This window comes from Ananas comosus, linkage group 11 (assembly GCF_001540865.1).
Source record: "Ananas comosus cultivar F153 linkage group 11, ASM154086v1, whole genome shotgun sequence".
In the NCBI taxonomy this organism is placed as follows: Eukaryota; Viridiplantae; Streptophyta; class Magnoliopsida; order Poales; family Bromeliaceae; genus Ananas; species Ananas comosus.
Window position 1 is genome coordinate 5102901 of NC_033631.1, and position 72089 is coordinate 5174989.

Here is a 72089-nt window from a genome sequence, read left to right on the forward strand (position 1 = left end):
CAGAGATGAAGAACTTTTGTNTCCTTTCTCCATGCTTTGGTCCAGAGATGAAGAACTTTTGTTTTATTTAATATAAATTTTCTCAATTGTACCTTGTATACATATAAAAACAGAGTAATTTTTTTAGAAGATAATCCAAATGCCCAAAAGAGTATTATTTTTTAACAGAGAACGGAGTTTGTCAGCATATCAAATTCAGTGTAAAATGAAACTCTATTTTCTTTTCCAATTGTTGCCAAACAGGCTCTTCTTGCCTACTTTTTTATCATATCAGAAACTCCTCCTCTTCTATTCTAGTAGTCTATCCCCCAATTAAATTTTCCGTTTTTTCCTTTTTCTCCATTTTTTGCAATGATGCAGTTGTTTAGGTTCAAGATTTATCAGATCACTTTTTGCTTTTTTGACACACCTCATATTTACTTTCGCCTTTCACCGGGAACTCACACAAACCAGATATTTTATTTTTCTTTTTTCCTTTTTTCNCAATGATGCAGTTGTTTAGGTTCAAGATTTATCAGATCACTTTTTGCTTTTTTGACACACCTCATATTTACTTTCGCCTTTCACCGGGAACTTACACAAACCAGATATTTTATTTTTCTTTTTCCCTTTTTTCTCCTAATTCCACCATATGGCATACGAACTCTCAAGAAGTACCAGATGGTAAAACGAGAATAGCCAAAAAAAAAAAAAAAAAAAAACAAAACAAAAAGTTTATAGCAATTCTTACTAGGTCTTTCTTCGACAGCGGCGCCAACCCCACCCAACTGCTTCTGCTGCTCCTGCTGCTGCTGCTGCTGCCCTTCTCTGGCGTCGTCCTCGAGAGCGGAGCGGACAAGCCGAACCTTGTGGGACTTCGAGATGGAAAATAAGCCCGGAAAGGGGGCTGCAGTGGGCCGTGGCATGCTGCAGCGGCGGAGTTCGATTGTGGAATCGAGGCGGCGGAAGCAGCCGGCCAGCTGCGGATGGGAGAGCAGAGCCGTGCTCCCCATCTCCCTCTCTTCTCTTTCTCAGAATTGTTCAGTTGAGAATCCCAAGATATTTTCTCTGCCCCTCTCCCGTTTTGCTGCAACCGGGCCCGGCTCTCTTCTTATATTTTGGGTTTCTGAAATTGTGGTGATTCCAAATCCTTTTTGACAATGGGTTCCGCCCCAGAAGGGCTGCATCCAACGGGCCTGGGAATATGATAGTTGGGGACGCGCAAACCATTTTCCCTTTTGAGCACGGAAAAATAGTTTGTCGCTCCGATGGGCTCCGACAGACGCCTCATAGGCAACTTTTTTTATTATAAATTATTCAAACATGTAGGCAATCTGTATATATGAGTCAACGGTTTAAAAATAAATGAAGACAGTGCATGTTTGCTAAATATACTTTTTNGTTGTATAGTGTAGTAACATGTGCGATGCGACAGATAAAAAATTAAAAAATTATTAAAATTATTAATGATATATTTTTTTATAAATTTTTAAATAATTTATATTTAATTTATTATAAATTATTCAAACATGTAGGCAATCTGTATATATGAGTCAACGGTTTAAAAATAAATGAAGACAGTGCATGTTTGCTAAATATACTTTTTCATCATATTTTAGATCAACATTAATAATAAATTAATACAAATATCGTTTAATTTTTTTTTCTAAAAAAAGACCTTAATGAGAATTTTTATAAAAACAAAGAGAAGAGAAAAATGGCATAGATTTGATCGAGCTCAGTTCAAGCAAGAAAGATGGCACCGGTTCGATTCAAGCAAAGAAAAAGAAATTTGGTTTGGTTCAAGCAAAAAAAAGAAGAGAACTTGAGCTAGTTCAGGGCGGAGCTCTTATTTAACAATTATTGATTCGGTTCAGATAAATTAAAAAAGAAATCTAGTTCAAAGATAGAAATATATTGAACAATTGGTTTGGTTCAATATAATGAAGTAAGTTGACCCGTTTAAGCATTATTGGTTCGGTTCAAATAATTGAAAAAGAAATCTGGTTCAAAGATGGAAATATATAGAATAATTGATGCGGTCCAATGAAGCAAGTTGATCAGGTTCGGTTCAAGCACAAACAAAGAAAAATTATATAATTATTTGAAGGACTTGAACTAGTTCAAGGTGGCACCCAATAATCTGGTTTGGTTTAAACAAAGAAAGAGAAATTGGTGGAGCTCACATTTAATTTAACAAAAAAAGAGAATGATGTCATGTGGCAAAGTTTAAGAGAAATAATGTATAGATATAGATAGATATAGATATAAATATAGATATTTATTTTTTTATTTTCTTTCTAATTTTCAAATATCTACACTTTATTTTAAGTTGTTATATTTAGTCTCCCTCAGTCAAGATTTTATTACTATTCCGACCATTTTTTGCAATTTATACCAAAAATACCCATCAAAATGATAGAAATATATTAAAAATTATTTTTTCTATAGAAAAAGTAAGGACAATTTGATTATTTTGCCCTCTCCTTTAATGTCATATCCTTCTAAAGGACAAAATGTAGATTTTTTAAAGTCAGAAAAGAAAAGCGAAAAAGCAAGTATTTGCAAGGAATTTTTATGTAATTTAGCCCTTTTTCTTTGTCCTTTAATTTCAATAATAAAAGATAGGTTTTTTTTGCATTAAAAATCTATTAATCTTGTATTTTTTACAAAGTTTGATCTTTTATTTGTAATTTTATAGATTCGACCCATATTTCTTAAAATAGTAGTAAGAGATAAATAAGTAAAACCTCCTTTTTGAAAATGTTGGTTGTGGGATTCGGACGCTCTTCGGGCACCTGAAAAGGGGCTTTTGGCTAAGTTGGTTTTTTAGGACTTTTCTGCTTTTTGGTTTTCAGTGTGTTGATACCAAAAAATTAACACACGCCGACCTAACTTATGTATGAGCCAAAGAAAGGATAAAGTAAAAAAACAATCATCAATACAAATAATGAAAGCTGAGTATGTACGGCGCCCTCCCCGCGTTTCGCGGGGCTTCCGCGCTGGCGAGAAAGAGAGAAAGAGAGAGAGAGAGAGAGGAGAGAGGAGAGAGAGCAGACAGAGAGAGAGGAGGAAAGAGAGGGAGAGAGAGCAGAGAGAGAGAGAGATAGAGAGATAGAGAGAGAGCAGACAGAGAGAGAGAGGGGGGGACACGGGGGCCCCAAGGGCCCGCGCGTAGAGAGAGAGGGGGGGACNATATATATATATAATTATAAATTGAATTTTAAAAATCCAAATATTAAATTCTAAATATTGAAATTTCAATTTGATATATTAAAATTTAAATTTTAAGTTTCAACATTTTATATTCTAAATTTAAATTTAAATTTTGAATAATAAAATATTTTAAACTTTAAATATTTAGTTATTTATTTTGATTTTTCTTCGTAAATTTCCCGCTGCGAAGCGCGGGCCTTCACTCGTGTATATTAAAAAGAGTATATTAAAAAAATTATCCACATACACGAAATAAGTATAGATAATAACTAAAAAGAACGATCTATTTTGAAGAATACATGTCTTTCACATACAACGATAAAAGGAGGAACCCCCTTTTTTTGAATGGCAGTTCCAAAAAAACGTACTTCTATGTCAAAAAAACGTATTCGTAGAAATATTTGGAAGAAAAAAGGATATTTAGCTGCAGTAAAAGCTTTTTCTTTAGCGAAATCGGTTTCCACCGGGCATTCAAAAAGTTTTTTTGTGCGACAAACAAATAATAAAGTCTTAGAATAATCTCAATTGATATAGCCTAAAGAACCTCAAATTTTGTAAGATGAATGTTAACTAATGGGACACGTGGTACACCGGGAGTCGGTAATAAGGAGCCTTAAGGTCAAGAGCGTTTAGACGAGAACGATTGAGAAGTGGGGCGTAACTTCCATGAGAAGTGGGGTATAACTTTCAAGATCATGTCTACACCACTTCCCCCACTACTAAAAACCGACCAATGATGTGGGCTGAGAATACATCATTATAAATAGTAACTTCAAAGCCTATAATGGGGGTCTTTCTCTCCCCTGAACGAGAAGACTACCGCATTTTCAATACCTTTATTTTCTCTGCAATTTTATCGCTTTTCTAAGAGTAGTCTACATGTAATTTCTTTTCCGCATTTATTGTTTTCCTAGGAGTAGTTTTTAAGTTAGATCTCTAGAGTCTGTATGCCCCACGGGCACACTCTGTTGCAAACTAGATTTTCAGAGTCTATATGCCCTTTGGGCACACTCTGTTTTATTAATATATTAAAGGCATTCGGCACTTTCAGCCGATCAGTCGCTGTGTGCTTCATCTATTCGGCTCATCAAGCCGACCAATTCCTGTGTTTGGTCATTCGGCTCCTCGGCTGACCTTAGTGCTTGTCTGGTCCGTACCTTCGGCTCATCCAGTCGAACTGATTCTACAGTAGAAGGTTTCGAACTCGGCTGATCCGATCCCTCATCAACCGAATCGCTTGATCCAGTCGAAGGGCGCAAACTTCGAGGGTCACTATCAGAAGCCGTTTTTCATCCCGACACGCTCCCCGAGGAGGATCTTTGACCGGGTCGAAGGTCAGAGAAATCGGCTCGCAATAAGTTTTTGGCATGCCTGGTGGGACCCATTCAGGTTTTTCCAATCTAGTCTTTATCCTATGGTTGACGATAACGCTATGAATCTTCGAAATAGAGCCATTCCCAAGCCTTCAGGGAATGACCAAGCTAGTAGCGCCGAAAATGCGAATGAGAATCAGACGGTACTACTTGTTGGAGGCGAGACTAGTGGACAGTCGACTCATCAAGAGCCGAGTCTAACTCAGGCACTCAGCCAGATGAGCCGAGCCCTGCAAACTTTAGATCAAAATATCCATCAAAATACCGCTCGACTAGACACGGTGCTGGCCGCCATCACGGCCTATAATGAAAATACTGTTCGAATCAAACAATTATTTATCTGAAACGAGCAACCTTATCGGGGGCAACAAGGGCCCCTACATGCGCCGGTGCAACAAAATCCAGTCGCCGGCGGTATCATAGGCTCAACCGCAAATGGCATATATCCAGACTGTTTATAGGTCGGCGAATATAAACGCCGGCCCGCAGTCGGAGATTGCATTGGGTTTATCTCTTTTACCAGCTTACCAACCCCAAAATGTAGGGGCTAGAGCTGAGGGGCAGGTTCCGAATATGCAAGGAGTTAATCCTGTTATGCCAAATTTCGGTCTACCGCAATGACCGAATATAGTACAAGCACATGTTCCTTTGCAGGGAAACAATAATGAAATATACGCACAGAATGAAGAAGCCATCCGAAATACTTTCGGAGTTGCCGTAAGGCCGGCAGTGCGGCCTGTATTTAGATCTCCATATCCCGCAAACATCGACGTGGAGCATCCGTATCCGGCAAATTGGAAAATGCTGAAGTTCGATAAGTTCTCAGGCAATGAGACCAAGAATACAGTCGAGCATATAGCCCGGTTAACGGTCCAATGTAGAGAAGCGGCCGCTGACTCATTTTTTGAAACTTCGATTATTTAACACGCCGTTAACTAAAACGGCCTTTACTTGGTATACAAGTTTATCAACCAATTCTATCCAAAATTGGGACGAATTGGAAAGAAAATTTCATGAGCAATTCTATAGGTCAGAGCCACAATTATCGATTGCCGATTTGGCTTTATATTGACAAAAGTCAAGCGAAACGGTCGAAGAGTATTTGAACCGTTTCAAAATAGCCAAAATCCGGTGTTTTATGAGAATGCCAGAATCAGAGTTCGCCAAAATGGCGTTAAATGGTCTGCATTTTAAAATAAAAGACCATTTTGAAGATAAGTATTTTCCTAACCTATTTAATCTAGGTGTTCGAGTTGCCCAATATGAGCAATTCCAAAAGAAAAGTAAGGACGATCAGCTGCAATAGAGCCGATATAAAAATCAAAGCAAAGGTAAGGAGAAATTCTTGATAGAAGAGCAGTCGGATCAAGAATAGCCAACCCAAAACTCTATGCATTTTATCAATTCAGCAATTCAGCTGAACCGAATTTACTGTAGTGGTTTCGAACCCGGCTAATCCGATCCCTTGTCAGCTGAATCGCTTAATCAATCGAAGGGCGCAAATTTCGAGGGTCACTATCCGAAGCCGTTTTTCATCCCGACGCACTTCTCGAGGAAGATCTTTGACCGGGTTAGGGATCAAGGAATTCGGCTCCTAACACTACTATAAATAGAAAGAAGAATGTGCCTGTAATACGTGTCCTTCATACGAGCAAGCGACCATAGCAAATTTCAATTCCTTTTCAATTCCCAGCATTTACGGCTTTTTAGGAGTAATCTATAGCTTTTCATTTTCTAGGAGCTTAGTTAGTTTCTTGAAAAGCTTAGTTAAGAGTAGATAGTTTTCCTAATTTTCATAGGAGCAGATTTAGTCCCTATAGCTACTTCTGTAATCGCACTTTTTCGATCAATATAAGTAGTTCGTTTCTTTCGGCCGAATAGCTTTTTGGTTCATTTGTGATTAGTTAGCGGAAGAGCCCGGTTGAGCTGATCCCTCAACCAAATTGCTTGAATCAGTAGTGGCACATCCGAGGGTCATTCCAGGAGATGATTCGCATTCCAAGAAAGTGTCTGACTTGGTCGATGCCTTGATCTGGTCAATGACGCCTCGCATTCGATTTCTAGCCCAACAGATTCATATATATTTATCATATCTTGAAAAATTTATAAATCCCTTCGAAATTGACCACTAAGAGTTTATTTCATTAAATTGTCAACTAAATAAACTCATAAATATTATCAATTTCGGAACCCATCAAATTACTCATCTCTAATGTTGAAGCCTAGAATTTTTCCAACCTTTTTTATTCAAGTTTGTCGGATGATCTAGTTAGCTTGTTTCCCATCAAAATTCATCCAATTTTTCTAAGATTTTTTCTTTTCTCTTGAAAAAAAAAAATTAACACTAATTTGAGTAGGGGACGAGAGAAAGAAAATAGGAAAGTAAAATAGGGGAAAAAAAAAGTAAAAGAAAGAGAGAGGGTGAGAGTGTTGGCTGGCTGAAGGAAGAAGAAAAGGGAATTGGGTGGCCATGTTGCTAAAACCTCCCTAAACTTGCTGAAATTTACAATTTTAGCCCAATTTTGATCTGATAAGTTTAGTTGAGGCTCTTTAGAGTGTTGTTTTAGGCTCAAATATGATGGTTAGGTTCAACTAAAATTAATCAATTGTAATTTACTCTGAATTTTCAGATTAGGACCACTTTTGGTCACTTTAAAGTCCTACCGAGCAAAATTTGTGATGGATTATTGATACACTTTATTTGCATTACTCCGGTGTCTGAATGACACGAAACTTTAAATCCAAACTTAGTATATTAAAACTGATGACTTACAAAAATTGGACAAATTTTTGCCACTGCTTAATTTTATCCTAAATATGAACTATTTTTCCCCACCAAGTTAATTTTTTTTTTTTTTCTAAGAAAGTCCTTAATTCACTTCTAACATATCTTTTATCTCTTCAAACTCTTCCAAATAATATTTTATACTATTTTTTATATTTTGCCAATTTGATCAAAATTTAGTATGCTATATTAAAATTCAGTGTAAAATAGTGACCAAACAATACGGCCCTGAATAAACTAAGGTTTAGGCACGAGTTGAGGTGACACTTCGTGAGTATGAGGCATCTTTTCAGCTTCATCAACCAAACCTTGGTCCCTATCTCACTTTTGGATGATGTGGGAGCCAATTGTTTTTTTTTTTTTTTGAGATATAGGTAGCACGCTACCTGCTTCGTTTGTTTCATTTAGAAATAAACTTAGCTAGAAATGTGAATCAACTAGAATTCAAACTTGGGTCTCGGGTACCAACCACCCAACCCTTTGCCACTTGCTTTAGGAACAGTCGGTGAGGGAGCCAATTGTTAGCCCGCTACTTCGGCTGTTTGGTATGATCCATTAGAGTTTTGGAAAGATATAAATGGTCAGGTGTTTTTTGGGGGTTCAGCTAAGATTGTCACGATTCTTTTTTCTGTTTAGATTCAAGCTTATCGGGAAAGTAAGATAACAATTTAGACGATGAAAGCTATAAATAATGCGTAGGCGATCGGAGAGGGGACACACAATAAAAATACCTTTTTACACAACAATCAACTGTTGAAGCGATTCTGAAGTAATAATATTTTTTCTATTTACTCCAAATGTATAGAATGGTTTGTTTTCCATTTCTAACCATGAGTCGAGGTAATTTAAAAGCTCTAGTAGTAGTAGACGAAGTCTTCAATTGTTGCACACCTTCTTGAAGTTTTGTCCATCAGGAGATTTAGAGCGGAATCTCAGGTCTCTCAAGTTCCTTTGTTCCAACCCCAAAGTCAACCAAATACCATCCATCCAAGTTTTTTTTCTGGCTAAGTGGCCAAATGTAGTGCGTGTTTTCATTGAGATCGATCAAGTCATAGCAGAACTAGAATATATGAGGGTCCAACCATTGTATTTCCTTGCTTATTAATCAATGGTAGTTTCCTTTTCTATTCTATTCGGCAACGGTGAGAAACAATCTAGGAACAAGCTCATAAATTCATACAATTAAAGAATTATATACTTTTTATATATATCAAGGTTCAATGAATAAACAACAATTTTCTCATTTTTTGATGTATACAACTCTCACTTTACAAGACAAGAAATTACAAAATCATTACAAGAAATTACAAATTTTGACTATCGAAGAGACTTCAGAGCTTCTTGCAAGACACCTCTAAACCTTCTAACATCAAGCTTAATATTTTGTTGATTAAGGAAAATAGACCAAAGAGCATTCCATCCTTGTTTGTGAATTGAAAGCGGATCAGAAAACACAGGATGGTCTCTTGGGTATTGATATATTAGAGAGCTCTCCTCTTCTCTTATCTCATACTCCAGGTATCTTAACCCCATATCGGGTGCTGGGTTTCCGAAATCATGCCTACACGCATAACCCAACCTGCCCCATGGGACTATTTGAATCAAAGTTGCGTTGTCCGGTAAAAACATCATATTAGCCAACCCCGCCCCATGAACACCCATCATCACATCGCATGAGTTCACAATACGTGCGAATCGTGGCAAATTATGTGTCTCCTCGGGCCCCGCGAGCACTACTTTATAACCTAGGCCTCGGGCCATCAAAATAACTTCCTTTTTGTTCATAAAGGTTCGTGAACCCTTTCTGAATACTATCAATAGTCTCGGTCTCCTAGTGCCCTTGCTAACGGAATTTCTACTCAAGGAGTAGCATGTCCTCAAAAGCTCTCGAAACTCGGTCATCGAGTAACCATTTGGAGAAATACTTGAATTGATACTTAGCTCCTTGTGGCTTATAAGACCCACATGAGCTTTTGGGAAGCAATGGGTGCTCTTTTCGCCATCCAAGTTGATAATTGGGAAACGGGAGAGCCGCAAGAGCAACGGTTGATACTTCTTGATCCAACGGGAATTGAAGTTGGTCACGAGGAACCGCACATCTCCATTATATTGGCGAGAAGTGATAAAGAGAGGGATCAAAACATCAGTGAAGTCATGAAAGAAATTGCCTAAGAATCCTCCAGTGGAGAAGATGATGGCAGGGACATCATGGTTTACCACACATTTAGGAGACTCTTTTGGCTTAATTGGTCCTTTAAGTGTGAGTTCCTTGATTTTCTCCATGATTGGTTGTTCCCATTTTCGTGCGTAGGGTCGGACTTTCCATGTGTCTTGTGGTGATGTATGTAATTGAAGGTCCCCAGCTAAGATGATTGTGGAAGCACGACCGAGAACCCTAACATCCCCTTCCACAACACAAGTGTCGGATCTTCGCTGTGAGAAATCACACAATATATTGCTCTTTGGAAGCACCTCGCCTGCAAATAGTTAGTGGCATGATTCAGTAATATAACTTGTTTTATTGTTAGAGAGTTCTTTTCTTTTTCTGATAAGATTGAGAAAAGATAAGACTTAATTGCAGTCCGGTGGATTAATTTTCATCTTCATCATGTTTCGATTAATGAGAACAAACATGAATCAAACCAAACTGAAGCACATTTTAACGGTTGTAATCTAATATAGTTTTAGCTTGTTGTTTTTGCCCAGACTGAAACTGAACTAATCATTTTATTACGAAATAGGTCTGTTACTGGGTTAAACCAAACTGAACCGACTACCTAAGAGACCTTACCTAATTAAGCAAACCAAAGTAATAGGCTAATACAAAACTCAAGAAAATGTTATGGATAAGTAATTTGAACCTTTCATTGATGAAAATTTTCTTTTTGAAAAGCTCACATGATCAGTTTTCAAATTCTTGAACTTTAAACATGGAGTGAACTTCTCAATTTTTTTTTTTTTTTTTTTTTTTTGTGAGCGAGAAAGGTAGTACGCTACCTGCTTCGTTTATTTTTTTAGAAATAAACTTAGTTGGAAATGTAATTTTTCTCTCTTACATTATTTGGGCAAAGGGGAGGGAAAAAAATAAAATAAAATAAAATAAAATGTTCTCTCACTTTCTATCCACTGGAGAATAAAATTGATCGACATTATGAACGATGTTCTCTTCTTTTCTCTCCTCGCTTTCCATCTGTACTAGAGAAAATAATTTTCTCTCCTAAACCTTACTTGTTCTTTTGAACCTTCAAATATAGGTTTGAAGTGTGCCAAAATCCAAATAAGGGAACAAAATAACCTCCCAAAGAAAAAGAAGAAAAACAGAAGGTAACCAAAGAGTTTACTCTACCTCCCACTATGTCATGTGCCTCTTGGTTCCGTTCTACGACATCAACATGGGATTCGAGTTCCACACCTGCTGCAAAAAATGTGCATAAGTGATGATTTAACTTCAATATTGCTCTATTGTTTTGGTAATATATATTATTTAATACGAATGCACTTACCGATTTCCAATTTGCTCTTCGTATTTTCTTCTTCGGCATTAGTGCTGCCTAGAAAAACCAAATAACTAACTTTAGAAAAAGGCTACCATGGTTTACGAAACGGAATGCACTTACTATTTTTGTTTTTTTAACTCATTGTAAAGCACGTGGTGATTTTCTGTAAAGTAGATTAAAGCAATAAGAAATATAATAATAGGCGTGTCTCCGCACAACCATTATTCAAGAGGGCCTGCGATCAACTAAAAGCAAACTAGTTTAATTGATAGAAAAAGAGGATCGATTTAGCAACTATCTAAACCAAACTATAAAGAGAAAATCTTGGTGCGATCAAATCTTAATTAGAATCCTCATTGGCATAGACTACTAAATATTCAAGTAGAGAAGTTTGGAAAATTTTTTATTATAAATGGCAGGTTCTATTCGAAGCTTCTATTAATTCGAAGGTAGAAGTTGAAATTTCAAATAAAAGCATATGCTTCTGACATACGAAATAACTAGAAACACTAATTTACATGCTTTAATATGCTTTTGTTTGTTGTATGTTGCGTGAAAGCCAAATTAATTAAAACCATATTTAGATTGATATAGTTTAAGAGAAAAAGGGGAAAAAAGAAGTGCACTTCTATTTTCAGTTAAGTGTGAAACAGTATATATCATTAGTGACATTGTCCTTTCTATCCGATTTATCTACATAAAATTGTATTTGAAGGAAAAACTTCAAATATCTCCCATATGATTTAGCATTTTTTTTTTTTACTTTAGCACTTTCTAGTTTAAAGTATATCAGTTTAATATTCTGTAGTTTTATTTTTCTCTTTTTGTCGGCAACTTGTTAACTCACCATTAAAACATATAGAAAAGAATTTAGATACCCCCTTGTGGTTTATCGAATATTCATTTTAGTACTCTGTGATTTACCAAATTTTTACTTTAGTACTTTATGGTTTTAACTTTCTCAGTGATTAACAGAAAATTAATGTACTGATAGTAAAAAGAGAAAAATGAAAACATAAAATACTAAAGTGATATACTTTAAAGTGCAAGACGCTAAAGTGAAAAAGCGGTTTAAAGTGAAAAAGCGCTAAATCACTGGATGGTAATTGAAGTTTTTTTTTCTAAAATTTTTCTAATGTTTAGATAGGCATCAAGATTATGTGATTTATGGCACTATAAATAACAATAATTATTAAAGAAGAAATTTATAGCACAGCTGCATTTTACCAAAACAAACAATATAAGTGATGCAACTCATTTTTGGATTAGTGACTTTTGTCAAAACTAACAATTAAAGAGGAAGCTAATTCAGAAAAACTTAAAAATTTTACTGCATGCACATGAATTTCACTTGTATTTAAGTTTTCTCAGATTGGGCCCCAAGTATTGAGTGTACGGGTGTGGATGGTTCCGTTTGGTTTGGGTTACAAGATAAATGGAAACCAAATAAAAATCAAAGTCAAATGAATGGTGCGAAAACCAAATGAAACAAATTAAACCAAAAATTTCTGTCTGCTCTTAGTTTTGTTTGTTGATGTGGACATTTGAATTTCCAAAGATAGTTTGCATAGTTTCTTAGTTAATTTTTTTAAATTTTTTTGTTTACCAAGGTAAATTTTAGGATTAACTTGGCGTATTAAACAATAGCCTTCCGTTTAATATTATGTGTGTATATATATATATACTTGAATATGCATACCTAGCTATAAAAACATATACATGTACATTTATACGTACATAGTACATATATGGAGATGTACTATATGTTTTTTCATTGCATGATGGTTTTTTCAATTTTTCAATTCAAAACCAAACCAAAATTTTTGATTTGAAAATTTTCAAAATCGAAATCAAACCATCTATAATTAAACCAGAACCAAACCAAACCAAAATTGTTAGTTTGGTTTCGTGGGTTTTTTTATAGCTCCTTGCCGGTTCTTGTTTCCATGTATTTTCTTTACCTTAAGCATAACTACGCTAGTTATAAGGATCATAATTAATCTTGAGAAACTTGTTCCTTTTCCAGTATTGTTGGAGCCTTTTGTAGTTTTCCAAAGTACAAATTTCATGAGATGGAGTGCTGCGGATGGATGATATTGTTGCTTATATACAAATGTGTTTGTTTTGAGACCATAAACAAACAATTAATTATAGGTAAAGAAGTTTCTTTTTCTTTTTCCTTTTTTCTTTTTGCTACTGGGTGTTTAGAATAGATGCTTTTTAGTATCCAGTTGCATTAATTATTTTGCAAGCTAACTAGCAACAACAGATGCTTTTTTTTCTTTTTCTTTTTCGCCATTCGTTGAGGCCTTGCTGCCTCACCCATGTAGCTTAATTCACTTACTAAATGAATGAAGCGGGTAGCGCGCTACCTTTCTCTCAAAAAAAAACTAGCAACAATAAGAGTAGGAAAGACTATATCTGGCAGAGTGACAGTACATTAAATTATATAATGTTGCGCAATAACATTTAATCAAATATTTTATGCTCTTTCATATTCTTTAATTATCTTGTAATACTATTAGTAAAGCCGCTTGATGAGTGAGAAAAGCTTATAGGAAAAACAACAAAAAGTATATATATTTTTTTCATTCGAAGATCTGTATTATCTTTTAATTGGAACAGTCCCTGATTGATGGATACATGCTGGGAGTGTAAAAATATAACTTTTCAATGGTTTAAAGGGATAACCTAAGGCATCTTATAATTTCCCATAGTTTTAGTGATATAGAATATCATTTGATACTATATTATGTGGTCATCAAAAGGTTATATACTAGCAGTAACTAGGTCCGAACATTATTATATCTTGAGGTTATTAGCTTTTCTATAACTTAGATAACAAGGATTGTATCTAATGATGAAAACCACAGAGATCGAAGATAATAATGATGCAGGGAATCGAATTTGTAGCTTACACCTACCATTGATTCTCATGCTTTCGCTTCCTTTCTCTTCACGGAGGAGAGGCCAGCTTATTAATGTAGCATCTGCAATAAATAAGCATAGAAAATGCAATCTTTTATCTTGTGAGAAATGTAATATTCTTATAAATGGATAGGACATAAAAAAATTTAAAAAACAAAAACCCAACAATTCAAGTATCAACCTACTTGTGCTTGTGAAATTGTCCTCGCGTTGCTCCTCGACTGGAGGAGATAAAATATTTCTTTCAAAATTTGCACAAGAAATATAGAACATTTTAGAAACAGCTTAATCTTTCTCTTCTTTTTTAATAATTACTTGCAGTTGTTATTTTAATCATGGATTATAAGTTGTGAAGTGTTAGCCAAAATTTAGTGGATAAACTTCATAAAGACTATTCATCTATATATATAGATAAGCCGTTACATGCATGCTTAAACTCTAAAAATATCACCATTTTTCAAATACAATTTAGAAGGCCGCAAATGCGATTGATTAAGTTAAAAAATTAATAATGCTCCACACAATTCAAGATGTTGTTGGAAATGTGAACACAACGGGCTATAACAAACACTCTGTGGAATGCACAAAGCCAACACAAATTTTATGATTTTAATGGTAGATGAAAGGAGTTTGTTATTTTAATGGTGAAATCCTGTAGGGATATGGATGAACTAAAATTTGTTAGAAAATTTCTTTTGACGTCTTGATCAAGATTATTACCTATGATTTAGAAGCTTACTCAATTTAGACCATTCATTTGTATCCCCATTTGATGCATATTTGTGAAGTTTAGTTCACATTGGCTTCAAATTCCCTAGATCAATTCTAATATCACGGATCATCAATTTAAACAAATAATTTTCGAAAATAGAAATTTGAGGTCCAATTCTTTTGAGCATAACCTAAATTTACTCCAATAATTACAGTAATAATAAGGTAAACTACCAAAAAAGGTTTTTGAAAAGTGCTTTTTGATTCAAAATCTGATCCAAATCCCCAATTCTAATAAAGGTAAACTGAAAACTACTCACCCTTTGCATATCTAAGTGATATAAGAAAACTAATTACGAGAACTAACACAAAAGTGTGGAATACCACAAGGGCCATCATTTTAGGAGGTTTAGCATTGCTGATGATTACTGTAAATTTGAGATAACATAATCATGAGCTTAATTAATTTGAGTCTTATTAATTGTACTTTTATTGCACAATAATTAGAAGACTAGTTGATGTGTACTTTGGAATATTGAGCTGTCCCTCGAATTGACCTGCATTAAATTACTATAGTTTAATCCCAAACTTTTGACTTAACTTTGTTTATTAATACAGATGGATTGCTTCGCTAACGAAACAAGTGGGTTGGAGTATAGTCATGATAGTCACCACCACGAGATGACGAGTGGATTTCCTGGACCACGGTCGAGTCATTTTCGATGGTGCAACTCAAAAGATATGTCCAAATTATGCTTATTGGAACCAATTGACCTTAGCTCGATTTCCACAATATTGTAGTTAATAGTTAACAATATTATTACAAAAAATAATATTTCATCCATCATTAATCACACTATTTAACTATATGCTGGATTTTAGTCCATCAATACGGAGCTTTGGTTTATCATTATGTGAATCATACTTGATCAGTGAAAGATCACTTAAAATCAATGTAACACATCTTGTTACTAGTTTGTATAATCCCTTGCTAAACAGGTAACAATTTAGCAATTGATTCACGAAAAACTTTCAAATTAACAAATGTAGTTAATGTAATGTAATAAGAGAATCAGTATAAGAAACAAGAAAAAGAGGAAGACTTATATATATAATGAAATCAATAATTAATCTTCCTGGTGTACATAACTAAAAACTGATATTTTTGTAGTCCAAACTTAATTTGATATCATGTGTCTTTATTTTGTTACAATTATCTTTCTAATAATTCTTAAGATAGTGCAAATCAGCCTAAGCAGGTGCAAGAACAAAATATGCAGAATAATCCAATAAAGAATAAATATGCTATAACATCTAAAAATGAGTTTATAACTCAAGTTGGAATGTAACATGGTAAATAACCTCACTTGGCTATAATGCAAAAAATTTACTTACTTCGTTCGTCAACAAAGCTTGTATTTTCTTCAAGTACTTGAATTGTAATATTTGTGTGCAAGTTCACTGACAAAAGAAAAAGGAAATTTAAAAATAGAAAAAAAAATATGGCCTACAATTTGACGAATTCTATAAGCAATAAGCTTTCTTTCTTCTACCTCATCTAAATAGGATAAAAACATCAAACTGTCATAAGAGATCACTTACGTATTGACGAAGGATCGAAACTTGGCCTAAGCACAACAAAAAAGAAGAATGAGATGAGCAAACAACAGATGATGAGCGCTGTGGTTCCAAGCTTGCGAAGCTTCGGTGCCTCGACGCGCCCTTGGGTAGTTTTAGGCAGCTTCATGTTGATATCCTTGTCCTCCTTGCTTCTCCTACAAAGTGCCCCTAATGAATGGTGATACAATGTGTAGGAAGCCATCCCTTTTCTTGGCAAGCAAAAAGCTTTTGTGACCGTGTGATATGCAAGTTAGAATCTTCTAAAGGAGCAATATATCGTTGGTCCTACAAGTGAAGCCACCACAGGAGATGTTGACAATCCACCAATAAATTGTATTTTTTTTTAAGCTAAAATACACTTTAATTTCTCCTTCAAATATATCGTATTTGGCGCATAACCCCCAAAATATAAAATAATGCACTTCATCCCCCCGAATGATATAGTAATTGCATTTAAAGAGTCAATGTTTACAAACTTTGTATTCAACATATATATGCATATGCACACACACACACAATTTATCATTTGGCAAAACTTCTATAAAGGTGATTATATATCCTGGGGGTAATTACTATATTAATTAAGAAGATAAAATGGGTTTCCTCTTTTATTTTGCAGTTCTGTTACTTGGCTCAAATCCATTGTTAATGTGGAATTAGCATCTAATCATCTGTTTTATGTATGATTGGATGCTTAAATAATAAAAGACAGCCAGTGTGANTGTATGATAACTATTACATTCAGGGAGATAAAATGTACTTTCGATTTCTCTTTTGTTTTCTGGTAAACGAGATTTGGGTTACTTGGCTCAAATCCATTGTTAATGTGGAATTAGCATCTAATCATCTGTTTTATGTATGATTGGATGCTTAAATAATAAAAGACAGCCAGTGTGAGAACAAATTTTTCAAGTCAGAATATAGCCAAATAGTTCCATTCTATTGTTTTCACAAAGCTTTAGGGATGTTGATTTTGTACTGATTGGGCTTCAAACTGAATAGGACAGTGTTGTCTTTAACTGAAATGTTCCCTTATGGAGAATATAGGAGGCTATTCACTCACCCACCTCTGAAGGGAGCAAGAAAAAAAAAAAAAAAAACAATAAAAAAGGAAAGAGAATATATGGACGCCTAAACTTTATCCATGGAATATGAATATATGATAAGATTTTTTAGAAAAGTGAGGCTACAATAAGCATATAGATCAGTTGATGCACTATGATCTATGCTTTGCTCAATGGAGAAGGAAAATGGGGAGAAAAGAAAGTAGAAAAAAGGCTGACATTGTCCAAAAGCTTGTGAGTTAATAAACTAGCTAATACCTTTTTTTTAAAAAAATTTGTAAGTTTAATTTGTACAATTAAAGCATAGCCTAGTTTACTATGCTTTTCACTCTCTTGTATAATGATGCCATACGTTTGACTCCAATACTATTATCTAAAAGATCTTATCTATACAGCATAGTCTACATTAATACCGTCTAGTCTCGAAACTTTAATTTTTGTTGCACTCAATATATAAGTTATGAAAGAAGCGCATTTATGGATCAAATTTACATCTTCTAAATAGTTTCCAAACACATTAATTTGTCATGAACCCCTAGCTAGCTAGGTTTACTCAAAGAGATACATATGTTCTTTTAACGTTTTTAGGGTATATATTACTTGGCAGTGCCTTGTGTGGTGCGTAAAATTTATTTCTTCAAAAAATTAATCCACCGTACGTAGTTGCTGCATGCTCTCTTTCGGACCAATGTCACCAATACAGAAAGTGTGATACCTACTGGCTTCGCAAGAAATTAACAAGCAGTTGCTGCGTGCTCTTATAATAAAGCCTCAATTAAAGGAAGAAGCAGAGAATAACAAAAGCGAATAATAAATAAATAAATAAATAAAGAAAAAGAAAATATATAGGTTAGGTGTTTAGTCAAAACCACTTCCCCACATCTAATTCTGGAGTGTTCCAGATTGGTTTCATACGATCGATGAGGACAAGCCTTGACAATATAACCTAATAAGAACGCTATTCATGACATGCCGTAACTTAAGAACCAATCATTGGGTGATCATCATGGACAGCTAATGGATTTTGTTCCAAGCACATGTCCATCTTTGACATGCAACTTATCCATGCTTCTTAAATATATAATAATATATATAAAAAAAGGGCATATTAGATATCATAATATTACCCCTTAAAAAGATAGATTGTTATTTCACCTTATTTAACATGTGTCAAAGCGGATGATCCTAAGTTCAAATCTTACGAGACTCCTAATTAATCTCATTTAATTAATCTCATTTAATTTACTCTCTTTTTAATTAAATCCACATACAAAATACAAGGTGGGCTGCAATATTCTTAACATTATCCGGCTGTAGATATTATCCAGTTTTCCACCATTAAATCTATCGTTTGTTCAAATTCCATTCCTTAAATTATATTATTCTACCAACCATCCCCTAAACTTCAGGGGGACCATCACAATGGATCACTATCATCCCAATCCTATAATATTTCATTCAAAGGTTAAAAATTGGATAGTATCCATAACTGATACTATTAATCAATTGTAATCCAGTCCAACTCTACAAAATACTATATTAATAGCAAAGAGATAATGTTTGTGCAACTAAGGACTAGACAATATTTTATTATTACTAGTTTAGTTTACCATTTTGAATCAATAGTTTGGGCCTGAAAATTATAAGTATTTTTAGGCTGGACCATTATAGTTACCTAGAAAAAAAAAAAAATCTAAAATTGATAGGTTATTTCTTCCTTTTCATTTATATGCCTTCAAAATTGTGTAATATTTTAAATATGCTCCTGCAAATAAAGTTGGTGTTTACACGTCTTTAAGAAACCTACTTATTTTTATGCATGGTTCTGTGAGGGTATAGATGCAAAAAATTTTAGAGACAAATGCACATGTATCAACATTGCAGGCATATTTGTGCAATTTCACATATTTAATTACAGGGGATATGGTGGAACAGTTGTAATAAAAATTGATAAAATATCAATATGCATGCACATAATAAAAGTCCTCTTGTTCGCATTTCTTTATCAACTCCTCTAATGAAGAACCTGAAGCAATCTTTTTGGACAATTAAAAAGCCTAACCAGGAATGTACTTCAAGCAGTTGACTAAGAGCCTGATGTTTGTTATTCGAAATCTTTTTTTCTTTTCCTTTTGAGAGACAGGTAGCATGCTACCCGCTTCGTTTATTTCATTTAGAAATAAGCTTAGCTAGAAATATGAATCAACTAGGATTCGAACTTGGGACCTCGGGTACCAACCACCAAGCCCTTTGCCACTTGCTCTAGGGAGGGTCGGTTGTTATCCGAAATCTTGGGTAGAAAGTTTAGTTGTTTTTTTATTTCTTACTGAGCTCATTCCTAAAAAAAAATTACTAAATTCTAAATAAATTTATCATAACCTTAAAATTAAATAGAGCGAGAGAGTGTGTGTGAGAGAGAGAAAAGTGGGAAGTCTCACAGAGGAATGCTAAACCAAGGTTTTCAAGCCAAAAATAGACGGAGCTTTTTCCTTCGCCTTCCACGTGGTCCGTTAAAATATTTTACTGACGGTTCTATCAGGATTTCTTAATGGTTGTACCCAACTGATGCACTCAAGAAATCAATTAGGATTTAAAACTTTAATTTTTCTCTATTTTTAAATTTTTTATTTTCGTTAATTTGTTGAAGTATTTTTTTTTTTTTGGACTTTCCGAATTTTTCTATATGGAATACCTTTCTGAACATTAATAATATGATTTTACCTTAGGGTATGTTTGGTTGTTCGAAGTGGCTCATATTTGGTTAAGGATAAAAAGATAATTTTGCAAAAGTAACTTTTACAAAAGCGACTTTTCATTTCGATTGTTTGGTTGGCTATAAAGTGAAATATTAAAACTATAGTTTTGTAATTTTAATTATTAAATTATATATAATGAGGCGAAAATATAAATAAACTACTTATACTTAGCAATTTAAATTAAAAATTTAAATTTAAATTTGTATTTAGATTTCAAAAGTATAATTCAAAATTTAAATTAAACTTTAATCTGAGTTCAATTTATAATTAAAATTTAATACATAAATTAAATTTCTAATTTGAATTTAAAATTTAAGTTATAACTCATAACTGAAATTAAATTCTAAATTAAAAGTTCAAAATAGAAATTTGAACATTTATTTAAATTTGAATTTGAATTTATAATTTGAATCATATTTTAATTTGCTCTTTGATCTTAATGAATTCAAATATGAATTCATAATTTAAATTAATATTAAATTTATATTAAAATTTGAGTCTAAATCACAATTCCAATTGAATATTTGAATTTATAATTCGAATTCAAAGTTCAAACTGAAACTCATTATTGAAATTAAATAAAAATAAAAAATTAAAATTTGAATTTGAATTTCAACTTTCAATCAATAGTTTGAATGAGCTAGGCTCCTATGCTTTCGAAAGTACGGGGGCCTCCGTACTTGTAAGTTGTTTTCGATGATGGGACGTTCGATTCGGTGATCGGTTCCATTAGACATGATCTACGCTATTGAAACTATTTAGAAACCAAATTTCATAATTTTTTAACTTCGTTTGCCTAGTGAACGAGTAGCCTCAAAATGAACGGCTGAAAATAAAAATCTCATAAAAAATAATGATAAATGACTCAAATTTCAAATAAGAAGTATTGATCCTTTTATTGACATTAAGTAGAGTTTTTTATTAAATTTTCATGTAATTTGGATACTTCTACACCGTTAAACTTAAAAACGTGCCGCATCGGCCATTAAAATAGTCATTTTTGGGACCTTTTGATCACTTAGTAAATGATGTCAAAAAATTATAAAATTTGGTTTCTAAATAGTTCCAATAGGGTAGATTATACCTAACGGAGCCGATCGTCAAATCGGATGTCCTATCATCGAAAACAACTTACAAGCACGGAGGTCCCGGTACTTTCGAAAGTATAGTAGACGCACTCTAGTTTGAATTTATAGTTGGAATAATTTGAATTCAAAATTCAAATTTCAAATTGAAGTTCTTAGCTAAAAATAATTTAATTAGAATTTAAATTTCAAAATTCAAATTTAAATCTAAATTCTAGAATTCAAATTAAAATAAAATTAAAAATTAAAAATCAAATTTAAATATAAAGTCACAAATTTTAAATTTTAAATTTTATTTTGAATTTGAATTTACAAATAAAATTCACAATGTGATCATAATTTCAAATATAACCTATTAACTAAGCTCTTTACCTTCGGTAACTTCCGTATTTTTTGAGCCGAAGTCAAAAAAGAGAAATTTAGTTAACTCATTTTATCAGCCCACTTTTGTAAAGTGACTTTCATATTCACTTTCACTATCCAAATAATTAATTGATAAGATGTCTTTCGGTACTTTATTTTTGGCTAATAAAACATGTCCTTAAAATTAGATTTATCATCGTAAGGAAATTATCTAAATCTTAACATTTGATTGGGATTAAAATGACGCCTTTTTTTTTTTTAAAAAAAAAGAAGAAGACATTAGGCCTATAGTAGAGAGAGAACCATGTTGAAGAAAATTTAGCTTTATATTTTTGATTGAGGTCATGATATGTTCTTCTTCTCCGGCCATCTCCTCGTGTGCGCCGATGAATATTTGTTCTTCCTCTAGATTTTGTATCCTTCTTTTTCATTCCTTTCTATCATTTCTCTTGTTCTTTTCTAAACTTAATGTTCTAATTATTTAGAATTGTAAGAATTTTCTGAAATTTTTTACCTATTTATTCAATATTTTCTAATATTTCATCCTTATTTTGATTTTTTTAATAACTATAATAAATTAGAAAGTTTTCTTGATGTTCTGGCAAATTTTAAAGTTTAGTTCCACATAAACTTTGAGCTCATTGCCAGTAAAATAATTTAAAGATTTTATAATTTACTCTGCATCGAAATGTACAAAATCTTAAATTGGCCAAATTCTAAAATATGAGGCTTAGGTATTGTTTGTTTGTATACAGTTGTAACTGTAGCTTCAGCTACATTCAATGGCAAATTTGGTTTTTAATTTGATGTGTTTTGTCCTAACTGTAGCAGTTCGAGTTACGCCCAAGTTGGACGTTATTTCAGCTGCAGTAGTTTGAGAGAGTAACTTCACATTAAAAAATAAGCTTACTTTTCTAAGCACTTTTTAAATAGAAAATATAATTTTTTTTCTTACTTAGAAGGTAATCTCACCACCATAAAGTGATAAAATAACTTTGTAAATACACCTCTCAACCGCAGTAACCAAATAAATAATTTATAGTTATAGTGCTTTCTGCTACATCCAATCAAATAAGATATATGTAGTTGTAGATGTTACATTTTCAACTACATGCATCTCCAACTGTGCTGTATTTTTAATTACATCGAACCAAATATTCCTTTAATGTTGAACATTCTACTGTAGTATAGTAGATAATAAATTATATTCAAGCATACTCAAACTCATGCTCCAATAGGTTCTTAGTCTTGGCCCGATTTGTATCTAAGAAATAGTAGTTATACACCTATTGGTGCGACAAAAATGGCGCCATGTGAAAGAATAGGTTAAGCCACGTGGACGGAACAAAAAAACCACATGTAAAGCCACATGCGGTACACCTAGCTTAAAACGCTTGGAACTAGATGTTAGGATTTTCCATAATTTGTGGCCCAATTAATCATATTTAAATTAGGATTTACTATATATAAAGGTCAATCCTAATAGATATAGAACTACTTGATATGGTATATTTTATCCCTATCCCATCTATTTTAAATTTAAATAGAATCCTAATCAGACATTGATGGGAAGTCGATCTGGACTCTATATAAAGGGGTATTGGTCCTGCCACTTTCTCATACGCATTCTGGTGAAAAATTACCATCGGTTCCACACCATACGGCAGAGTGCCTGAGATAGGGGAAGAAACCAAATCACCCAAGTTCGGTTCGTGACTTTCAGATCGTAGCCGGACTTCCAGCTTCCGCAAGATTACTCAAGAATCTCTTCTCTATGGCGCTCTGTGAGTTATCGTATTTTTATTTTTGATCCTGGATTTGGTATGTATTTATTTTTATTTATTTTACATACCTTGAGATTCCATCACTAGAAAGTAGTTTTACTTGTGGCCGAAGACGTGGGGACGAACGGCGAAAGCACAATTCGGAAAAATAGGGACGTGGCCGAAATACATCTCCACAATGAGAATTAACTGAATAACGGTATGCAGAATTATTATAAATAAACAGAACTTGCCAGCACAAAAGGTCTTTTTCGTGTGCAAGAGACCACTGCTCTCCCGGCTCGCTTCCCGAAAGAGAGTTTTGGTCTCAGATTTCAGCTCGCAATAATTTTTTGGCATGCCTGATAGGATATAATCAGGTAATTCCCAATTTAGTATTTATCTTATGGCTGACTATAACGCTATGAACCTTCGGAACAAAGTCATTCCCAGGCTTTCAGGGAATGATCAAGCCAGTAGTGCTGAAAATGTGAATGAGTATCAGGCGGTGCTACCGGTTGGAGATGAGACTAGTGGACACTCGGCTCATCAAGAGCCGAATTTAACTCAGGCACTTCGCCAGATGACTCGAGTTCGGCAAATTTTAGACCAAAATAGTCATCAAAGTACAGCTCAACTAGACGTGGTGTTGGCTGCTATCATGGCCACCAACAAAAACATTGCTCGAATCAGGCAACTATTAGCTCGAAACGAGCAAACTTATGGAGATCCATAAGGACCCTAACTATGCCAATGCTGTAAAATCCTGTTACACCGACGGTCACACAAGCGCAACATCAAATGGCACCTTTCCAGGCTGCATACTGACCGGCAAACATAAATCCCGATCCATAGCTGGAGATTGTGTGGGGTTTGCCTACTCCACCACCTTTGACATCCTATCAGCCCCAAAATGTAGGTGTGAGGGCTAGGGGGTAAGGCCTTGTTGGGAAGTAGGGCCCCAATGTATTGCAAGGAATCAACCCTGCAATATAAAACTACGGACCCCCTCTAGAGCCAAATGTGGCTCTGGCCCCGATTATCGCTCCAGCCGTAGGAAATAATGAGATGTATTCTCAGATAGAGGAGGCGATCCAAAATACTTTTGGTGTAGGGGCAAGATTGGCAATATGGCCCGTATTTAGATCTCCATACCCTGCAAAAATTGATACAGAACATCCATACCCGGCAAACTGAAAATGCCAAAATTTGACAAATTCTCGGACGATGAGACCGAGAATATTGTGGAACATGTAGCTCGGTTTACAGCTCAGTGTAGAAAAGCGGCCACAGACTCATTCTTAAAACTTTGATTATTTAATACATTGTTAACTAAAATGGCGTTCACCTCGTATACAAGTTTACTAGCCAATTCTGTCCGAGAATGGGACTAATTAGAAAAAAAATTTCATGAGGAATTCTATAGGTCAGAACTAGAGTTATCAATGGCTGACTTGGCCCTATACCGACAAAAGTCGGGTGAAATGGTTGAGAAATATATGAACCGTTTCAAAACGGTCAGGAACCGGTGCTTCATAAGAATGCCAGAGTCAGAGTTCGTCAAAATGACATTCAATGGCGTGCATTTCAAGGTAAAAGATCATTTCGAATATAAATATTTTTCAAACTTATTCGATTTGGGCGTTTGAGTTACCAATATGAACAGTTCAGGAAAGGAGATAGTGAGGATCGGCCACGATAGAGTCGAAACAAGAAATAGAATAAAGGGAAAGATAAGAATGACTCTTTCATTAAAGAGTCTTCTGCTTAAGACGAGCTGAATACATCCAATGAGACAGAAAACTCGACCGATGAAGTCGACTTATATGCGGCTGAAATTGTAAAAAATCGCTAGCCATATAAATGTGCGCTGCTCAAACTAGCAAAGACTAGCGAAATAAAAGAACGAATGGCGGCATACACCTATTCGTTTGACGTAGCCAAGACTAATTAAATATTCGATCTGTTATATAAGGATAATAGAATTAAATTCCAAGAAGGTTAGATATTACATTTTGGAGAGGAACTAAAGAAAAGAAAATATTACAAATGGCAACATTCACGGAGATATAGAACCAACAATTGCACAGCCTTCAAAAGGCAAATTCAAAAAGAGTTAAATGAGAGTCGACTAGTGTTTGCTCACCAAAAAAATAAAAGTAGTATGGAAGTTGACCAAAAACCTTTTCCGTCCCAGGTCAACATGGTGGACATTAAGGAAAAAAAGCCACTCCAAGAGGAGAAAAGTAGTTTTAGGCATGGCCGAAGACATGGGGAGGAACGACGAAAGCACAATCCGGATAACGAGGATGTGACTGAAATACATCCCAACGATGAGGATTAAGTGAAAAAATGGCAGATAAATAGAAACTTGTCTGCACAAGGAGTCTTTTTCGCGTACAAGAGACCACCGCACTTTCAATTTCTTTTATTTTTCACACTTATTGCTTTTCTAGGAGTAGTATGTTAAAGTACATTTTCTTGTTATTTATTGTAGATTTTGCTGTTTTTCTTGTAGCTAAAAGTTTGATAATGTAGTGGTAGGATATATCTCCATGTAAATCTCTGTTCATTCGAAATACAATTGAAATCACTCGGTTCATTCAGCCGAGCCAATAATATACTTGAGTGTTCGGACTCGGCTGAGCGGATCCCTTCTCAGGCGATCGTTTGATTCTGTGTTGAACGCACTTGAGGGGGTCATCATCAAGAGCCGACCCCTCTCCCGACTCGCTTCCCAAAAGAGAGTCATGACCGGGTCAACGGTCTTGGATTTCGGCTTGCAGCAACACCCAAAAGTGAAATGTAATTTTACGGCCACCAATCTAAAGGTTTAGACATTTTAGCTGTGTGAACCTTTCTAATGTGGATATTTCTGGCTAACTACTGTTCACCAAATCTCTCTGCTCTTGCTGGGAATGACTTTTCATCACTTTCATCATTTGTTTAACTTAAATACTACATTCTAATACGTACGGGAATAGGGAGGGTTCTTATTAGGATGGGCATAGTTCGGATTGATTCAGGTTATACAAAAAATTGAAAATAAACTAATTTATTCAGTTTAAGAAATTAAAATCAAAACTAAAACTGAACCAATATATTGTGTGGAAAACCAAACAAAACAAAACCCAAAAAAAAAAAAAAAAAAAAAAAAAATTGGCTCCGCTTGTTGTTTTTGCATTTGGATTTTTCAAAGATCATTCTTATGGCTTATTAGTAAGTTTTATTTTATTATTTTCAATTTATTAAGTTGATTTTTAAGATTAACTTGATGTAGTAATATTTAAGTAGTGTCTTTGTGTTAAATATTGATGTATGAGTTTTGTTACTTGTATATTCAGGAATAGGAAGAGCTCCTCTTAATTCTTTATCTAAGAAGGGTATAATTCTTTTTCTGTGCTAGAGATCGGTCAAACTGGTCATGGCTCTTCTCTCTCTTTCTCTCCTTCATTTGTTGCAGAATTACTAGAGGAGAAGAAGTGGGGACTACTATGAGAGAAGGTAAATTATTTGTTGCACTCAGGTGTATAAGTATAATTTATGAACTGCATAGCAAAATTCGATTCTAAATATTTTAAAATTAAAATCTAATTTATTTGATGTGTTCCATAACATTCAAAATGCCTATATATATTGAAAATTATGAATTATAAATACTAATTTCTCATTAATTATATGATGTCTCTTTCTATTTGATTGATTTTGGAAACTATTTGATGTCTAAATTGTAGGCTTTCAAGACTTGCAATTTTTTTATTTGATAGAAAGGCAGCATATTATTTGGTTCCTTTAGTTTTAGATTTTGGAAACTATTTGATGTCTAAATTACAGGCTTTCGAAACTTGCAATTTTTTTTTCCTATATGATTGATTTTGGAAACTAGTTGGTGTCTAAATTGGAGCCTTTCAAGACTTGCATTTTTTTTTTTTTCTTTGATAGAAAACGCAGCAAATCATTTGGTTCCTTTATTTTTAGATTTTGGAAGCTATTTGATGTCTAAATTACAGGCTTTAGAAACTTGCATTTTTTTCCTATATATATGATTGATTTTGGAAACTAGTTGATGTCTAAATTATATGCTTTCAAAACTTGCAATTATTTTTTTTTGATAGAAAAGGCAGCAAATTATTTGGTTCGTTTATTTTTAAATTTTGGAAACTATTTGACGTCAAAATTATAGGCTTTTGAAACTTGCATTTTTTTTGTAAAAAAGAAAATAAACTCAGTTAGAAGTACAACAAGGTTTCGAACATAATATTTCGGATATCAATCATCAAACACTTAGCCAATTGTGCTAGGGACAGTCAGTAAAAATAAGTGAATTATTAGTCTTCTAGGTCTATTGTCATGAGGTTGAAAGTTGGACCTATTTTAGCCGATAATAAATTGCAACTAGGATTGTAAACTTAATTAGCAACTACTCTATCTTTAGAGTAAAATGTATGGAGAACACATGAACTTTAAATTATTTACAAAAAGGCGTCTGAATTTTTCAATTTTGGCAAAGAGAGATCTTAATCAAAAAGTTCAATAGACATCTCTCTTCAATTAAAGTTATTAATTACAAATTGTTTTGATCTTGTATTATAGCACATAGTTTTATAAAACTTCAAAACATAATTTTTTTTTTTAATCTTCCAATATATATAAAAAAAGCAAAAAAAAAAAAGAACTTCAGTTCAACTTATTTTTTGACTGTTATACTTAATTATCACTAAGTCATTGGTGCTACCAAGTTTTTGGCCTTTGGAATAAGAGATGTGCGGTTAGGATGATGTGGGCCCCGTAGGGTTGAGTGGGTGGTTGGTTGAATAGTATAAACTAACGGGTGAAAATGATCAAAATGGTAGATCTAACGGCAAAAAACTTGGTAGCATCTAAGTGCTTCGTGCTATTAATAGCATAGTAGACCGAATTAGATATATAGTATATATATAATTATATATATATTATATAATATATATAATATATATATATATATATATATATATATATATATATATATAGAATAGACTGCAACATTATCAATAGTACAAAGTTATTGGTGCAATTAATTTTTAGCCCTTAAATTGAGAAATGTGTGGTTAGGATGATATAGGCCTCCTAGAGTTGAGTGAGTGGTTGGTTGAATAATATAATCTAATGGGCAAAAATAATCAAATGGTTAAATCTAACGGTAGAAAACTCGATAGCACTAAATCCTTGGCGCTATGGTAGTATTCCAACCGGACTCCTCTCTCTCTCTCTATATAGTATATATATATATATATGAAATTATATACACGACATGTGATCAAATCGGCCATATGGAGATAGGAATCTATTAAAGTGCAAAAAAACTCTCTACAAAAATTAAAAATTATACCGCCTGTTTGCAAAAGAGCTAAATTTCCGAGGGTCTCCATTCTTTTTTCATTTTTTTTTTTCCCTTTTCTCAATTGCACCCGTAGATTTCATGGTGTAGAAAGAATTTAAATCCAAGCATATATACACAGACTTTGCGATTGGAAAGACCACCCTTTAATCTTATTAAATAAAAATAAATAATTTTCTGGCAGCACTAAAAAATTCTCTCTAATCATAATTTACGTGCGCACCTGATCGTCTGGGCCGGCGGAAACCCCGATGCGAAGGAAAGCTGACGTAACTAACGGCGCATAAAATCCTCAGCATCCGATCGCCAACCCCGCTTTCGCTAATCCGCCCGAGGCAACGCAGAACGAGTAGTTGCCCTCCATTGAGGCTGCCGGCGTTCCGCGCCGTGTCGCCTCCTGGCGAGCAATTCTTTCTTTAGCAAATGGAGAAGGAGAAGGAGAAGGTTCACATACAATCTCCTGTAAAGAGAGGAGGGGTGGCTTTCTTGTTTTGACACCAAAAAGAAGAAAAGGAAAATATTGCGCAAGATATGGAGGGGATCGAGTTACGTACGTTATCTTGAACAGCTCAGGCTGGGCGTAGATGCCGGAAACGCTTCGAGCGATGCACCACAAATAGAAAGTTGTTATCCCTATTACAACTGACCTGCTTATCTCATCACTGTCCATTAAACCATGAAGTAATGAATTGATCTGACAGGTAATTAATTCTAGCCATTTTCTTGCATGCCATGCACTAATGTTTTAAAAATTGAGTCGAATAGCTAGCGACCCAAAGATGCTACCCGGCCAAAGGTTATTAGTTCAACCAGTAGGTCGGCCGCTACTTGAACCAGTAATATTAGCATGTCGTCGTAAATATTTAATTATTATTTTAATTTTATTATTTTAGTACTATATTTAATTATAGAATATTAATTTTAAGAGAAAATTAAGTAGATATAAGTTTTCAAATTTTATTTTTATATGACTTATTTGTGTTAATAAAATTAACATTAGCTAAGTTGATCAAAAAAATTGGCCCATTTGATTAAAGCTGAGCCCGTTCACCGGTTAAATGGTTGAACTCCTTTTCGAACGGTATAAATTGATTTATTGACTTATTTAGTTCAAAAGATTAAACCAAACCGCTTTATAGATTGCGTCGGGGTGGATCTGGTTCAACCTTTTTTAAATCATTGATTTCCACGGTCATGGTTTTCATTTTGTTACTTTTTTTTGTTTTCATTTGTTTTTGTATATGCGTCGGCGTGCAGGAAAGTAGTCTGAACTTGGATTCAAGGGGACCATGAATACATAATATATTTATCTTAAAAAACTTTTTATGAAGTAAATTATAATAAAAGTTCAACATTGTTGGTGCAAGAAAAATAGCGCTATGTCAGGGACTTAATTAGCGAAATTACTATACAATCTGAGTTCTTGGCCTAATTTCGCTATTGGAGCGGGTTGTTAAGGAGGCCCAAAACCAGCAGCTTTTCATGGGAGATGAAGGGTTATATAATTACTGCAATCAATACCTCCATAACCGCTGGCGGAAACCCAAGAATTATGGGCAACTCTTGGGATCACTAAGCATTTATGATGGCTCATTATTATATAATAGTGGGTGAGTTATTGTGTGTAATGTACTAGATTTTTAATATAAAAATAGTGTAAATAAAAATAGTGTAAGATATTATTTTTATTAGACTTAAAAAAATAAAATATAAGTCGGAAATGACTTGTACTGAAATTGGAATAGAAACAGAAAATTTAAAATTTTCTATAAGGAACGGGACTGATCTTTTAGCAGAAAATTTAAAGTGTCAGAAAATTATGAAAATTTAGGAATATGTCGGAATTATTTTTCTGATGCTAGATTTAAAGTTTTATGTATTTCCGACACCCGGAAAGTGAAAAACAAAATCTGATTGCTATCTGTTAGTGATTTTAGTCGGTAAACTTTTCGATGACAAAAAATGGTTCAAAACTGAAAAGTTAAGATTTCGTTCTTCTTATTGATTTTAACCGAGCCTGACTGTCAAATTTGAGATCAAACGGACATTCAGAAGAGCTCTGGCGAAAAGTATCAGATTTTGAACTTGACTAAATTATAAGTTGCAATTATTGGGGGGCCTATATGTGTAACAAATGGCTTTCTCCCCTTTTGTCCTGGTCCAACCCGAAAGAGAGAGAGAAAGCAAGTCTTCTCTCTTTCTCTCTTTCTCTCTAGCTCACACCTCACATCTCTCTCTCCACTTCTCTTGTAATTTCTCCATTAAAGAGAAAAGAAATAGAGATTTTGGAAGTTTCAAGTGGAGAAGAAGCTTGAAGGAGCTCTCTAATGGTGGATTTAGCTTGGAAAGATATGTAGTCAAGGTGAGGTTTCTGGATTTGAGTTAGGGTTTGTATTAAATTCTTTACAATTAGTGTATTTGAGATCTCCATGTAATTCTAAACAAAATTGAGTAAAGGTTTATTATGGATTTTGGTGTTCTTGAGAATTCATGAAACCTAGGGTTAGAAATTGGGGCTTATGTCATCATGAGATTTGGAATTAAATTGATCTTGTAAAATCTTAATTGAAGGATAATTCGACGCAGAGGACAACTTCGTTTTGGATTAAGACGAGGTTATGGTGTCCGATTGAGAGATTTGCGGAATTTGGTTCGTTAGGCTTGGGTCGAGCTAAGACGGTAACGGTAAATTGCGGGACTTGATTTCTCGCTTCTTGACGTTGATATGAGGTGGGTGGTGCTTCCGGAATGGTTGGATTTCTTCCTATGTCTGATTTCCTTTGTTGAGCATATATATATATATATATATATATATATATATATATCTATCTATCTATTGATTATGTATAATAGGGTTCAAGTATTCTCTTAGGCTCCGTTTGGTAATGGAATATCTAAGGAATAACCCTTTTTATCCTTATTATTCTTCCAAACACAATAAAATTTGTCAGGTATAATTTATTCTAGTCAAAGCAGGTTATTCCAGTTGATCCTGAAATAACCCGTTAATTATATTCTCCTCCACCCGTAGAATAAAATTTATCCTTGATGAATTTAAAGGTGGGGCAATAAACAAGTGATTTTTTTCCTTCTTTTTATGATGCCTCGACTCACGCACCTTCTATTTATGACGCCTCGACTCCCGCACCCCCACTTTACTTCATCCTCCCATTCTATTTCTATATATAGTATTTACTAGTATATATATTATTAGTATAAATTTAATTACTGTAATAATACTTGCATATATATTATAGTGTATATAAAATAAAGGTTATTTCTTAATCATGTTGATTAATTAATAAATTACTTTGTACAATTATTGAAAATATATTTACATTTTTCCATGTGCTATATATTCTATAACACATGCTATGAATCTGAAACATTCATAAGAGCAAAATTGGCATTTAAAAAAAATTCAATTAACTTTTTTCACTATCCTTGTCTTGTTTCAAGAAATTAACCAAACATCATATTGCTTATACCCTAGTATAAGTTAATATAAATCCAAATAAAAAATTATTGGTATTCCTTTCTATTCTAGAATATTGAGATATACCAAGGATAAAAAAATTTATCCCGTATGACATAATTCCATTGCCAAACGGAGCCTTTTGATAGAAATTTGCATGCCTCCTTTGATGTATATATAAATAATTGTGATGCTAACTTAAAACTTAGGATGCATGAAATTAGTGACACATGAATCCTAGTGACATGTTGAACTAGTAGAGAACAAACTAGTGGATTGGACATAAAAAATATTGTAGACATTGAATTAAATGATGCATTGGTTGTCATTATGATATTGAATGTGAACCTTGTGATAGAACCATGGATTGGGCATAATGTGTTGTGCATGAGAGGTTATGGCATGAATTGAGAGAACCCCACATGTGAAATATGAAATTGGATCATTGGATTATGGCATGATATTGAGTTACCATATCATTATGAAGTATTGCATAGTTGCTTGTGTTCACATTGTGTGGTGTTTGTATATCCCATTGATGCACGCTACATGAGTTGGGTAAACTCTCGAGTGTATGTGGAACAGATTAGGTCAATGCATTTGTAGCGTGGCATCTAGTACTGTGATGTTATTGAGCATGCGAGGGATTGAAATAGATCCTCTGGACCATGCTAGAGATTGGTAGATCCTCTGTTGTTGTTACTACTAGTTGGTAGGGTATCCTCAAGTTAGAGGATTAGATCACACTCACATTACGTCTGTCGGCTTGGCGATGGTCGCTCCACCCAAGCATTAGTTTCCGGAGTACTTCAGGTGGGTTAACATAGCTACCCAGCAGACGGTGCCCAATGGGTTGTAGCGGTGCTCCTCATTTGCGGGATTCGGTTGTGAGTCAGGGCTCAACCTTCGGGTTAGCCGGTATGATTGGGTCAAAGAGAAAATAAACAGGTTGATTGATCATATTGTATCCTGTGCTGGTTTGCATTGTTGCATCTTATATAGAAAGTGAGCATAATGAGATCACAGGTTGAGTGATGGGTCGATCATGATATCCCCGTGAGTAGGCTATAGTGGGTGATGGAGCGGTATCTATTCTCCACGAGGCTGAGTGGGGTGAGTTGGACTGGTCTTGTGAGAAGCCCCAATTGGGTCAAGAATGAATTCGGTCAAGAGTGTGCAAGGAACACTATTGAACATATTGGACCATGACATTCATTCCTTATTGTTAGGCATAGTAGTAGTCATTGTTGCATGTTGTATGTTTAGTAGTGGTAGACTATATGTTCAGTTGGTTATATATTGCATTGCTATCTCCTTTCGCATTACTATGCCTTATTGGACCTAGTGGAAAAGTCGGCAAGGTCGGCGGCCGAACCCATTGGAAACTTATTTTAGTTCTCACCCCCTATTGTTGCAGAGCCACCATTCGTGGAGCGGCACCGGATCGAGGCGTGGGCGTTGCGCCCTAGATAGCAGGGTCACCCAGTTTAGGTCGCCCTATGTACAAGCAAAAGAAAGTTTATTGAAAATATAATTTGGAATATAATTGTATTTTGGAGGAATTATTCTTGTATCAATGTAAAGTGAGAAAATGCATGTAAAAATGTGATTGTACCAATGTTGTAATAGTTAGGTTTACATTCTTGCTCTTGTGTGATGCCCTCGTGCAGAACTGTATCATGTTGTATTTCCTATGAGAAATTCAATGTACATGCTTTGTTGAGCCTTGGACGAACAGGGGAGACTTTGTCCGTTCGACGATCTGTGCGCACGCTCGGACTGACAAAGTGGCGGTCGTGGGGCGTGACAGATTAGAGTAATATCAGAGCGTAGAAGCAGTCTAGGAGGACCTAGGAGAACTTAGGCTTGGAAACCCGTAAAGACCTAGGCTTGTGAGTGGACGGAACTTATGGCGAAAGTAAAATGATTGGGTCAAAATGTGTCTCCAATAGCATTTTGGAGGCGGATTAAAGGTGTTGCGACTCCTCCATTTAGATGATCATGTTGGCTGCAGACAACATAATGTCGAAAGTGGAGTAGGGGTATGCCTTTATGACTTTTGCTTGATTGGGTCGGCTGTTGTGCGCGACAGATTATGTTTGATCGTTGGGTCGCCTAGGTACGTGTGTTATCCTTCGAGTGACTATGATAAGTTACTTGGTGGGACAGATGTTGCGGGGACTAGATGGCCCTCCGATGTTGCGAGCTAAGTGTCGCTAAGGGCGAGGCTTCTTGTTGTGGTCGAGATGTGTGGTCTTGAGAAGCCAATGCGTGTCTTGACTTGGTGTCAGGATTGGGAACCGTGGAGATTTGTTAATTCTTGTCTTAATGGACATGGACGCGTTGCCTCGGTAAAGATGGATGATGGGTGCAAGGGCACGACCTATGGGGAAACGGCGTAGGTAAGACCGAACTATGATCGGATGACGAGAATAAGGTAGCCAAGTGGCGACTATTGAAACTGGTGCCAAGTTGATAAGGCTAGTAAGTAGAACAATGAGGGATGGTGGCTTTGTTCTTCCAAGGTAGAGGAACATGATGTGGCTTGTAGAGACATGTTAGTTCAGGCCGGTGATCAAACATAGCGTGTTTACACACTATGTTGATTGTGTTGGCGATTAGTCCTCTATGGGATTGTAAGTTTAGTAGGCTTACAAGGTGATTAGCCCAATTGTAGTGCTAACAAGATGTGTTTATAGCACACCTAGTTTGGGTTAAGTGAAGAGTGCCGGTGATCTGAGGATAAAATATGCAGTATTCTATTGATGTATAAGGCACTATTGGAATGTACCTATGACCAAGGGTATATAGGATTTGGACATGGTCACGACATGGAAAGTCTTGTGTGGAGATTTAAAAGTTGGATTGACCTGTTAGTATGGACTGAAGCTTAATTCGATCTTGAGGAAAATCCAAGAAGAGGAGAGGGAATGCTCTCAAGGTGGTTTGATCTTCCCTTATCCTTAGATTCTTAGGATGTTAATGTGCAGTGTGGTTGGTAAATAAACCAAGCATAGTTGGGTTGTATTCCAGGAAAGGTTAGGGTTGTAACCCTCTTATTTGAAATGGATAAATTAAGTACATGTGGTGACATGTGAGCTTTGGAAGCGGGCTAGAATACTCATGGTGTTTAGCCTAGGATGGAATCTAGTATATGAAAGTAGTGGCATTGTACCCAAGTTGGATCCTAAGGTTGAACTTGGTGATGTGAGAGCTCAAGGCTAAACATGAGCTTAGGAGTACTTGGATGTGTGATAGATGTATGCAATAGCCTTGGAGCCATGGTATTGGAGATAGGTTATGGTGGTCGAGGGAAACCTTCCTTGAGATGATAATCTCAAGCAATTGTTAAAAAGGCGAGTGAATGAGGGATGTGAAACCTTCATGGATACGGTAGCGACCGTGTAGAAAGAAGTAACGACTTAGGGTCATACACTAATTTTGGGACCCCTAACTTGATACACTTTAAACCACAGAGTACTAAAGTGAGAAAGTGCGAAACCACAGGGGTGGTATTTGAAGTTTACACCTTTTTTTTTTATCCCAATAGTTATCAATTTATGAATTTTATCTAAATATTTATATGTTGACCCTGAGACCATTTTTGGCTTCAGAAAACTTGTCTTTTTTTTTTTTGAAAACTCAAAAATTACTACGCTTATTTTTTGGAGTAGATTGAGTAGAATGCAAGCCAAACAATTCGACTCCTAAGCCTGAGGCTGTGTGGTTTGTGCAAATCTTTTGATGATGTAGCTCTAGCTCTAATCGTCTAGATTCTATTTTATCTACTTCTACGCGTAGACATTGCATTACATTTTGGACTACAAGCTTATGTCCGCATGTGCTGACGAGTTGAGCTTCATTTTTATTCTTGTTGGTTTGCTTGTAAGCAGGAACAGAGGGAGGAGGGGCTCGCAAGGGGGTAGGGCGTCCGAATTTCAATTTGCAGCATTTTTTTTAAAAAAATACACCTAATTATTAATTACTGGTTTTAAGTGAATAATGTTGGAAAAACTTTCTGATCTTTTATTACAATATTCTTTAAAACCAATTCGAAAATTTAATTACAGGTTTAGGAAAATCCCGAAACGAAATTAAATAACAAATACGGTAAAGAAAAGGTTTAGACAAGGCCTGTGGATCGAGACATGCAGAGCACTGTCCTAGAAGCGAAATTACCTCTCTACATGCGAGGCTTCCCGGCAATTACTCCTAGCGATACAACGACCATGTTCAACCCCGTCGGCACGCTTCCAAAGTGGCGCAAGATGAACCTAACCAGTTTCAGATCCAGCGAAAGAAAACTCGGCGAAAATCCAGAGAGCAGAAAAAGGCGAGAGGCTTTAGGTATGCTCGGGTTTATAATTAACTCGTGCAACCTCGCCCCATATTTATAACGTAGGCGAGAATCTTGCTTTAACGCGTCAAATCCGTATAGAAAAAGATAAACCTAAGATTATACGAATAAGGATTAGGATTAGGATAAAGATAAAGATAAGGATTAAAATAAAGATAAAACCGACAAAATAAAAAGTAAAATAAACTAGATGTATGGACCGCGCGCGCCCAGCCCGGCCCGGCTCGGCTCGTGTCGTGCGTGCATGTGTGTATTTAAACGAGAGTATAACTCTCATTTTCTTCCAAGCAACTAGCTTGAGAATAAATGAATATATAAAAACCACAAACACTCTTTTGGTTTCCAATGTGGGACTAAACGCCACACATGGATATTTTAAGTTGGGCTCCCAAGAGGCCCATTAATAATTATTGGACTCCTCAAGTAGTTTTAATAAGTTTTAAATCACAAAATCCAATAAAAACCCATTATTCCCCTACATGATTTAAAACTTGAAATAAAGAAAACAAATAAACTAAAATTCAAAATAAATTAAAAGAATGCTGGATCTTTTATACCATGTATTCGGTAAAGGTACCTTTCGGGTTTGAACCTTCACTTAGTGCTTGTCAATGTACATCCGAGGGCACAATGGTGGACTACGCCTTGAACCAAGACCGGTGAATCAAATTTCCACAAACAACACACGTGATACAGCTGTTTAGGTTTTAAGCGGGTGAGCGCTTTCATGGCCATACACTAGTATTGTTTCGTGTGTGTTTTAGGGAACCGCCCTCTTCCCATTGTTGCGGCCTCACGACTCCACACATATAGTAGGTCCTCAAAGGGTATCTGTAAGGTCACACCCTACCTTATAGGTCTCGGAGCCATTTAGGGCCAACTCCTTTCCTATCCACTTGCAAACATGAGCACTGTCGCCATAGGGATGAGGATATAAAAACAGTGCTCCTCACAACTACCTTTTCGACTTGTTTCTACCCATTGAACCTGCAACATGTTAGGTTGCCGTCGCCGGTAACTTCTATTGTGGGCTAAGCCCCATCCCCCTCGACGGTTCTAGGATCACTGTCCTAGATAATCCCTTCGTAAGCTGATCAGCCAAATTCTTTGTAGATTTCACAAATTCCAAACCAATCACATTTTTCTTCAAATTTTGCCGAATGAACTTATGTCTCACTTTCATAAATCTGTTCATCTTTGTCTCCACATTCTCTTGGGCACACTTATCAATTGCAGATCTGCAATCACAATGAATACATATAGGTGCTAAAGGTCGCTCCATAAGTGGTAAATCATAAAGAAACTCTCTAATCCACTTAGCTTCTGCTACAGTTGTATCCAAGGCTATGAGTTCAGATTGCATAGTACTTCTAGTAATCAAAGATTGTTTAGTTGATTTCTAGGAAACAGGTGCTCCTCCTAGAAGAAAAACAAATCCAGTAGTTGACTTTATATCAGCAGTATCACTAATCCAATTAGCATTACTATATCCTTCCAATACTGCAGAAAAACCAGTGTAATGTAATGTAAGGGCTGAGATTTTTGCTGTCCAGTTAAACTCTCTGTTGATGATATTTTTGTGTGTAATTTAATTACAAAGACACTCGTCAAGTTTCAGGAGAAAGCGAGTTAGAATGGAGAAGTTACGCGATTAATACTAATCACTTAAAGTGAATAGTAACTCCGATTTTTCGGAGAGTCCGATCAATAGAGATGGCTTTTGGTGTGTATTGGACTCTGTTCATAGCGATCCAATAGCTCATTTTCAATGGTTCGACTATCCTGGAACCAATGGCACTGATAGATTTCAGATCTGACGCACGAATTTTGAGAAAACTGGAGATATAGGTATTCTGTGTATTTTGTGTAGTTTTGCTATTGGAGAGAGGATGGGTTTCGTCGCAAATATGTGACCAAAATAGGCGAAACAAAATCGTGGATTTGATGTCTCTATCTTGCTGATCGTACTGGTACGAACCGTTCAAAAATTCGACGGACGGATCGCTAGATATCACATGTTTTCCGAGGTGAGGTCAAAGTGGCATTCTTGTATCTCGCGCAAAACCCCCTACATTTTATGTACCGAATCGCATGAGATCGGACATCGAGGTGCGTACGCGCATAGTACACGCATGGTGAAGGACTGGATTGAAAATAGAAAGCCTTGGAGGACCTTTTTGCAATTATTCACCCTATATAAGTTTAGGTTTTAGGGTTCCAAAGAGGAAACCCTAACCCTAGCCCTAGTTGGGCCCCAGCCACCTTCATCTCCCTCTCCTGCCCTCGCTGCGCGCACCCCAGCCGCCGGCGCGCGCCTCCAGCAGCCGGAACAAGCCGCATTGCCTTCCTCCACCGATCTCGCTACCTTGTTTCCCCTCCTCTCTGCTGTAGGCCACCCTGGGTCATCCACGCGTCGGGCCTCCATCTCCTGGCCGAGATCTGACCCCCGGCAGCATCCCCGCCGGCCCCCGTCGGCTGCACGCGCTGCCGTCGCCGTCTCCGCGACCCGCGGCCAGCAGGGGTTAGCTCGGGCCGAGCCCAAACTTGCTCGCAGCCTGCAAGCTACCGCCACCCACTTCCCGGCCGTGCCGCCCTCCCTTGCCCTCCGGCGACTCCCGCTCGCCGTCGTCGCCATCCCCACTGGTCACCGCCGCCGCTCCTGCTTCCTGCAGCCTCCCAGCGCAAGATTGGCCCGAGCCCGAGCTAGCTCGTCATCTATGCGCTGCCGCCGCCTTGCGCCGGCTGAGACATCTCCCTCCCGGCCTTCGGTGAACCGTCGTGGTTGCCCCGGAGCTCCCCCAGTCGCCGTCGTGGCCGGAGCTTGGAGAGGAGCCGGACCTGAGCTCGTGCGGACTCGGGTTGCACCGGAGCCGAGCTCTCCACCACCTTGCTTCGACTAGGGCATCGTTGCCCGCTGTCGCCGCTACCTCCCGTTGCCGGCCGACGCGCACCCTGACCTCCCCACATCGGCCGCACCTTTCTCTGGCCAGCTATCCCACCGTACTGCCGCTGCCAGCTGCCCCGTGCCTTACCTTGCTCTGGTAAGGTTATTTACTGTTTTCTGCACCTTGTTTTGGGGTTCCGGTCACTATTCCGGTGACCCGAGGCGACCCCGAGTCTTCTGAAGGTGAGCACGATGATCCTTGATTAGTGCCGATCATCGTGGCCACCTTCGTTGGGGTCAGCGAGCCCCTGATTTGCGAGATAAGCATATTTTTCACGCTGTGCATGCTTTGTGGCTGAACTTCGCGTTGCTCCCGCGCTCGCCACTGTGGCCGGCCATGCTCCGAAGTGTGAGCACGGCCTCCGGCATGCCGAAACCTATCAGCGGATGTCTCGGCTTGACTGAATGATCATCGGTTTACACTGTCGGGCCATAAAACTCCGAAAATCGCATGAAATAATGTGATTTCATGTAATCGGGAGAGTTTTTATGCATTTGTGCTTAGTGTGGTTGCTGTTGGCAGCGTGTGTGGGCAGTAGGTGACCTTTGGACTGATTGTCCAAGGCCCCAGGCCCTTGCAGATATCGAAAATTGATTTCCGGTGCGTTCGTCGACAAAAATCCGCCGACCGAACGTGCTTTTGGTTCGGAATTATTCCGACGGTGCCTTGTGACATTTTGTGTCATCGCTGAGCCTTGTTGGCTGATCACCCGTGTCGTTTCGAGGGTTCAGAAATGACAGGTGAGCGACAGTGAGTTCCGGTGTCGAATTGGACACTTTTGGGAACCCGAATGAACGATTATCCGACGATAATCGTTTCGATGTGAGTTAGTGTTATTGCTGCCAAATCCCATGAATAATGGTGTTTAGTCGCAGCGGGTGACTCGTAGCACGAGTCGGTGCGTTCCAGGACAGTTCGTGGGTCCCGGCGAGTCCTGGTGCGATTTTCGAGACTTCCGGCCAGTTACGGTAATTGGTTTCGGAAAACCAATCACCGTGGGATTGTTTGTGGGGTTGTGGTTTCAGTGTTTATTATTTGTGGGTTAGACACTAACCCAGTGGACTGTTCTTAGTCAGCTTGACGTTCTTTCGTAGTCAGGAGACAGGTGCGACATTCGTATAGGTGGGTACTTCGATCCGAAGTCAGTACGGTGGTGCACGCTTGGTGATATCTTCTTACCCTTGCTCTTGTTACTATCTTGCGCATATATATATTATGTTGAGCCTAGCACATTCGTTATTCTTGTTATGCTCTACTTGGTTGTCAACATGTCTAGTATCACGAGTAGTAGTAGAGCTGGCTTATGATTGCTTGTGAGATCCGTGACCTAGTTGGTCGGTTTTGGTATCTAGTACTGTGACCCATTCGGTCGATTCCTTGACTTCTGTCGTTCGATGACTGTTGAGGTCGGTATACCCTGAGGGGCAGGATTGTCGGTTAGTTGCCGACGGATGATTATAGTTTATTCAGATCCACTATTTGACATGTTTGTGACCTAGTAATTCAGTTCGTGACTCTTGTCGTTTGATGACCTATGAGGTCGGTGTACCCTGAGGGGTAGGATTGTCGTCTAGTGGCTAACGGTAGTTCTGGATTTCATCAATACATGATGTGACATTCGTGTGACCTATTGGTCGGTTCTTGCGTATACATTTAGTTGACATTGAGAAGTACTTGCATACTCTTGGGAGGATATTGAGTTGTTCCATCCTAGTTGATCTGAGTGGTCGGTTCTTGTGCTTCCTTACAGTTTGATGACCTATACGGTTGGTGTGCCCTGAGGGGGCAGGATTGTCGACTGGTTGCCGACGGTTGGCTATTGAGCATATCAGCATTGATCGCCACTGCTCGTACGCATTTCACGAACACCAGCGGTCTGATCCATCGCAAGAGGGTGTTCTTTTCCGAAAAAGTGGTTGCAGGTGCCAGCCCGTGAGCCCAAGAGGGGTTATATGCTTTCAGACCCAAGAGCTTATGCTGGAGTCGCAGGCCTGAGGTATTGCGGACCAATATGGCTGTTCCAGATTGGGTATTTTTGAACTACTTGTCCGGTTGACGCATATAGCTATAGTAGCAGTTGTTGCATGTATACTTACAGTTCTTCCTTACAGTTGTCTTGCTACTATAGTTTTGATATCCATGTATACATTCAGTTCTTCGTTACAGTAGCGGTAGTTGTGTATTCTGTTGTTATTCTACTTCCTTTCAGTTTATGGCTACTGTATTTGTTATATCTGCTCATGACCTTGTTTATCTCTTCCTGATCCGGTGAGTACTCCTCGTCTTCGTCGGCTTGCGGTACCCACTGGGAAGGAAGACATGTTTACATGTTCTCACCTCCCCCCACCATTTTTCAGGTATTGCGTGTAGTGAGGGTTGAGACGAGACGTGAGACACGTTCGTAGCGGTCGATAGAGCCTCTGACCCGATTTGTTTGGTTTAGTTGCTACCCTCTTTATTTCTGTTGATATAACTTAGACATATTGGTTCAGTTGATTTTATTTACTTGGATAAATGTGATTTTAATAAATGAATTAAAGAACGCATGGTTTTCTTTGAGATGAAAACGATTTTCTACCCCTCGTGGTAGCGTGTTTTAAAGAAAAAGAGTTTTCGTGTGGAAAACGGTTTTGAAAAGGTTTCCTCATGATTTTCATAAATTAGTATTTCAAAATGAGTTTCCGGAAAGGAAACATTTTAAACTAATAGTTATGAATTTATGTTTAAACCCTGAATGTGAATGGTGTATGAATGGTGTATGAATGTGTAAATAGTTGAATGTTGTATATTCATTTGTGGTGATTGTATCCTGGTTATACGTCTTGTACTTGTGGGACGCCGTGCAAATACAGAGGAGACTCTGTCCGTGTGAACAGTGGACTCTCTATATTTATGGCGGATCTAGCATACCCTGGAGGTCAGGTTTTCAAAACAAAATTTGGGTGCTTTTGCATTGCTTTTAAATCAAAAAGGGACCCCGGGGCGTGACATGTAATCCATAAGAAACAGTCCCCTTCAGATATCTCAAAACTCTTTTTAAGGCATTCCAATACTCTCTATTTGGATTATGAGTATATCTTCTCAATCGGTGTAAGGACTGAGATTTTTGCAGTGTAGCTAAACTCTCAGTTGACGATGTTTTTGTGTGTAATTTAATTACAAAAGCACTCGTCAAGTTTTGGGCGAAAACGAGTTAAAACGGAAATTCTACGGGATTTCTAAGTTTCACTTAAAGTGAATAGTAACTCGATTTTCCGGAGAAGCCGCGGTGAGAAGTTGGCTTCTGGCTCGTACCGGACTCTGTTCATAGCAGTCCAATAGCTCGTTTCGACCGGTTCAGCTATTCTGGAACTAATGGCGCTTGCGGATTTTGAGTTTGACGCACGGATTTCGAGAAAATCCAAAAATACATGTTTTATATGTAATCTTTTGTGTGTGTTTTCCTCTATTCTGAAGAAGGTTGGATTTTTGTATGAATCCGTTGGTCGATCAAGACGAAACGAAATCGGTAGGCTTTGTTGTCTGTCTGTGCTGATCGGCACTGGTGGGCAATCCGCGCGAAAATCTGACGACGGAGATCTGCGAGATGGCGTTGATCGAGGAGAGGTCGTAGTGGAAAAACGGTATTTTCTGCAAAGCGGCGAATATTTTATGTACGATTTTTTTTTTTTCGCGTGGATCGCACTAGAGGGGTTGTTCGCCGTGTTTTACACACGCTGTGTGTGGCGGACTCGGATTGAAATTCTCCCGTGTTGTGGACCTTTTTGCAAAGTTAAACCTTGGTAATTTATAAGTTCCTAGGGGTTTTGATCCCCTAACCCTAACCTAGGCCGCCCCACTACCTAGTCCCCCAGCCCACTTCAACCCCTTCCCCTGCCCTGCTGCACCACGCCCGGCAGCCGCCGTGTGAGCCCCGCCGCGCCGCGGAGTCACCACTTTTTCTCTTTCCCTCTCTTCTCTCTCCCTCTCTCCTCCTGCGGGTTGTGAGGAGAACCCGAGACGCTACCTCCTGAGACCCTCCCCCTGGACTTCACCGTGCTCCGGCAACTTTCACCGCGCGACCGTCGCCAAGTCCGGGCGCCGCCGGCTGCTGCTGTCCTGTGGGTCTGCTGGCACCCAGGCGCGAGCCTGGCGAGCGGGTTTGCAGCGCTGCCCGCAGCGCCGCCACCGCCTGAAACCTCTCTGCCGACATCCCCCGTGTCCCGGGGCGCTCTTCCCGCCGGTCGCCGCCCGCCCCCGACTGCGCCGCCGTCGGCCGTTATCGGCCAGCCGTGCCGCCGCCAGACCGCCTCGTCGAGGCACAGCCGCGGCGCTCTTCCTCGCGGCCTGCCGCGCTCGAGGGGCACTCCTGGCCCCTCTCCAGCCTCCTGGCAGCCCGCACTCCGCGTCCCGGAGCTACCGCCAGCCGCCGGCGTGGCCGCAGCAACACTCGGGAACCCCGCCGGAGCTCGCGCGGCTGAGCTTGCTTCCCGACGCCGCTCAACCCCGCGCCAACGAAGGTGAGTCACGTACTCCCTCAACCTCCCCCGGCACCGTCCCGCCGCCGCGCATGCCGCCCATGCTGCCGGAGAGCCGGCCGGAGTCAAGGCTTGCTCGGCCAAAGCCTCCCTCCGAAATAGGGCTTTATTTGGATGGGTTTCTGTTCTGAGCTTTCCCCTGTGCGCTCCCCGATCTCTGCGGAATGGGAGCACGATGATCCTGGCAGTTTCCTGATCATCGTGATTCACCTTAGTTTCTGTCGGGAGACTCGTCCGCTGATATTGGGCGATGTCCTCCGTTTCACCTTTTTGGCTGGGGCTAATTATTGGGCTTGCGCACGTTTATCTCGCCGGCGATCCGAGGCTGTCCTGATGCGTCCGGAGGGTGAGCACGGTGATCGTTGGGTCAGTGCTGATCACAGTGCTCACCCACTTTGAACAACAGTGTCGCGGTTAGTTCTGTTCGGCGCGATTTCCCTGACTACGCGCTATTCGCTGACCTTCGGGTTGCTCTCTAGCACTTCCAACAGCGAGCCGCGAGTGCTCCGCGGATCATGAGCACGACTCCGTACATCGAGACCTGTCAGTACGTGTCCTCTGCGGAGAGTTCGAAGTCCTCGTTGCGTGAGCGAGCCGCTGATCGCTCGAAATTACATAAAATGATGAATTATTTTATGTAATTAGAGGTCGTTTTTATGCTTTTGGCTTTGCGTGCTACTGTGGGCAGTATGTGGGAGTTTGTAATGACGCGCCTGGACTGATGTCATGGCCGTTAGCTTTCGCAATCCGTAGGGTCGATTTTAGAAGTGCGTTTTTTCGGCGAATCGGCCGAAAAAGCGGTTTTTCGTTCGGATCGCTTCCGACGGTGTTTGGATTTGCTTCGTGTTTTGTCGACTGAGCCTTGTTGGCTGGTCACCCACGTCATTTTCTGTGGTCGATGATGATAGGTGAGCGATCGGAGGGTTCGCGTGTTGTCGAGAATAGACACTTCCGGGAATCCGGATTCGTACGATTTCCGACGATGAGTATTGTTGTGTTTATACCTTGTGTTTCGCTGCCAAGGCATCAAATTGGAAGTTGGGCGGCGGGTGACTCGTGTATGAGCGGTGAGTTCGGACACTTAGTGGGTCCGACGGCGTCCCGGTGTGGTTGTTCGGGACTTCCGGTGCGTACGGTAATCGGTTTTGGGAAACCGATTACGCGGATCCTGTTGGGGATTTGTGAGTCTCGTGTCTTTGGTTAGTGGTTTGGATTCTGACTTGTTTTTATCTTCTTAAGGTCGGTAGACTCTGGCGTACCCAGCGTTCCGACGCGACAGTGACAGGTGGGGTGCTTCAGCTGGTAGTCGTGAGAGCGTTTTCACCTCCTTCTCTTCCGACTGTTTTTCTTATTCCAGTATATTAGAGCTCCTACATGTCCAGTTGTTTTGTTATCGTTTGTTATCGTCTTTTCGTTGCACGTGCATTGTTAATGATTGATAGACATGTAGACAGGTTGCATTTTGTAATTCAGTATCCCTGGTGGACGCTTGGTCCAGGCAACACATCGACTCTTCTGTCGTTTGTTTCGATCTGGTTGATCGAGGTTAACGGCGTTTGTACCCCAAGCTTCTATTTTAGTTTTGGCATTGTACTCTCCTCGTTGTTTTGTTCGGCCCGTAGGCAAAACCGCTTAGCCGGTTTGTTTTTGTTTGAGCATACCAGGCATGACTTAGTCACGGCACTTGGGGGTATTCATGTACACCGGAATCCGTTTGGCCACCGAATCGGAGGTGTCTTAACCGATAGGTCGTCTTCTGGCGGGACCGGATCGGATCAGGTCTGTGCAAGTTAGTACAAGCGACATCGCTTGAAGGTCTGCGAACCGATACAACAGCAGGCCAAGTGGATTGGGTAGCAGTTTCTGGTTCAGTACTTGAGGCATTCTTTGCATTATTCTATACATGTAGGCAGGTTTATTTATTGCTTCCTAATTTATCTGTTTGTAGCTACTGTAGTTCTATTTAATATCAGCTTACAAGATATATATGTTGTTTATCTCTCTCCTCCTTTGTTTCGCGGTGAATTACGGCTTGCCTTCGTGGCTCTATCGTACCCCACTAGAAAACCATGGTTGGTATTTCACCCCCCGCATTTCCCCCCCACAGGTGACAGAGACGGACGAGGAGTTGGATTTTGCTCGACGAGAGGACGATCTAGTTAGTACGCAGTACGACCGTCACTTGGTTATTCTCTTTCCCGGAACATTAAAAAAAAAAAAGTAGTTTTTTCTTAATAAGGTTCAGTTAGCTGATCTATGTATGTTGAATGTAATGTGAACTGTAGTGGCTGGTTTCTTTATACATGAATTGGTAGTTTCGATCTGTGGTTTTGGTTCCTGTGGAGATTTGGTTTTCTTGTAGTTATCATCGTGGATTTCTACCCCTGCGAGGTAGCTGTTTTCAAATAGAGTCGTATGGGAAAGTAGTTTTAAAAAGTCAAATGGTTTTTCATGATGAATGTAATTAGGATTCAAAAAACAAAAGCTTCCGTGTGGGATCACTTTTAAATAGATGTTTGTTGTATGGTGCATTTGCATCATCCAGCCGCCTAAGGAGTGGCTTAGAGCATGCCCATCATTCTAAGGATTGTTAGCTGTATGGAAATGCAATATCTGGCTTGGTTGTTTGAATTGGTAAATGTAGGTTTTGGTTGAGATCCTGTTGTATCTTGGTACGCCGTGCAAATACAAAGGATATCTGCCCAGTGGACAGAGAAACTTTGTATTTAGTGGCTTGGTTCTTACGTCACAGTGGGCCAGGTTGAAAAAAAAAAAAAATGGCACGCTTTCCGCAACTCTGTTTTCAAAAGGCTTTTAAAATCGGCCCCGGGGCGTGACAATCGGTTCACAGCATAAGCCAAATCAGGTCTAGTGTAATTCATCAAATATTCTAAAGATCCAATAATCTGTGAATATCTATTTTGACCTATTGGATCTCCTCTATTTTTTTTAAGATGCACACTAGAATCATAAGGTGTCACTGCAGGTTTAACATCAAAGTAACCAAACTTTTTCAATAACTGTTCACTGTAGTGGGATTGGCTCATAATAATTTCGTTTGATTTTTTAATGATCTTCATATTGAGAATAACGTCTGCTTGCCCAAGATCTTTCATATCAAAATTTTCATTTAATAATCTCTTCACAGCATTTATCACATTCATATTAGTACCAAAAATCAAAATATCATCAACATATAAACATAAGATTACTATATGTCCATCATAGTCCTTCGAATACACGCATTCATCAGACATGTTCACATGAAAACCATTTGATATAACCAACGAATCAAATTTCAAATGCCACTGCTTAAGAGCTTGCTTAAGTCCATATAAAGATCGATTCAACTTGCACACTTTGTTCTCATGTTTAGAAATTATAAAACCTTCAGGTTGCTTCATATAAATCTCTTCATCCAAATCACCGTTCAGAAAAGTTATCTTAACATCCATTTGATGAACAATCAAACCATGGATAGAGGCCAAGGCAATCGACACTCTAATAGAGGTAATCCTAGCAACAGGAGCATAAACATCAAAATAATTTACCCCAGGCTTTTGTACAAATTCTTGTGCCACTAATCTAACCTTATACTTATCTATAGATCCATCGGGTTTCAACTTCTTCTTAAAAATTCATCTACAACCTACAGGCTTACATCCTAAAGGTAAATCAGTCAACTCCCAAGTATGATTCTATAGAATAGACTGTATCTCAAGATTAATAGCCTCTTTCCAAAACGATGCATCTACAGACGTCATAGCTTGGTCATAGGTAGATGGAGTATCTTCTACTAGTAGGACACAAAAATCATCTCCAAAATTTTTCGCTACTTTAGGACGCTTACTTCTCCTAGGTTCAGTCTCTTTATAGGTTCACTAATTCTAGGTCTGCTAGAACTACCTATAGGCTCAGCTGGAATAGGTCTATCAACTCTAGTTCTAAAAGGAAAAACATCCTCAAAGTATACTGCATCTCTAGCCTCAATAATAGTGTTGTTAGAAATCTCACTAATTTCATAATTCACCACCAAAAATCGATTTGCATTGCTATCATGTGCATAACCCACAAAAACTGTATCCACGGTCTTTGGTCCAATCTTTCTCTCCTTAATCTCAGATATCTTCACTTTAGCTAGGCACCCCCATACTTTAAAATAATTTAGATTAGGCTTCCTACCTTTCCAAAGCTCATAGGGAGACACATTAGAATTCTTGTGGGGAATTCTATTCAAAATCACACATGCAGAAATCAAAGCTTCCCCCCACAAGTTCTCGGGTGCGCCTGAACTAATTATCATCGAATTCACCATATCCATCAAAGTCCTATTTTTACGTTCAGTAACTCCATTAGATTGAGGTGTATAAGGAGCAATCACTTGATACACAATTCCAAACGCTTGACAAAAAGAAGTCATCTCATTTGAAGTATATTCACCACCTCGATCAGACCTCAAAATTTTGATTTTCTTATCTAATTGATTTTCAACTTCAGCTTTATAAATCTTGAATCTGTTTAAAACCTCATCTTTCGATTTGATCAAATAAACATAACAATATTTTGAATGATCATCTATATTTGTCACAAAATATTTATTTCCACCTCTACTAGGTCTACTTCCATCACAAACATCACTGTGCACCAATTCTAAAAGATCGCAATCTCAATCCACAGATTTAAAAGGTTTCCTAGGCTCCTTAGCTTGCACAGATATTTCACATCTATGATAAGGTAAATCAGATTAGGAATCAAATCGAGATGCATCAATCTTTTGATAGTATTAAAATTCACATGTCCCAATTTTCCATGCCAAATATTAGGAGAAATAACATTCATCACAAGAGCACTTTCACTAATAAAAAAAAGAAGATACAGATAATTTAAATAAACCATCACTAAAAAATCTTTTTCTGATAAAATTCACTCCTTTTGTTATAACTACCCTATTACATTCAAAAACTAATTTAAAACTTTGCTGAACTAAAAGAAAACCACTAATCAAATTCTTCCTAAGGTCGGGAATATGGTGGACTCCGTGCAAAGTTAAGGTCTTCCCAGAGGTCAGCTTCAAGTCCACTTGACCTGTCCCTAGCACGTGAGAAGAGACTGCATTCCTCGTATTCACCGATCCTCCACACGAGTCCTAATAGCTCTCTCTGATTGTGGTTAAGATCATTTGCATGGTTCGACCAAGCGGGTTGCAACTTATCTATAAGGGCGGGAACTAAAAAACTTTCATCAAGATCTACACCACTAGATCTAAGCTACTGAACTATATGCTCAAAATCATGAAGCTGGTCAGACATGGACTTATTATCTAGCAATTTAAATTTAATTAGATCAGACGCCTGATATCTCTTCTGGGTAGGATCAACTTGACCATACTTATTTTCTAAGGATGTCCAAAGTTTCCTAACTGTCTTAGCACCACAGTGAATGTCATATAATTAGTCAAATAGGGTACTAAGAATCCGATTTAAACAATGATAATTGATTATGTTATGGTCAACGGGAGGTACGGTTGTAGTTGCAGATGTAGTTGCAGTTTTAGTAGTGGGAGGAGTGGATCCAGTCTGGGCTTGGTTTCGAGTAAGCGGTCGATTGATCACATTCTGGGTTGCACCTACAGGTGCAGATCCATTGGTAGTCTCGGCAGAATCCGAGATAGCAGAAACCAGCCCAAGTGTGGTGAGCCAGAACCTCATTTGGTTCTGTCACCTCTTAAAATTATGACCATCAAAAGTAAACGGTTTTGTCGAATCCTCCACAATAAAACAAAATTTATGCACAAATTAATTCTACTGTTATGTCAAAAAATAATTTTGAATTTTAGAAAAATAACAATAAGAGATATGTATTAATTTGTAGAAAAGAAATATTTTAATTACTATACTAAAAGAAACAGAAAGATTAAAAAGAATTTCGCTTCTAGATTGTTGGAAATTTTTTTTGATCTTTTATTACAATATTCTTTAAAAACCAATTCGAAAATTTAATTACAGGTTTAGAAAAATCCCGAAACGAAATTAAATAACAAATACAGTAAAGAAAAGGTTTAGATAAGGCCTGTGGATCGAGACGTACATAGCACTGTCCTACAAGGGAAATTACCCCTCCGCGTGCGAGGCTTCCCGGCAATTACTCCTAGCTAGCGATACAACGACCACGTTCCACCCGGTCGGTACGCTTCCAAGGTTGCGCAAGATGAACCCAACAAGCTTCAGATCCGGCGAAAAAAAATTCAGCGAAAATCCAGAGAGTAGAAAAAGACAAGAGGCTTTAGGTATGCTCGGGTTATTAATTAACTCGTACAACCTCGCCCCATATTATAACATAAACGAGAATCTTGCTTTAACACGTCAAATCCGTGTAGAACAAGATAAGCCTAAGATTATACGGATAAGGATTAGGATTAGGATAAAAATAAGAATTAAAATAAAGATAAAACCGACAAAATAAAAAGTTAAATAAATCGGATGTATGGATCGCGCGCGTGCGCCGCCCGCCCGGCTCGTGCTCGTGCCGTGCGTGCGTGTATTTAAACGAGAGTATAACTCTCATTTTCTTCCAAGCAACTATCTTGAGAATAAATGAATAAATAAAAACCACAAACACTCTTTTGGTTTCCAATATGGCACTAAACATCACACATGGATATTTTAAGTTGGGCTCCCAAGAGGCTCATTAATAATTATTAGGCTCCTCAAGTGATTTTAATGAATTTTAAATCACAAAATCTAATAAAAACCCAATAAATAATTATCATAATAAATTCTTGCCCGATTCCTTAAAGAATTGAATTCTAACTATCTCCCTGCTTTTAAAAAGATGATAAGGCAAAAGAGTCATTGCTGCATTTTCTTCTTGTCAAACGAGACCCATGGATATATGCATACAAAAAATATCAATTACCAGCCAGTTTCTCAGACTCAAAAAACAAAAAAAGAACCAAAAAAAAGAAATCCATTCTCCACTACTGCATACGATTATCTATTACTCTTTATGAATCCCCAATGTTTTAAGCTGATGTGTCATAACCTCCTAATTTTAAAATTTTTTTTTATTTAGAATGAGTCATTTTATTCTCCTCTCAACATATGTCTCTTCATTTTTTTCATTTAATTTTTATTTAGAATGAGTCATTTTATTCTCTCCCTCTCTCTCAATATATGTCTCCTCATCTCCCCCATTCAATGTCTCCTCATCTCCCCCATTCAATTTTTATTTAGAATGAGACATTTTACTCTCTCTCTCTCTCTCAACATAAGTCTCCTCATCTCCTCCTTTTTTTTCTCTCTCTCAACATACGTCTCTTCATCTCTTCCATTTAATTTTTATTTAGAATGAGTTATTTTACTTTCTCTCTCTCCATCGTTGGGTTCACATCTACTGCCTACAGTGAGAGACTTTCGGTAGATATACCAAGTGAGATACACAAAAAAATATTTAATATTTTATTATTATTAATTACTATTACAGTTTCTACCCGCTGTAAAGCGCGGGACTCTTCACTAGTATAAAAGATTAAGGAATAATTGCCAAAGTATACTCAAAAGCTGTCCTAGCCTAAAACGTAACAGCTAGCTTTTCACCGCTCTTTTATAATCTTATTATGGAAGGTGTGATTAATTAACATTGATTGTTTATTCGGTTAGGACATTTAATTGTGATAATTTTACCATCAGTTAGCAATATAATATAAAATAATTAATTTTTCAACAACCAGCAATTACATTTTCATCATTCAGCAATATACTCGCGGGTCCAATGGGTGATAGAACTTCAATACAGAGTGGACGTTAAGTTTCATAAACTTACTTTTCTTTTTCGATAGCTGCAGGTGATCACTGGCCACACCTCAAAGTCTCTCTGAATCTTCATCGACTTAATTTTATTCCAGCAGTCTCTCTGAATAGATTTTTTAGTACAAAATTAACTCTAGATCTATTGTTGTGAAAAACAGACATGAGATACTAATTTTATGGGACGCCCAACTTTCAAGGAGGTCACCCATCTGAAAACTATTTTAGTTTTAGAGCGTTTAACCTTCTTAACCTTTTAGACCAGTCACTGTCCGAAATACTATAACCGTCTTAAAAGATTTAGCCATATTAAATCTTAGTGTTAAATGCATACAGGTCCCTGCAAATATAGTCAATTGCGGAAATATCCCTGCAAAACGGAACCTCCATAAGTTATCCCTGCAAAAGTCTAAAGTTATGCAGATATGTCCCTGCCGTTAAGGACTGTTAGAAAATTTTCATTAACCACGGTTAAAGTACTTAACCATGGTTAATTATAAGTTAAATTTACGATCCTACCCTTCTTCTTCTTCCTCATCTTCTTCTTCCCTCTTCTTCGTCGCCGGCGAGGGCGGCGGCGGCAGCGACGGCGGCGACGACGGCGGCGACGGCGAACCCTCTCTCTTTCTTTTCCTCCTTCTTCCTCTCCCTCTTCCCTTTTCTCCCTTCTTCTTCCTCTCCCTCTTCCTCTTCCCTCTTCTTCATCGCCGGCGAGGGAGAAGATGCGACGGCGGCGGCGAACCCTCTCCCTCTCCCTCTTCTTCTTCCTCTCCCTCTTTCTTTTCCTCTTCCTCTTCCTCTTCCCTCTTCTTCGTCGCCGGCGAGGGAGGAGATGCGGCGGCGGCGCGCGGCGACGAACCCTTTCCCTCTTCATCTTTCTCTTCCCTCTTCCTCTCCCTCTTCCTCTCCTTCTTCCTCTTCCCTTTTTTTCTTCCTCTCATTCTTTCTCTTCCCTCTTCTTTGTCGCCGGCGAGCTCGACCCGCGCCGTCGCCGCCATCCGCTCCGGCGGCCCGAAGAGGAAGAGGAAGAGAAAGAGAGGGGGAAGATGCTTTTGGAGGGATATATTTGTGAGGGCAAAATGGTCATTTCACATGAAAACTGTTAAAAAATAAACAGTTCTCTAACAGATGTTAATCAGAGGGACATATCTGCATAAATTAGGACTTTTGCAGGGACAGCTTATGGAGTTTCCGTTTTGCAGGGATATTTCCGCAATTCACTATGTTTGCAGGGACGTGTATGCAAATAACCCTAAATCTTATATATATTCTAAGGTGTCACATTGTCCCTTTCTTAAGCTCTAACGTTCTTATCAGGCTTAAACATACTCACAAGCACTAGACCATGTGAGACTCGTCTCACTAATCTTAGTCGACCTTGTAACCGCGCTCCAACCACAAAAATAGTCAGCCGGGCAACCGTGCTCTACTCCTTGCATAATCGTAGCTTTGTCGAGATTTATCTCATATTTTCGGCCAGTGGTTGTTTTAGGGGGTCATCAATTCTAAAACTACTCTAACTCTATCACACTTAACCCTTTTAATCTTTTGGGTCTAGCCACAGCACAAATGCTATAACCAGATTAAGAGGTTTAATCCTCTTAATCTTTTGGGTCTAGCCACAATACAAATGCTATAACCAGATTAAAAGGTTTAATTTTATTATATTTAACCCTTTTAATCTTTTGGGTCTAACCACAGCACAAATACTATAACCATATTAAGAGATTTAATTTTATTATATTTTGTACATAAGACTATTTCAAATTCTAGGAGTTATATTTCAAAAGCATAAGATGCAGTATATGACCAGTTAAGTATTATGGCCACCTAAAGCTATTGGGAAAGGAGCTGAGCTACATTGCAAGCACGGAGATCAACATATGCTATACTGACACCGTGGAAATTATATCCTAATAGGTATAGTATGATGCGCGTGGCATGCTATGGTTTACAAGAGCTCGTGGTACTGTACGCAATGTATTATATAGTAGTGTAGGATTCGCGTTTCGCGACAAATAGATAGTATTTCAATTAATTAATATGTACATATTTATTAAAATTTTAAAACTAAAAAATTATAGCTAAAGAAAAAAATTATAAAATAATCTTATGTACATTATAAAAAATATTTATTTTATTATATTTTAAAATTTTTTATATTTATATAGTTAAATTATTCTAATAATTTTCTTTAAAAATTTAATTAAATTTAATAGTTTGATAGCAATTTTATAAATAAATTATTTTAGCGAAAAAGCTAAAATTTGAGGACTTGTATTAGATAACTTTATATTGTTAAAGCTTACATATGTTAAGTCAAATTGAAGAATAAGTGGGAATATTCTATACACCAGGTTTATAATTTTTTTTATACTATATTTGTAAAGTTTTATTATAAAAAAAATCTATTATTTTTTGTATCTAGATTTTTTATAAATTATAGATTATATTTATTAGATGAAAATTTAATTTATGTTATATTAATATTAAAAAATAAGCTTTGATATCGTGCTTTGTAAATCTGTGTAGATTACTAGAATGTTGAGAAGAGAGAATATGAAAAAGTTGCGCCCAACTTCCCTAAATATGTAGTGGGAGTCATCTTTTTTAGGTTCTCCTTTTATATATTTACTAGTTAAGCGGCCCGCGCGATAAGACGGAAAGATAATATAACAGTAAATTATTATAATTATTAACATCACTTTTTTCCTATTATGCATTAATATTTTTAAATATTATTTATCTTAGTATTGACTAATTAAAAATTTAAAAATAAAATTAAAGAATATTTCTTTCTAAAAATATTTAAACCTAATAAGTAAAATGAATAAATCTCATCAAAATAATACAAAAGTTCATTACAGTATTAAAAAAGATGAATAATATTTTTTCATTATCATCTAAGGTAGAATTTACAAATAAAAAAATATTAAAAAAGTAATTGGAGTGAAAGTACTATCTTTGGTATTCTTGATGGCAACATTTTTATTGTGCCCTCATTAATTTTTATCGTCACACATACAACTAATAAAGTATTTGATTTCTAAATTTTAGATTAGTGAAGAAATCAGCAGGTAATTATTAGAAGCACAAAAAGTAAGATTAATTAAAAGGCATACGAAATCAAAATAGATATTATTTACACTGTAAAAATATTTAACTACCAAATAAATATTCTAATACTATATATTAGGAAAAAAATAAGTTCTTGTCACGCCCTGGACTTCAGCGGAAGCTCAGCAGTCACGTGCACAGACCCGCAGTGTATACCGCAAACTTAAGTGTACACTAGACGTCTACAATCAACATAGCAAAAGTATAAATTCTTAATCAGGTAATCAGAACAAAACTAAAAGTTCATAAGCTTATACAAATACAAAACCTTATTACAGCTTAAAAAGTAAAGTACATCCTAAACAGTTTCAATCTACATCTCTGAATTGGACCAAAATAAACTTGTAGAGGTTCATCTATTAACATCGAGAAGGCTCTAGCTAGCCGCTGACCCCTCGCCAAGAACCCTAGCCTTTCCCAGGGTGGAAGGCTCTGTAAAAACAACAACAAAGAGGGCGTGAGAACTATTAAACAATAGTTCCCAGTGGGTAAGCCGCCGAGAGTGGTGAAGTACACCACTAGGTCAACTGAGGCATGAATAAACAACAATAAGTAAGCAAAATAAATGCAACAAGTAAATGAAGTAGTTCAACCATAACATGCCTCACAAGATATAATTTCTAATATGTCTTAGATACTAATTCATCATAACAAGTTCTATAAGTTATGCTAATTATCAGTTTAATCAGCTATATGTCATGCTATATGCAGAATATCATTACACTTTAACGAGCTAATGACATCATGTAGCTACTTTCCTATACTAGCAAGAGTGTAAACATTCAGGTATAGTTACTATACTACTGACTATCAGGGATGTCAACCTCCTAGTATATTCATTATTAGATATGTTCAACTAATGATATAAAGTGTCTTTACTATTATGTCCATCTAAGGTTAAAGTCACTTACATTAACCCAACTAACAGGAGACTTACACATGGTAAAGTCCCAGCCCGTGCCGTGCCTAATGGCCCCGTGAAAGTCAACACTACCCACGGCAATCCACTTCGGCGCTCAGTCTCGTACATAAGCGAGCAATCTGTCATATAGGCCAACTCCGGAGTGCCGGTGTCACGCCCCGGGACCGGCGGAGGCCCTCCCGATAGCGTGCCCAGACCCGCCATATGTCTACACATATAAGGCGTCTACAATAAAAGCGGAAGTAAAAGCAAGTCTAGAATAAATAGAAGAAGTGAAATAACTAGCAACTAATGATATCAGAGCGAGTAAAGTTCTAACATCTACACCAAAGTAAATAAGTAAAGCTAGACAATAAAAGAAATCATAAGTAGTACAATAACTGTCTCTAGNTATAGCCTCTAAGGTAACAAAATCCAGTTAGGCCCCTCAAAAACCCAAAATTACATCAGCCCGGACTGGGCAGTTTTCGCCCAGAGGGACCGGTCTCTCCCCAGCAGAGACCGGTCTCTCGCTGCGAACCCGAAAAACCAACGTTCGGGAACCGGTCTCTCCCTACGCGGGACCGGTCTCTCACTGCGAGAACGCGCTCGGGAACCGGTCTCGACTGCCAGGGACCGGTTGCCTCAGGCTGCCACAACACTGCTCACTGGGGGAACCGGTCTCTCCTTCCAGGGACCGGTCCCCGAGAGTAAAAACTCTCAGGACTGGTCCAAAGTTCCAGATTTCGAACTTTTCGGGTCAGGAAACATTTTACAACCCTCCACCAAGTGTGGAAAAGCTCGAAATACATTCAAACACTCGAACCTCGCAATTTGCAAAGGTCCAGTGTGTTACAGCCGGCTTGTGGGGTGCGACCCTCACAAGTATGTGCAAATGAGCACATTGGCAAGCAAGCGTAATTCATAGTATAGGTTCACAAGTTCATCATGTCTCTAACATGGAATCTCAACCCGACACGAGGTCGACAGTTAATACTAAGTCATAATCCACTATCAACTACTTGGTGACATCTTTCTACCAATAGATAGTCTAACTTGAATAAGTACATGCTTTACATCATATTGATGTTTCTAATGGGCTATACCCGCACACTCACATATAATTCTCTCACTACTCTCTATACATAAGGAAAGTGGTTTACTAAGTTCATATTCAATGACTCATTCTGGTGTTCATGTAACTCTTAGCACATATTCTATAGTTCTATATAAACCTCCACTATCTGGAGTAAATAAATATTAGGCAAGTACTTCTACTTGACTACACAGGCATATCCTCATATCCAATTCTAGTTATCTAACTAGATCGTATTCACTAGTATAACATTCATGTTATGTTATAATACCCAGTTCTAGTTACTTGACTAGATCATATATTTAAGAACATGAAATTCATGCTATCTCTATTCTGTGAAAGCAATAACCAACTTGTATATACAAATATGCGAAACATTCTCTACCATACTCTTAACATGATTTTTATGTAAACGTATTAGTATGTAACTTCACTATACATGATATGCTAAGAGTTCCGTCATCATGTCTACAACATGGAATTGCATGAATTTAACTCAAAGATAAACCACTATAATGCATCGTTTACTTAGTTATACATCTAAACTAAGTGCCGTAATCATAGCTTTATATTCATTCATTCGTGGCTGATGTCCTACTTAACTTGTCTACACAAGTATACTAATATTATATGATGCATGTTAAACAAGCAAGTGATCTATGTATGCAAAGCTATTTCATAATTCTCCCCTACTACATAGACTCTTCCTTTTATCCGATATAATATGTAGATTTATGCATACACCAATCCATTCCTCTATATATATTCACATGAATATGCAACAATTTCACTTTTATAATGTCAAATAAGACATAGAGGGAATTCACCCATTTCGGTAAAGTCAAACCCACCAATTAGTCGATGATTCTCGTTGATTTCACAAACGTAGGTAATCCAAAGTCTCCAAACAACCTAGCAATGATTCTAAAATCAGCTAGGAGCTTACCTTCAATCTCTACATGTAAATCTCACATAATCACATAATTTAGGCTAGAATCTTACCTAGTATAGTATCAAGGCTTACATCCTCACTTCGGTTCAAGTTGGAACACCAAAACCAACCTTCGAAAGCTCCCAAATCTCGGCCAAAAGGGATCTAATACCCTGCTGCAAACATACACCATAAACTCCTTTATAACTACTACTAACACATTAAAACTAGAAAGAGGTTAGGTAGCTCACCATGTGCAGCTCCAACTCAGGTTGGAGAACATTAAAACCAATCTATAAGGATCACTAAAACTCAGCCAAGATAGTTCACAAACCTGCTGTGAACATATACCAAAACAGCATCACTAGTATCACCAATATAACTAATACAGTCTCAAAATAGAGAGAGTAGTTAATTAATCACCTTCCCAAAGCTTTAATTCAGCTTTCCTCTGATTAAGGGTTGAAGAATTATAGCTAAAACACCTTCTCTGCCATTGCTACAAACTTCCCTAACTCTGCTAGCAGTAAGGAAGTAAAACACAAGCTCAAACTCTCTACTATAGCATCAAACTAGGGAGAAAAGTTGGCTAGTCACCTTGTACAGCTTCAACTCAGTTTCTACTGAGTTAGGGTTGAAGAAACACAACAAAACTTCACTTCCCACGCACCAGGAGCTGCCCCCCAAGTCCTCAGATTAACTAGCAATCAAAGAGAGGGAGAAAACAAGCTCAAATCACTACTTGTTATTCAAACTTGCTCCAAAACCTTAGAGAGAAAAAGAGGAGGTTCTTACCCTGTTCCTCAGCTCAATCAGGATAAGAACCAGCTGGGGGAGTCGTCCAGAAGCTTAAAAGGATAAGCTTTGAGGTGAAATTACCAATAAACCCTTTAATCCACGCAGCTGCTGTGCTGGGTACCGGTACTTGGGCATGTTCGTACCGGTACTCAGTGCAAAATACAGATTTCGCATTTTGCAATGCACTTTCGCTCTTCCGGCCAGTTGTTCGCTCTAGTAACTTGCCGAAAACCTCTCAATAACCCTTCAAAAGACGTAGAATAGTTTCAATTACTATTCTAACACTCTAACTTCGCAACTTGCCAAAATTCAGTGTACTACAGTTCTATAGCTCATAATTAAGATTAATAGCATACAAATTAACAAAATATCACTCACATGAACTAAAAAATATAATTTAACTAGAGAAAAAACTAATAGTAAAAAATCATGCAAGAAAAAGAAAACCAAAAGTTGAATTCTCTCATTTCAAAACAGTAATTTGTTAATTTTGAAAAAAATAAAAAAATTATTTACATTATCAATCAAGCATCATGAGTCAATAGTCATAATTTTAAGAGCCTTAATTCATATTTGAATATGTGAATACCCTAATATAGAAAAGACAATTATATTGCTAAAGTAGTAGAAAATAGTCATTAGATACAACTCGGTAATAGCCCATTATCTTGCATCTCCTCTTATGGAGCAAAGCATTTGAGATAATTAAAAAAAAATAGTAAGCCAATTTGACAGCTCAAAGCTAGTTGTCCTAATTTGTCTAAATTTTAATTAAAATTTAAATTACATATTTAAATTTAAAATTCATATTCAAATTTTGAATGNTGTGAATACCCTAATATAGAAAAGACAATTATATTTTTAAAATTCATATTCAAATTTTGAATGCAAATTCAAATATCAAAATCAAAATAAAAAATTTTAAGTTTGAAATCAAAATTTTGATTCAATTTAAAATTTGAATTTCAATTCAAATTCAAACTTTAAATTCAAATTCGAAATTATAATTTCTAATTAGTTTAAAATTTAAATTTTAATATATTTCCGAAATTAAATTCAAAAATATAAATTTTTATTTTTGGGACTAAAGTAAAAAATATGCAAATTTTAGAGATCAAAATTGACATGGAAAAGAAAATCAAGTAGGCGCTGACGTGGCAATTTTGTTAATTTTAACATCACTTTTAATGTTTAGGATGTAATCGCAATGAAATCAAGAGGGTTGAAAACTTGATTGCAAAATTAGGAACTAAAGTAAAAAATGGTGCAAAAGTTGGGACTAATGATGCAATTAGCCATTAATAAAAATATATGCGGCCCCACAAGCCCTCCAAAATAAGGAGAAGCCTTTTTTATAATATTAATTCCGAATTTAAATTAAACAATTTAAATGTTTATTTTTAAGGATTAAAGTAAAAAATGTGCAAAGTTTAGGCACGAAAATTGACATGCAGAATAAAATCAAGTAGGCACTAACATGACAATTTTGTTAATTTTAACACATCTTTTAATAGTTCCATTAAAAAAAGGATTAGGAACCAAAATGAAAAAATAGTAAAAATGTTGGAGCCAAAAACAATTAGGGACCAAAATAAAAAATAGTGAAAAAGTTGGGACCAATATGCAATTAATCCTTTAAAAAAATATGTGGGCCCCACAACCTTCCCGAAATAAGAGGAGACATTATGTGGATTCCCAATTAGTGTATTGATAAATAAAATCTACCCACGAACCTAGATGAAACATTAGCACTTTTAAAGTCTATTGTGCTCATAGGGTTTCTCCTGCTACTAGTATATTACACAACACCGGCCAAAGCAATTGCGTAATTTAATCATGATTAATTTTATCTCCAAAACTCATAATTTCCAAAGTTCTTGCATAAAAGTCAAAAGCCCATAAGGAGATTGACACCATGCGCAGTAGAGCACTATGTCATGGACTTAAGCAAAATCGCTCGTCTAGCTCGTGCGGCGCTGTTCGCCTTCCTTTGCGAAGTGAGCAAGCCTACCACTCTACTTGCTAAAGTCAAAATCTACTCACCCTAAGACTAAGTACAAGAGAGAGAGAGTTTGAGAAAAATTATATATTGATTGAAGTTTAGAGTACAACTGATTTCCTAAGAAGAGAGGGTGGAGGTCACATCCTTTTATAGGTCACTAGCCACTCAGGCTACAAATGAAAAGACGCCAAGTGGCATATAATTATAAGGCAAAAGAGAGATGCCACAAGTGTAAGAAAATCATGAGTACGCAGGGGAAGAAAATAACATAATTAAAATTTTCTAAAACCAAAGATCATCTCGTGTTTCGCTTTAGATCATTAATAATATATCTAATTGATCTAATCAAATAGGATCTAGTTTTTTTTTTATCTTACGCGGGTCGAGATCACTAGAAGTCGACAATCGCTAGTAAAAATTGTTCATCCTCGCTTAGCCACGCACGCACCCGGCTTCTACTTGCGTCCACACGAAATCACGCCCTTGATCAAATTAGACGACCACTTCGATCCGTGATCCGATCACAAATTAACTCTTGCGTCGATTTGAGGAAGATGAATCAATCTTCTAGATGTGCTAGCAACCTTTTGAAGATCGAAATCGATAGATTAATTGTGGAGAACTTGAGGAAGAGAGAGATGATTCACGGTTAGGGCTTTCTATTTCTCTTGTATTAATTTTAATATGTCATATGACATATATTTATAATGAAAAAACTCTAAGCCTAATCCTAATCCTAATTGAAATTCTAGTCCGATTGGATTATCCATTTACTCACAAGTTGGTTATAATATTAACCGAATCCGAATTCTAATTCTAATTTGATTTATATGTAACATTTACACGTAAGTCCTCATATTATTTACTAACGATTAGTAAATACACCATACAACTTTTACACATAAATATCTCTAATTTACAATAATTGCAAATTAGTCCTTTTACTAATAAATTAGTAAACATTAGTATTTAACTATATCATAATTATAATTAACCCATCCGATAAACTTCTTTTATCGTCTCCTTAACATCGATCATGCGTGATTTCTTATGTGTGTGACCTAATAGGTTCAATTTTGTCTGGTAGTGAGATATGATGTGATCTCTATCTACATCATCATCGAAACTCCTTTCGATTGCTCAAACTCTTTTGATTCCACTCTTACAGAATAATTAATTATTTATAATTATTTCTATTAGTTCCCACAATCCACTAATGACGCTTAGCAGCATATAGTGGCAATCCAGTCAGAAGTGAATATCGGACTGAACCTCTAGGTGCAGTTACCGTACAATACAATCCTTCTATCGCATAGTCCCGACTGAGTGGAGGTCATGGAATACTCGTCAAACCCCATCATCCATCATATGACAAATTTGATAGGACATAAGCTCTTATGGTTACTCTTGGAAACCTCTTTCCATACACCATATTACCCAGGCTGAGAATTTCTGAGCTTTGCCTTACAAATAGCATAGAACTAATTATCTCTCTACTAAGAGCGATAGATTCCCTATAAACACACACCCATTCCTGATATAAACCGACTGCAGCCAACATATACTACTAAGACCCATGGCTAGGATCAGAGTTTGTTGCATAGTCAAAACTACAGTAGCCTCACATTGAATGGCCGTGGTGTCGCAGGTCTAAGGATCAGTTGTACCACTGCAACATTGAACCAGTTACTGACGAATGAGTAGACATCCATGTAACTATTCGTAGTTGGTCACGCTCAGTACCATTGTTCTCCAACAACCACCTGCATGTTCACTCCAATGTCCCCACACTGATGACTCGAGATTCATCATCCCAAAAGAGAAGCGACACACACATCAATCTTACCGGATCAATCATTGTCCCCATGATGATCCACCGATTGAGAGCATTTAGGAATTAATTACCAACAATATGTATCTCAAATTCTCAACTCTTGAGAATACATATTATCATCTTATTAATTCAAAGGATGATTCACGGACATATTAAATATGAATGGAATTAAAGACCCAATCTATAAATAATAAAAATTAAGTACAAATATATGTCCCATAGAAAATAAAATGCGTCAGCCTGATAGACTTCTAGGGCATACAACTAACAATCTCCCACTTGCATTAAAGTCAATCAGCCATGTATCTAATGCCCATCTTCTCAAGATAAGTCTCAAGTTCTGCTGAGTCAATGCCTTAGTTAGCGGGCCCGCCATATTATCTGTGAGGCAACCTTCTATACTTTAATATAATTTATCCTTGATGTACTCTTTGATCTTGTGATACCACCGCTCAATGTGCTTGGATTTCTGATGAGGCCTTGGCTTCTTAGCTAATGCTACAGCGCCATTATTATCACAGTATCGTGGCAGGGGATCCTTACTTGAAGGAACCACGCCAAGCATATGACAAATTTCTTGATCCAAACAGCTTCCTTGGCAGCTTCAAATGCAGCGATGTACTCCGCTTCCATAGTAGAATCTACGATCGTCTCTTGCTTTGAACTTTTCCAAATAATTGACCCACCATTGCAAATAAACAGATATCCAGACGTAGACATTCTATAGTCTATATCAGACATAATGTTTGAATCCGTATAGCCATTAATTCTGAGTTCTCCTCCTCCAAAAATCAAAAACATATCCTTCTTCTTCCTAAGTACTTAAGGATATTCTTTGCCGCTACCCAATGTTCCTCTCCTGGGTTCGACTGATATCGGCTAGTGATACTCACAGCCTGTGCTATATCGGGTCGAGTACATAGCATACATTAAACTCCCTATTGCTAAAGCATAAGGGATCCTACTCATGCGACTTTTCTCTTCAGGTGTTTTAAGAGACATAGTCTTAGAGAGGTGAATTCTATGTCTTAGAGGTACCATACCCCTTTTATATCTTAGAGATAAAAGGTCTATCCCTATAGACCTTTTATCTCTAAGATATAAGATGCTTCTCCAAGGTCTTTCATAGAAAACTCTTTAGATAACCATAACTTGACCGATGTTAGCATAGGAATGTCATTTACAATTAGGAGTATGTCATCCACGTACAGTACGAGAAAAGTAACAGCACACCCACTAATCTTTTGATATATACACGGCTTTTCCTCATTTCTGATGAAATCGAACGATTCGATTGCATCGTTAAAACGAGTGTTCCAACTCCGAGAAGCTTACTTCAATCCATAAATTGATCGTTAAAGCTTGCACACCTTATGACTCCCATCTTTGGAAGTGGAACCCAAAGGCTGCTCTATATAGATATCTTTTTCAAGATATCTATTTAGGAAAGCAATTTTCATAACCATTTGTCAGATCTCATAGTCATAGTGTGCAGCAATAGCAAGCAGAGTTCTGATAGACTTAAATATGGCTACAGGTGAAAAGGTATCCTGATAGTCAATGCCTTTGCGTTGACTATAACCTTTTGCTACTAGCCTAGCTTTGTAGGTCTCTATCTTTCCATCAGAACCAATCTTTCTCTTGAATATTGTGATGCCTACCCCTTCTCCATGATTGCTGATGAAATCAACGGTTTGGACCTTCTGACCTTTAACTAGTTCGTTCGTCGAATTGACGTGTACTAGAATCGGATTGACACAGTTTTGGTGTCAGGTCTCTGTTGATGTATACATCGTATGCGATTGTACTAACACCTAAATTGGTGTGTTGTGGGTTAGTCTGTGGTTGGTGATAAGATTCGTCTTGGCTCGAGACACTCCAGGGTATTGTCGGAGTTCTCGGAGCTTTGAGTATAGCTCGGTTATGGTGCGAAAATCGGTTAGAGAAACTATTTCCTAAAGCCTCAGTTTGTGTGATTCACGGCTTAGTGTCGCTTGTAGCTTTTGAATGTTGAAAGCTATGGGACTCCCAGAGAGTCGGTTCAGGGTCGATCTGATTATGAATGTCGGCTTGCAAAGTCGATGTTTCGACGGTTTGGTTGTGAACTTTTGGTTCAGTGAAGAGGTATCAGGTCGCTTGATACTTCGATGTGTCGTGCTTCCAACTCGTTGTTGGGAGTGAATCTTCGGGTATTTCGCTTTTCTTTTGATAAGTACATTGGCTGCAGACAATGTACTGTCGAAAGTTGGGACGAAATACCCTCTTTCCCCGTTCGGACTTTTGGATTGGGTCGATGTGTTCTCTAGATTGTCTGGTGGGAAAGCTTGAGTGATGCTGATTTTTGACCATGTAGTGAGCCTTGGATTATTCCCTGGCAGGTTCTGCTCAGTTGATTTATCATCACTGCTGATGGTTTTGACTCTGGCTCTAGTCTGGATGTTCGTAGCTCTTTAGTTGTGCCTTCCACAGCTAAAAGATTTGTTTGGTTTGTAGTCTCGGTCTGTTGCCGGGAGGTTCTGAATGACAGATGTTGAGTGACTTGAGCCTGATTGTTGGCTTTGATTGTCACCGTATGTGATAGCGTATATGTCACGCCCCGGAGTCCGATGCCAATTTGGCCCGACCCGAGCACGTCAAACAGACGCCGAACGGACAGAGTTTCCCCTATCCGCCCAAGGCTCATCACATGCACATTTTCATCAATAGAGAAAAGCACTAGCGGAAACATACACAACGGCTTACACGAGGGTAAGNAGGGACCGGTCTCCGAGAGCTCTCCCAGCGCGGCTAGAGCTGCTGCGCGCGATGCATCCGGTCTCTCCTAGGGGGACCGGTCTCTGGGGGACCGGTCTCTCAGACAGAGACCGGTTCCCGAGAGCTGTCCTTCCACGACTTAGCCGATTTTTCGACTATCTCATTCTGCACGCGTTCGGGGACCGGTCTCTCCCACCAGGGACCGGTCCCCGAGAGCTCAAAAACTGCAGTTTTGCAGAATTTGATTCTCTAGCTCTCGAAAACCTCCCGTAACTCACTTTCGATCATTTTAACACCTTCGGCTTTCCGAAGTGTACCGTCCTCGCACTTTGGTCAATTTGACTAAAGTTCGATACTTTTATTTTTCCGAATTTTCGGTATATTACAGTATAGGGTTTGCGACTCGACTTATCGTGCAAACCTTGGAATTGTATACTTGTCCGATTAATTGGTGACAAGTGCGCCGGGGTCTCATTGAGACAGGTAATTGGGTGTTGCTGAGAACGTCGATCGCTAGGGTCCCTTGTAGGACGACAGCGACAGGGTCTCGTAGAGACAGGTGTTGAGCATCACCGATGGTTAATATCGCATAGTGCGATTGGTAATCCTGTGCACCAAGGGTTGGACTTGCAGAGAGCATATGGTGGTTTGTTTGCACCGTATTATGTCATTGAGTGGACAAATTGTCCAACTCAATTGGTATTGTCAGCCTCAAACCTTTTGGTCAGGTAGAAAGTGAGGTCTTGGACCTAGGACGGTAGATGCCGCAGGTGACTTTCTGTTGATGGAGGTTCCACTTTGGTAGTTGTGTGGTAACTGGTGGGAGACTGTGGTCTCCGAGGTGAGTGCTTTTGACTCAGGTTTTAGAACAACGTTTCGTTTTCGCTCGTGGTGAGCAGGTTGCCGTTGTTTGGCTAGTCGGAGTGTGTCTTTTCGGCCTATGAGAATACACTCCATACTTGTGGTGTCGTCCCGTGACTTCTCTACGTGGACGTTCGACGTAGTCAAGTCGGTTACTGCTACGCGGACCAAGGTTGATTGGGCCTAGAGTTTCTGAGTGGTGAATTATTATCTTAGAATTAGCATTTTGGGATCATATAATCCTGGTCGCGGGACTGTTTTTGTCCGCAGGTTATAGGATGGTGTTGATCTCGATGAGTATGGTCCGTAGATTTTGAGTTGGTATGTCTTCCCTCGTCTAATCCGAGTGGAACCGCAGTTCTATTCTCCCCATCTTTCAGAGGTTCATCTGTCCAGATTCATGAAAATGTAATTGACCAGTACTCAAAGGTGATACCGCAGTGGTGGAGTAATATCCGAATTCGTTTTCGATGGATACGTGGTCAAGTTTCGGGGACGAAACTTCTTTTAAGGGGGGAATAATGTAAGGACTGGGATTTTCGCAGTGTAGCTAAAGTCTTTGTTGATGATGTTTTTATGTGTAATTTAATTATATAAGTACTCGTCAAGTTTCAAGAGAAAACGAGTTAAAATGGAGAAGTTACGCGATCAATACTAATGACTTAAGTGAATAGTAACTCCGATTTTCCGGAGAAGCCAATGAATAGAGTTGGCTTCTGGCGCGTATCGGACTCCGTTCATAGCGATCCAATAGCTCGTTTTGAACAGTTCAGCTATTCTGGAACTAATGGCGCTGACGGATTTCAAATATGGTGCTCGGTTTTCGAGAAAAAGGGGTTTAATCGGATTTTATATATGGTATATATATGTGTCTTTTAGTGGAAACAAAGAGGGTTGATTTCATCATAAATCGGAGACCAAATCGAGCGAAAAAAAATGCTAGATTCGATGTCCCAGTTATGCTGAACGCGCTGGCGTAGTCCGTTTGAAAATCCGACGGACGGATCGCTAGATATTGTACATTTTCCGAGGTGAGGTCAAAACGGTATTTTTGTATATCACGCGAAACCCCTTATATTTTATATACCGAATTGCGTGGGATTGAACGTGGAGATGCGTACACGTGAAATACACGCACCGTGGGGGACTGGAATGAAAATATTTATCTTTGGAGGACTTTTCTGCAATAAGATACATGTTATATAGTGTTGTAATAGGGTTTCATGCATGAAACCCTAGATCTTGGACCTCTTTTGGCTCAGCTGTGCCCTAGCTGTCGCCAGCATCATCCAGGGCCTTCACCGCGCACGCCCCCGACCGTCGGCAAGCGCTCCGGCTGCCGGAAAAGCTTAACTTGGCCTCTCCTTCACCTTCTCCTCTATCTAACCACCACTAACCTCCTCCATCTCTGCCCGTGGACCACCAGGGAGATCATCACCCTTGGGCCCCCCTCCCTGGGCCATACCCTACCTCCGGCGACTGCCGGCGTGCCGTCGTCGCCGGCCCCGCGCGCAGCTACTGCTGCCTTGGCAGCCTGCGGCCTAGCTGGCCGAGCTCGGGCCGAGACCAGGCTGCTGCTGGCCTGCGCGCCGCCGCCGCCTTGTGACGGCCGTGCGCCTCCCTCCGGCCTCCAGCCGGCTACCGCACACGATTGGCGTGGTCGCCACCGCCGCCGCGCGCGCTCTGGGTGCCGCCGGGGCTAGTTTCTGGTCGAGTCGAGCTCGGGTGGCCGAACCTTGCTCGCTCACTGTCGCCGCCGTCGGCCGGAGCCACCACTCCCCTCCTCGTGACCCCGGAGGAGCACCGCGGCCACCCCACGGCTGCTCAAGCTCCGCCATGGCCAGAGTTGGTGGCTCGAGCTCCTCCCAAACCCGTGCGGGCCCAGTCTCCCCCCACGGGGCCACCGCCGCCTTCCGCTGCCAGCCGACGTGAGCACCGGCTCCGCCTGGCCGACCGCACTCGTCCGACGCCGGCTCCCGGCCGCTGGAGCTCCCTGCCGGCCGGATCTGGATCATGCTCTCCTCGGGTAGCTTTGGCTAGGGCATCATTGCCGGCCACCACCACCACCTCCCGTTGCCAGACTACGTGCGCCCCGACCTTCCCTTGTCGGCCATAACCTCCCTCTACCGATGCGCCCGCCGTCCTGCCGCCGTCGGCCAACCGTGTTCCTCCAAGCTCCAGTAAGCCTAGTTTAGGTTTTCCTGCACATCGTTTGGAGTTCCGATCACTTTTTCGGTGATCCGAGGACACTCTGATAGGCACGGAAGTGAGTACGATCATCTTTAATTCGTGCTAAACATCATGCTCACCTCCATTGGGGTCAACGGTGCCCCGATTTATGCGTTAGAAGCATTCTTCTCTCTGTGCGCGTTGTTTCGCTGATCGTCGCGTCGCTCATACACTTGCCACAGGGGCCGGCAGTGCTCCGAAAGGTGAGCACGACCTCCGACACACTGAGACCTATCAGCATGTGTCTCGGCTTGGCTGATTGACCATCGGTTTGCACTGTCGGGCTATAAAACCCCGAAAATCGCATGAAATAATGCGATTTCTTGTAATCGGGAGGCTTTTTATGGAGTTGTTTATGTTGTGGTCGCTGTTGGCAGTGTGTGCCGGCTGTGGGTGACCTCTGGACTGATTGTCCCAGGCCCCAAGTCCTTGCGGGAATCAAAAATAGATTTTCGGTGCACTTTTCGACGAAATCCGCCGATGGAACGCGTTTTCAGTTCGAAATTCTTCCGACAGTGCTCGTGATGATTTGTGACGTCGCTGAGCCTTATTGGCTGGTCACCCACATCGTTTCTAGGGTCTGAAAACGATAGGTGAGCGATGGTGGGTTCCGGTGTCCAATTGGACACTTCTGGGAACCCGGATCGGAACGATTATCTGACAATAATCGTTTCAGAGTGAGTTAATGTCTTTGCTGCCAAGTCACATGTATATATGTGTTTAGTGGCAGCGGGTGACTCGTGGTACGAGTCGGTGTGTTTCGGGACAGTTCATGGGTCCCGGCGGAGTCCCAGTGTGATTTTCAGGACTTCCGGCGAGTTACGGTAGTCGGTTTGGGAAACTGATCTCCGTGGGATTGTTCATAGAGTTGTGATTTCAATGGTTATTAATTGTGGGTTAAATGCTAACCAGGTGGACCCTCCGTAGGTCTGGTTGACGTTCTTTCGCGGTCAGGAGACAGGCGCGATATTTTTTTACAGGTGGGTATTTCGATCCGAAGTCGGTACAGTGGTGCACGCTCGGTGATATCCTCTTACCCTTACTCTTTGGTTATTACTACTGCATAGTACATATATTGAGCCTTGCACCCTTGTTTATCAGTTATACTCTACTCGTTGTTTGCATATTTAGTATCCTGAGTAGGAGTAAAGTAGCTTTATCTACATATGATATCTGTTGACCTAGTTTGTCGGTTGTTACATTCAGTATCATTGACCTGGTTGGTCGGTTGTTGCATTCAGTATCTGTGACTTGATTGGTCGATTGTTGTATCTCGTATCTGCAACCTATTCGGTCGGTTCCTTGACTTTTGTCGTTCGATGACCGTTGAGGCCGGTATACCTTGAGGGGTGGGATTGTCGGTTAGCTGCCGACGGTTGATTATAGTTTGCTCAGATCCACTGTTGGATATGTTTGCTACTTAGTTAGTCAGTTCGTGACTTTCATTGTGTGATGACCTATACGGTCGGTATACCCTGAGGGGTAAGATTGTCGGCTAGTGGGTGACGGTAGTTCTGGATTATACACTCTGGTGACTTGTTGGTCAGTTCTTGAGTATACATTTAGTTGACATTGAGCAGTATTGGCATACATTTGAGAGGATGTCGAGTTGTTCCATCCTAGTTGACCTGAGTGGTCTATTCTTGTGCTTCATTACAGTTTGATGACCTATTGGCCTGTTTACCCCGAGGGGCGGTGATTTTCGGCTGGTTGCCGACGGTTGGCTATTGAGCATATCAGCATTGATTGCCCGAGACTTGTTCACATTTCATATACACCAGCGATTTGGCCACCGCAAGAGGGTGTTCTTTTCCGAAAAGGTGGTCGTACGTCCGACCCGTGAGCCCGGCGACTAGTATCGGGTTATATGCAGCCTATGAGCCCAGGGGTCAGAACTGGGTGCCCAGCGGTCAGAACTGGGTTATATGCAGGTAGAGTGGCAGTGTGCACACGCTTGAGGTCTGCGGACCGATATATCAGATTTCAGATTGGGTATTTTGGACTACTCGTCCGGTTGATGCATATGACTATAATAGCAGTTTTTGCATATATACTTACAGTTCTTTCCTTACACTTGCCTTGCTACTATAGTTTTGATACCCAGGTATATATTCAGTTCTTCTTTCAGTAGCGGTAGACATATACTCTGTTATTGTTCTACTTCCTTCTCGTTTATAGTTATTGTATTTGTTATATCTGCTCATGACCTTATTTATCTTTTCCTGATCCGGTGAGTACTCCTCACCTTCGTCTGCTTGCGGTACTCACTGGAAGGGGAGACATGTTTACATATTCTCACCTCCCCCACCATTTTTCAAGTATTGCAGGCGGTGACGGTCGAGACGAGATGTGAGACATGTTCGTAGCGGTCGATAGAGCTTCCGACCCGGTTTGTTCGGTTTAGTTGTTATCCCCTTTATTTCTGTTGATATAACTTAGACAGCTAATATGGTTCAGTATTTTATTATGTTTTAATATTCAAGATTTCAGTTGGTTTTCTGAATTTAATAAAGATTCGTGGATTTTTGTAAAATGGAAAGATTTTCTATCCCTCGTGGTAGTGAGTTTCAAAAAGAAAAAGGTTTCCGTCTGGGAAACAGTTTTAAAGGGCTTTCTCGTGGTTTTTGTAACTTAGTACTTCAAAACCAGTTTTCGGGTAGGAAACGTTTTAACTAATAGTTGTGGTTTTATATTTAAACACTGAATGGTAAATCTGTGGTGAATGGTGAATGAATGTTGAATGTTGTATATTTATTATGGTGGTTGTACTCTGTTTGGACATCTTGTACTTGTGCGACGCCGTGCAAATATAGGGGAGACTCCGTCCGTGTGAACAGTAGATTCCTTATATTTGTGGCGGATCTAGCATACCCTGGGGAGTCAGGTTTAAAAAAAAAAAAAAATTTAGGGCACTTCTGCTGTATTTTCAAAATAAAAGGGACCCCGGGGCGTGACAAATATCCATTTACATCCAATGGGTACAATACCTTCCGTTGGATCAACCAAAGTTCATACTTGATTAAAGAACATTGAGTCAATTTCGGACTTCATAGCTTCTAACTATTTATTGGAGTCGATGTCTGACATCGCTTCGCTATAAGTCTTAGGATCATCTCTATGGTCCTTTTATCCCATTAGAAATATTTTGTTCATCTTCTCTATAAATAATCCCACATATCTATCAAGAGGATGGGAGACCCTACTAGACTTGCGAGACGGCGATGTAACCTCTAGTGTCACAGGGTTATCAGAGAGGGCTCTTGGAATATTCGATCCTAAAGAGACTTTCTCCTCTAGCTCCATGTTTCTCCCACTACCTCCAACCAAAATAAATTCATTTTCAAGAAAGAAGGCATGACGACTCACAATCATATTATAGCCTTCTGGGAGATAAAAATAGTATCCAAGTGATTTTTTGAGATGCTCAATGAATCTACTCTTGACTGATTTGCTTTCCAACTTGTCAGTCTTTAATTTCTTAATATAAGCTAGACACACCCAGGTCTTAATATAAGTAAAACTTGGCTTCCTACCATGCCACATCTCATATGGTGTGGTCGGAACAGATTTGGAAGACACCCTGTTCAGAATATAAATAGCTATAAGAAGTGTGTAACCCCAAAGCGACATAAGGAAATCCGTAAAGCTAATCATAGATCGAAGCATATCCAATAAAGTTTGATTCCTCAGTTCAGACACCCCATTCAATTCTGGTGTTCCGGGAGGAGTCCATTGAGAGACAATACCATTATCTTTGAGGTAGGTTAAGAAATCCATACTAAGGTATTCCCCTCCTCGATCTGATCAAAGAGCATTAATTGGTTTCTCCATTTGCTTTTCTACTTCTTGTCTAAACTCTTTAAACTTTTCAAGGGTTTCAGAATTGTGTTTAATTAAGCACACATACCTATACCGTGAAAATCATCAGTAAAGATAATAAAGTAGAGATA

At 38.4% G+C, this 72089-nt stretch overlaps 2 protein-coding genes and 2 long non-coding RNA genes across 11 annotated transcripts in view; 1 reads left to right on the forward strand and 3 right to left on the reverse strand.

Annotated features, from left to right (window-relative positions):
• LOC109717691 (sec-independent protein translocase protein TATC, chloroplastic) overlaps positions 1 to 1171 on the reverse strand; it is a 19804-nt gene extending 18633 nt beyond the window's left edge. The window contains exon 1 of the mRNA XM_020243563.1: positions 731 to 1171. Within this exon, the coding sequence (XP_020099152.1) occupies positions 731 to 992 (262 nt within the window). The 5' untranslated portion in view covers positions 993 to 1171. The remainder of the gene's footprint in view (positions 1 to 730) is intronic.
• Positions 8569 to 29030, reverse strand: LOC109717050 (protein O-linked-mannose beta-1,4-N-acetylglucosaminyltransferase 2-like). 5 transcript variants are annotated; one of them, XM_020242709.1, is made up of 8 exons: positions 28741 to 29030; positions 16092 to 16394; positions 15885 to 15950; positions 13964 to 13999; positions 13775 to 13840; positions 10857 to 10904; positions 10700 to 10768; positions 8569 to 9830 (listed from the first exon to the last, which is right to left on the reverse strand). In XM_020242709.1, exons 2-8 carry the CDS (start codon positions 16309 to 16311, stop codon positions 8671 to 8673), a joined length of 1665 nt encoding a protein of 554 aa, XP_020098298.1. In that variant the 5' UTR covers positions 16312 to 16394; positions 28741 to 29030; the 3' UTR covers positions 8569 to 8670. The 5 variants fall into 5 exon arrangements, with proteins under 5 accessions (XP_020098298.1, XP_020098300.1, XP_020098297.1 ...); XM_020242711.1 differs by having other exon boundaries at positions 13964 to 14029; positions 16092 to 16264; positions 28741 to 29029; XM_020242708.1 differs by having other exon boundaries at positions 10700 to 10765; positions 13964 to 14029; positions 28741 to 29029.
• On the forward strand, positions 30789 to 33490 carry LOC109717247. Its single transcript, XR_002218132.1, has 3 exons — positions 30789 to 30879; positions 31089 to 31247; positions 33410 to 33490. It is a non-coding gene; the product is annotated as an uncharacterized LOC109717247 (long non-coding RNA).
• On the reverse strand, positions 56885 to 58555 carry LOC109716993. Of its 4 annotated transcripts, none has more exons than XR_002218095.1 (6): positions 58457 to 58555; positions 58259 to 58361; positions 58085 to 58178; positions 57913 to 57995; positions 57733 to 57834; positions 56885 to 57642 (listed from the first exon to the last, which is right to left on the reverse strand). It is a non-coding gene; the product is annotated as an uncharacterized LOC109716993 (long non-coding RNA). The 4 variants fall into 4 exon arrangements; XR_002218092.1 differs by having other exon boundaries at positions 57733 to 57837; XR_002218093.1 differs by having other exon boundaries at positions 56885 to 57654; positions 57733 to 57837.

What these genes read in the sequence shown, in the direction of transcription:
- LOC109717050 (XM_020242707.1), bottom strand. Translation starts at nt 16,311, where the DNA reads ATGGCTTCCTACACATTGTATCACCATTCATTAGGGGCACTTTGTAGG. An exon ending in AAGCTTTGTTGACGAACGAA is followed by an intron (nt 14,030 to 15,884) that starts GTAAGTAAATTT and finishes TTTCTTGTGCAA; the next exon opens with ATTTTGAAAGAAATATTTTA. An exon ending in GGCACATGACATAGTGGGAG is followed by an intron (nt 9,831 to 10,699) that starts GTAGAGTAAACT and finishes AACTATTTGCAG; the next exon opens with GCGAGGTGCTTCCAAAGAGC.